Source organism: Solanum verrucosum, unplaced genomic scaffold (assembly GCF_900185275.1).
Source record: "Solanum verrucosum unplaced genomic scaffold, falcon-dt-bn FXZP01000252.1, whole genome shotgun sequence".
NCBI lineage: Eukaryota > Viridiplantae > Streptophyta > Magnoliopsida > Solanales > Solanaceae > Solanum > Solanum verrucosum.
In genome coordinates, this window is record NW_026019988.1 from 1 (window position 1) to 72,089 (window position 72,089).

General features: G+C 33.0%; 2 protein-coding genes and 2 pseudogenes across 2 annotated transcripts; all 4 read left to right on the forward strand.

Moving 5' to 3' along the window:
* Positions 1-2,678: 2,678 nt before the first annotated feature.
* LOC125818599 (uncharacterized) lies at positions 2,679-4,441 on the forward strand (annotated as a pseudogene).
* Positions 4,442-7,269: 2,828 nt separating this feature from the next.
* On the forward strand, positions 7,270-12,808 carry LOC125819035 (T-complex protein 1 subunit beta-like; annotated as a pseudogene).
* A 1,571-nt stretch (positions 12,809-14,379) lies between these two features.
* On the forward strand, positions 14,380-21,149 carry LOC125818637 (uncharacterized). The gene is made up of 14 exons (XM_049498147.1): positions 14,380-14,466; positions 14,560-14,661; positions 15,056-15,115; positions 15,239-15,303; positions 16,109-16,206; positions 16,386-16,437; positions 16,726-16,818; positions 17,328-17,438; positions 17,829-18,126; positions 18,396-18,844; positions 18,979-19,088; positions 20,033-20,091; positions 20,170-20,357; positions 20,953-21,149. The coding sequence occupies exons 1-14, from the start codon at positions 14,427-14,429 to the stop codon at positions 21,139-21,141; spliced, it is 1,914 nt and encodes a 637-aa protein (XP_049354104.1). The 5' UTR covers positions 14,380-14,426; the 3' UTR covers positions 21,142-21,149.
* A 28,443-nt stretch (positions 21,150-49,592) lies between these two features.
* On the forward strand, positions 49,593-65,353 carry LOC125818614 (folylpolyglutamate synthase-like). The gene is given in 17 exon segments (XM_049498116.1): positions 49,593-49,868; positions 51,158-51,363; positions 54,284-54,349; positions 55,444-55,553; positions 56,126-56,186; positions 56,698-56,781; positions 58,030-58,086; positions 58,243-58,303; positions 58,865-58,911; positions 59,055-59,132; positions 60,035-60,193; positions 62,715-63,044; positions 63,183-63,261; positions 64,095-64,108; positions 64,110-64,251; positions 64,740-64,931; positions 65,103-65,353. Coding segments are annotated over 16 exon segments (1,821 nt in total). The 5' UTR covers positions 49,593-49,708; the 3' UTR covers positions 64,907-64,931; positions 65,103-65,353.
* Positions 65,354-72,089: the final 6,736 nt, after the last annotated feature.

The following is a 72,089-nucleotide window of genomic DNA, read 5'->3' on the forward strand; positions in this document are numbered from 1 at the left end:
TGGTGTTCAATAAAACAAACCATGGTTGCTACTTCTTCAAATCATGCAGAGATAATAGCCATCCATGAAGCAAGTCGAGAATGTGTGTGGTTAAGATCACTAACCCAACACATCCAGGAAACATGTGGTCTTTCTTTAAAATGAGGTGTTCCAACAACATTATATGAAGACAATTCTGCATGTATAACTCAACTAAGAGAAGGATACATCAAAGGAGATAGAACAAAACATATTTCACCAAAATTCTTCTTTACTCACGATTTTCAAAAGAAGGGTGAAATGTATGTGCAATAAGTTCGTTCAAGTGATAATTTAGCAGATATGTTTACTAAGGCATTGCCAACTTCAACCTTTGAGAAACTGAGATACAAGATTGGAATGCGTCATCTACGAGATATTAAGTGATATTTTCATCAGGGAGAGTACATATACGTTGCACTCTTTTTCCCTTAATCAGGTTTTGTCCCACTGGGTTTTCCTGATAAGGTTTTTAATATGAGGTAGTAAATAATGTGTATTACAAACAGTTTTATGTACCTCTCTTTAATTTATACATGAATATTCAAGGGAGACTGTTATAAATATATATGTATATGCATGTCCATGGCCCATGGCCCATTACTATAGAATGATCACTTCTCCAAGGAACTGTTTTCCTATAAAAAGGGGCAATACCCCTACAATGTACACTAAAAATAGGGAAAAATATTACTTTATGTTATCTTATTACTCTTAGGGGTCGTTTGGTAGAGTGTATTAGGAAAAATAATGCATGTATTAGGTGTGTGTATTAGTAATACCTTGTTTGGTACACCTTTTTATGTCATGTATAACTAATGCTTGCATTAGTTATACATTATATTGTGTATTAAGTTATGTATTACTAATACCAAGAAATTCTAGGTATTAGTAATACATAGCACTTTAACACTTGCATTATATTGTATAATTACAAAACTACCCTCAAAGCCTTTAAAAAAAACATTTTCCATTGTACTTGTTTTAGAAACTTTTCATCTACTCTGTACTTTGTCAATGGAAAGTCAAGGCTGAGTTTCTTCTTCCTTCTGCTCAATCAAACATTATTTGCTCATCTCCAAAAGGTTAGTACTCTTATCTTTCATTATTATTTGATTTTTCTACCTCTATTTCACAATTTGGGTATAATTCTTTCTCTATCAAAATCAACTATTTAGAGTTTGCCAACCATTTTAGAATGCAATCAAAGTGTTTTGTTAATTTTAAGTTAGCAAATAGTTGTGAAAAAGTCAGTCGTTCAAAGTTAATAGATCTGATGATGATATTTAGGTTTAGCTTGTTTTTTAATATGCTTTGAGTTCATCTATTTCACTCTTTATATGGTCGAAAATTATAAATTTATGCACATAGCTACTTATTTAAAAGCTTTATATGTGTTCATTCTTATTTTTATGGCAAATATAGGTGTTATTATGGATCTTCAACCATTATCAGGTATTGAATATATTATTCTCGTGGAGATATTGTTTCAACAAGTTCTTGTTCTCCTTATTTGTCTTTTCATGGCTAGTTATGGTCACTCTAAGAAGACGATGTCAAAACAGACGTGAAGTTAGGTATCGTATGAGTGTTCGAGTTCCGAAAATCATTTCTCACTTACACTATATCATAAATGATAATGGTAGTGTATGTATCGATAAGTTAAGAATGGATAGAAATGCCTTTCACACTTTAGTTCTCTTAACTAAAGATATTGGAGGTCTGACTGATAGTAAAAGTATGTCAAGCAGCGAAAAATTAACAATGTTTTTAAATATCTTGGCTCATCATGAGAAAAATAGATCCATCAAGGTTGATTATATTAGATCGGGATGGAGCGTAAGTCAATCTTTCAATGAATGCTTGAATGCTATTCTCAAACTAGCTCCATTGCTACTTGTTAATCCTAAACCGGTACTTGAGGATGGAATTGAAGATCGATGGAAATGGTTTGAGGTAGGTGAAATTGTCGTTTAGCATCTTTTAACTAATATACAAAATATGCAGTTTTAACAGTTTATGAAAAATATTATATATTTTGAGATAACACTATAATTTATCTTAAAGGGTTGTTTAGGTGCACTAGATGGTACTTACATTCCCATTAGAGTTCCAATCCAACACAAACCAAGATATAGAACAAGAAAATGAGAGATAACAACTAATGTTTTGGGAGTTTGTGATAGAAATCTCAATTTTACTTATGTGTTACCTGGATGGGAAGGTTCAGCTGCCGATAGTCATGTATTACGAGATGCTATAGTACGAATGAATGGTTTGAAAATTCATGAGGGTAGGCCTTTTATATGCTTTCAAGTTACATTATAGAAAGAATGGTACTAGTAACTAAATTATATGTTTATATTATAGGTAACTATTATTTGTGTGACGGAGGATATACGAATGGAAAATGATTTATTTCACCTTATCGAGGCTATATATATTGGTTAAAGGATTGGCGTGGCGATAATCCATCGCCTCGATGTTAAGAAGAGCTTTTCAACATGAGGCATACTAGAGCTCGTAATGTAATTGAAAGGGCATTTGGTTTGTTGAAAGGACGTTGGGGAATTCTTAGAAGTTCTTCATGGTACTCGGTTAAGATTCATAACAAGATCATTAGTGCTTGTTGCTTGATTCATAATTTCATTCATAGAGAGATGAAAGTGGATCCCTTAGACATTGATATAGAAGAGCAAATGGAGTATCAGCACGAGAATATTGATGTTATTGAATCGTCGGAGGAGTGGACCACTTGGAGGGATGAGTTGGCTCAATCAATGTGGAGTGCAAGATTTAACAATTGACATATTACTACATTTTGAACTATATTGCTACTTATTAGCTATAGAACCTTTTTGGACTTCATTTGCTCTTTATAACTGGCCTAGTATAAATAGTTTAACTGCCAGAAACTTTTGATTTTTTGTGACCTTAATTGCACACCCTTATGTACTCTTCACATCTCTTTTGTTGTACGCTTTAGTTTATAGTGAATCTTATGATATTTGGTTCTTTCTAATTTTTTTGATAATCTGTCGCACAAGTTCTTACAGGCGAAATGAATAGTCAAACATCATCAAATAAGAAATCAAAAAAATCAAGCAACACAACACCTTCAACACGAAGGACATGGATTTCAGAAGAAGAACAAACTCTTTTAGATGGGCTTAAAGAGTTGTGTGCTAATGGTTGGAGAGGTGATAATGGAACCTTTAGACCAGGGCACTTGATGGAGTTAGAGCGTTATATACACAAATATCATCCTAGAAGTGGATTGAAAGGTGAACCACACATCAAAAATAAAATGAGATATTGGAAAAGATGCTATGGAAGTATAGCTTTGTTGAAGACTCGAAGTGATTTGGGATTTCAATATAATGATGGAACTATAATAGTTGACGATCCAAAACATTGGATTGACTTTATAAAGGTAATTAATATGTTTTTGTTATTTCATATGGTACTTTCCTTGTTAGTTACTTTAATTATTCATAGTTGATGTGCCTTTAAACTAGTGATCAAGTAAATTGTTATCATCACATATACAGTAGCATCTAGCCTCTTTTTAGATCCTTTTACAATTAATTAATGTCATATTGTTCTATTTTATTTTTTAATTTTCTAGATTTATCCACCAGCCAAGAAAATGAATACTAAGAAATGGCCACTGTTTAGGGATTGGGAAGAAATCTTTGGTAAGGATAGAGCAACAGGAGAGTTCGCTGAAGGGCCGCTAGATGCTACTGAAGAAATTCAAAAGAGTCAAGCTCCACAACATTCTAATGACATGAGTTTGGGATTTCTTATTGATGTTGATCTTGATGATGATGAAGAAGAAGAAGAAAATGCTTACCATAGCTCTAAAATTGGTACTGAAGAAGCTGAAAATGCCACTGGACAAGATAAATTTGCTACAACTGAAAATTTCACCAAACCTAGTTCATTTACTGGAGCTGAAAATGTCACTGGACCTAGCGTATTTAATGAAGGAGAAAATGTTGTTGGTTCTGAAAATGAACATGCTGGATCCCGAAAAAATCATAAATAAGGTGAGTATTCTAAAAGATCATCTTCTAATGTTAACGAGAAAGAGAAAAGCAAGAAAAGGAAAAAAATAGTAGAGGATGATAGTGAGACATTTCTTAAGGGTATGATGAAAGTTATGAAAAACTTTACTGAAAGTCAAGACAAAAGAATTGGTTCCTTGATTGAAAAGATGGGGGATCGTGATCGATCTGATGTTCGTGGTCAAGTTTATTCTATCATTGAATCTCTTGCATTTGAGTTGTACACCACAGAGCAACGTATAAAAGTTGCAATGATTCACTGTAAAAATGATAAAAAGATGGAATTATTTTTACGTATGGGTGAACATGATCGTCAGACAATGATGTGGATGGCTGTCCATGATAAACTTTGAAGTACGGTGAACTTATGATATAAGTGGCTACACTAGTTTAGTAATTTTTGCTTGAAATCACTTCAAAGTGTGACAACAGTGGCATTTTTTGACACCTCCGATTATTAATGTGCGCATGAGCATGTTAAATCTTTTTGTGTAACTAAGTTTTATCAAAATATCTCAACTCTTGTGTCAATGCTAAGTGCAGATGTAATTATATAGTTGTCATTACAACTCTTCAAATTCTCGTGTAGCCATTTAATTTTGAGATTCTGAAATGCAATTATGTAGCTGTTATGACAGTTGTTTAATCTATCTTGTATTTCTCTGTCTGGTCTCTGTTTTTTATTGTTAATTTATATATGAGTTGATGAATGTGTGTGATAGAAGAAGTGAATTCTATATTGCATGTGGATGGAATAATCTAGAATTGATCAGTGATAAGAGAGTGATCCATTGGAAGGCTAAAACGTCACGATTGCATATTTATGTTTACATTGATCTCTGCTCAATTAAATGAACAAATAATCACTTCTACCACTTCAATTTGCATTTCCCTTGAAACAATGTTCTAGAATCAAAAGACCATATATCAATTGAAACAATTTGAAGTTGCAAGTTGATTCTTCAATAACTAAAACAGAACTCCAATAACAGAGGATTGTAATAAGCTGAATGCGGAAGAATAAGAAACTTAAATATTAGATTTTTGTTACACCAATTCAAACTTCCTACCCTCGTAAAAAAAAAGAATGTCCCCCTTAATTCCATACTTCCTAAATTGCAGATAAAGTAACTTACAATTCAAATAACAAATTTTAGACAATATTTTATAACAACATTGCAAATTCTTGAAACAATTCATAGTAGATAATTCTTCAAAGAACATTATAGACATGAAAAAAATTCAAGTGCAAGCTGATGGACAAGACTCTCTTTTCCTTCTTTTCCCTTTTGCTTATTACAGCAATAATTTTTTCAGATAGGAATTGATTAAAATACAAAAAGAAGAAAAGAGGAATGGAAAAGGAAATGCATGAAAGCCACCTGTTATAATGTGGTGGCAATCAAAAACAGATGGCACAATATTGAGAATTGAATAGTTAATGGAAATGACGACAGTATCCTTTCTAAATTGAAATTTGACAAAAAACACACATGTTGATACCAATAGGGACTGACTCTTCTAATATAGTAGAAAATCTTATTTCAATATTGTAACAACTATTTAATTTTATATTTGAAAAAAAATAAGAGAATAGGAGTAAATAATGTTTTAGCAAAGAAATCTTTTTTGATGTTTTAGCAAAGAACCTTGTTGCAAAGGAAGTGTACAAAAAAATGAAGTGTGAAGGGTATTTTTGTAAACATACATTTTTTTAATAGAAATTATGTAAGATTTGTTATTTCTAATACACAAACTAAACAGTGTATAAGAAATAATGCAGGCATAACTAATATAAACACTACTAATGCAAGCATTACTAATATACCTTATTTTGCATTATTCTTATACACTCTACCAAACGATCTCTTATTATTCTGTCACTTTCTCCCCTTCTTCTATCTTCGCTTTTCCCTCTTTATATTTAGTTTATTATTAATATTTCGCAACCGTATTCAAATATTGCCCACAAGTCAAAACCCAATTTTTCCAAATTTTAGAAGACAGAAATCCTGAACTAAAATCCCCACGCAGCTCATCTCTCAAGTCTCAACTTCTCTTAACTCTCGTCAGTCACTCTTAGGCCAGCCGGTGCCGCTGCTCAGTTCACTGGCCAGTGGCCACTGCCCACTGCTCACGCTAGCGAGTCGCGCCTCGAAGGTACTAGTTTGTTTTCTCTGTGAATATACTGTATTACTAGTTTGTTTTAACCATTTGGTTCGTAAATTTTTTTGACTAGATTAATTTGAATTTGAATTTAAATTCATCAGCAGTAGGCTGCGGGGATACAATGTTCTCCACCTAAAAGTTATTTGATATTTTGTAATGAAAATCTTAATTCCACTACTATTTCGCAACTATTCTTTTTCATGTTCCATATACTCAGATTCATAATCTTTATTTTGATGGTAAATTAATAATGGAATCTAATAAACTTGTGGAAAACAACACGAGTAGCACTCTAGGAGCTCACATTAGAGTTCTTTTTATTCATTAAATGCAACTATGTGATTATTTGTGTGATCTGTGAGCTGTAAATTGTAATGTACTGCGTCTTTCTGTAATTAAGTTTTTATAGGCAGCTCTGTTGACATTTGTGTTAAATGAGTATTCATGAAGTAGCGTTGAGTCATGAGTGTCTATCATCCTTAGAATCAGTTTCGTTTGAATATTTTAGTCAATGACATGGTAAGTTGCAAGTTGAATGCTTGTTGAAATTTGAAGGCAAAAGCCAAACTGTATGGCATAGATTGTTGGAGTTTGGAGAGTATATCGTTAAGTGTTGATTGTTGTAGAAGTTAATGTTGATTGTTGTACAGTTAGTGATTTCTGTTGTTCCTTGTACCTTGATTATTGTATTGTAGTTTTTGTTTTGTTACTATCTATTGTTTTTTGAGAACCTCTTAAGGCGGGGTAAGGTTTGGATACACTCTACTTTCTCTAGACTCCACTTGTGGGAGTGGGATTTCAATGGGTATGTTGTTGTTGTTGTTAAGATTTGGGTTGCATGGTCTAATGCTTCTACATCATGTTGTAGATCGGTAGTTGTTTAGGGTTCACACTTGAGTTGAAAAAGGGCAGTAGATCTTGTCTTTTTAAGGGTTTGAATAATTAAAGTTATTGTTGAGCTGATTCTGCAGTGTTCTGATATTACAACTGTTTTGTTGTTTTGAATAGTTGTTGAGTTTCAGCTTGGTATCTCCAATTTCTTTCTAATGGCTGTAAGTTTTTTTTTTTTTTTAAATAATGTTAAGATTGTGGATTCCATATCTAATGTTTTTTTAAGTTCTCAGATTGACAAACTCTTCAAAGATGAAGCCACTGAGGAAAAGGGTGAGCGAGCTAGGATGGTAAGTCTCATTTTGTTACCCAAATATCGAGCATCATGTGAGAAAGACTCACTGGTTGCATTGCCATGTTATATAGCTGCTTACGACTATTATTCTTCGATTTTCTGAAACCATTTGAGTGTTTCAAAATTTAGGCATCCTTTATTGGAGCAATGACAATTGCTGACTTGGTAAAGACAACCTTAGGACCTAAGGGAATGGTAAGAACTAAGTTTTTGATTATTTATTTTCTGGTATTAAGAAATGAGAAGAGTTAGGATTGTGGTTTTGATAGATACTTCATTTTGTTTCAAAATTTGTAGGATAAAATTCTGCAATCAACAGGCAGAGGGCACAGCGTTACAGTTACCAATGATGGTGCAACAATTTTGAAGTCCCTTCATATTGATAATCCAGCTGCCAAGGTCCTTGTTGGTATCCTTGATGTCTTTGTGTTCCTTGTATTTTTTCCCTGAAGTAAGTGAGCATTTTTCTTATGGGCGTTAGATAGTTCTGCTGTCTTTTGAAATAATAGTGTAACTAGTTGGTTGTTGACCTCTATGGCCACTATTGTTCAAGGTAAAGTTGGATCGTATCCAAAAACGAATCCGCTGAACATAGTGTTTAATAGGTTCATCTAGACAAATGGCTAACAGGTAATAGGGGTTCAGTGGAAGATTACACAACTTACTTTCTTTTATGTTTTTATCATTTAAAAGAAAGGCTAGATATATACTACTTAATTAAGGCCTTTTACAGATAGTTGAATGAGATTGTCACTGAAACTTCATCATAGGAAAGATCCCGGAGAACAAAATGATGTCATTTTATGCAATGTTATGCCTTGACCTTTTATAAGATATCTCCAAGGTACAGGATGATGAAGTTGGTGATGGGACAACTTCAGTAGTCGTTTTGGCTGGAGAACTTTTGAGGGAGGCAGAGAAGCTGGTAAACGCAAAAATTCATCCAATGACAATTATAGCAGGTTTGTTCTGATGATCTGATGTCTTAACATGTTTTCTACAGGCATACACTTGTGTATGTATATCATTGACACTTCCTTCAAGCTTCTTATATTCAGAATAGTAGAGTACAAACTGCTCATAGACTGCTTCATTGAGTTTTCTTGTGTACCATTACTGCAGTACTTGCTTGCTGTTTTGTCTTTAAGTGGGCATCTTTTCTTTTATCTATTGAAGCATCTAGTGTTCTTGCTTTCCGATGCTTGATGGTTGTTAATCTAGAAAAAGCTCGACTATTTATCCTTGGATGATATTGAATGCTATGATAGGCTTAAAGTTTGCACCAGACATAAGTACCTAGCTTCCTAGGTATCTGTACATTAGTAACATGTGTAGTGATTGAATGCTGAATTCTTGGGAAAATTTTGTTTTACATTGATTTCTTTCCGTCTGTCAGTCTCGGTAGGAAGAGATTGCCTTGTAAGGAGGTAGAAGGTACCTGGTAGAATAGTCGAGGTGCTATGTAAGCTGGCTTAGATACCTACTTTTAAAAACATAAACAACTATAAAGGAGATATTGCCAAGACGTGGCATAAATTCCTTCACACCCCAACATTTCCATCCAAAAAGCAGCTAAAATATTTTTCTTTTCTGCTTATCAAGCCAAAACGTATCTAGTTCCTATTTCTTAGTTATATGTTAAGTTGATAGTATCTGAGGTACCTAATCTGGTTCATGCTTAGTGCTACCTATCAATAGTTTATTTGTTTCTTTATATTAGGTTTCCAGATGGCATCTGAGTGTGCCCGCAATGTTCTGGAGCAGAAGGTCGTGGATAACAAGCAGGATGCAGGTATTGTTGCTTGAGTTGTCAGTTGTATGTAACATCATAGCAGAGAACCTACACATTTAATGGTACACCACTTTCTCTTTGAACAATGCCAAGATAATTTTTTTCTGGATGCTAGTAGTTGATAATCAATCAGTCCAAGAGTTATTTATTCATCTTGCTTTTTCTCATTATGATATGGTCATTTCCTTTATTTGTTGCAGAGAAGTTCAGATCAGACTTGATGAATATTGCAAGGACTACTTTGAGCTCAAAAATCTTGTCTCAGGACAAGGAGCATTTTGCAAAACTGGCTGTTGATGCGGTTATGAGGTTAAAGGTCAATATTTCATCTGCTTTAGCGACTTACAAAGAAAATGTTTTTTCTTTTTAATCGTGTGATCTTGGTCGATCTGCATTATTCAAAATTCTAATGTGAATGAAACTTAGTTTTCCTCTTCCTTATCTATAAATAAACAGAGTCTTTCTTTTTTCCTTGGTCAAACACTAAATATTTTTCTTCGAAGGGTTAGAGATTTGGTTTCGCCAAATTAGGACTTTTTCGCTTTCTTTCAGCGAATAAGTTCATCAACTTCTGCTTTATATTGTCAAATGTGAAAAATTAACATGAAAATGAGTCTATCACTTATCTATTGGTAGAAAGATGTGTGCTCTCTCATTATCTCTTCCCATCCCCTTCCGTTTGTTAGTTTTATTCATATATCGTGTTTTCAATCTTTTGCTAAATTGATTGTAATAACAGGGAAGTACCAATCTTGAAGCAATCTAGATAATTAAGAAACCTGGAGGGTCATTGAAGGATTCATTTTTAGATGAAGGGTGAGTAAATAAGCTCAAGTTTTCTTCTGGTTTGAACTATTTACTACTATATGCATAGGCTTCCCATGTCTAGGCTCTTCTGATTTATTTGTTCTTCATTCTCAAAAATGGTAATTTCTGATTTTAAGACATATGACTGTAGTGCTTTATTGATTCTTGCATCTTTGTTCTTTGTTTACATTGGTGAAAACAGGCCTGTTTATTCAATGTGATTCCACTGCAATTGTTACTGTATCCTTCAGTTGATGAATCTGATGTCCATATAGTTGGTTTTCTTGGGCCTTAACTAATTGTAGAAGAGTCTGCCTTGAGCCATCATGAGCCTACATTTCTTGGCCTTAACTAATTCCAGTACTTGGCTAGATTGGTGCTTGTTTCTTCCGTTACTCTCTAGATTAGAGTAACTGAAACACTCAATCCACATTAAATGATCCCAAACCATATAATCCAGACTTGATATGGAATTACTTTCTGGCGTTATGTACAAGTTGTAAGTTTTTCCTGTTACCCCAGCCCCCCCTCAATGAAATATAAGTTACGGCAGTTCCTTTTTCTTGATGAATGACAAATCTATGTGTCTAGGAAAAGCTTTTTATTTTATACTCTTTTGAAGTGGTAGTAAAGTTTCTTTTTGTAGGTTTATTTTGGACAAAAAGATTGGGGTTGGCCAACCAAAACGCATAGAAAGTGCTAAGATTTTGGTGGCAAATACTGCTATGGATACAGATAAAGTGAAGATATATGGTGCACGTGTCGAGTTGACTCAATGGCCAAGGTTGCTGATCTAGAAGCAGCTGAAAAGGAAAAAATGAGAGAGAAGGTGCAAAAGATTATTAGTCATGGAATAAATTGCTTTGTTAACCGACAGCTGATCTACAATTTCCCAGAGGAACTATTTGCTGATGCTGGAATACTTGCAATAGAGCATGCTGACTTTGATGGTATTGAGCGGTTGGGCTTAGTTACTGGGGAAGAAATTGCATCGACCTTTGATAACCCAGAGTCCGTCAAACTTGGCCACTGCAAACTTATCGAGGAGATCATGATTGGTGAAGATAAGCTGGTCCACTTCTCTGGGGTTGCAATGGGACAGGAATGTACAATTGTTCTGAGAGGTGCAAGGTGAGTTGGTGTTATGGTGTCTGCCTTTTATTTTCATATGTTTCAGTTGCTTGTGCAAGCTTGTTATGCATAACTGTGATGTCCCTTGTGTGAGTATTAAACCAAGACATTGTAGACGCATAATTTTTACCTCTCCCTCCTCTTAAAGGTAGTTTGAGCATTTAAATTTGTTCTTGAAGTCTAGGGATAATTATTTTTTATGTAAAAGAAAAAGAAGCATTGTTCGACTGTTGGTTTTTACTTTTACTAGAGGACCTCCTCGACTCCTTAGTGCTTGTGTTCTCTGAAAATGGATCTGATGGTAATTGGCCCACCTTGCATTCTTCTGGACTTTTTGTGTTTTCCTTACTGGGTTTTAAATATGATGATATGTTCTACTTGTGATGTGTTTCCTTGTTAACATCTCCGTTTGTTCTTTTTTTCAGCCCTCATGTACTGGATGAAGCTGAAAGATCTCTGCATGATGCATTGTGTGTACTATCTCAGACAGTAAATGACAGCAGGGTTCTACTTGGAGGTGGATGGCTCGAGATGGTGATGGCTAAGGCGGTTGATGAACTAGCTAAGAAGACTCCAGGTAAAAGGTCTCATGCAATTGAGGCTTTCATCCATGCACTTTTGGCAATTCCAACCACCATTGCCAACAATACTGGGTTAGACAGTGCTGAGCTGATTGCTCAGCTTCGTGCTGAACACCACAAGGACGAAAGCAATGGAGGAATTGATGTCATCTCTGGATCTGTGAGTAACTGATTTAAGATTTTTTAAATGAACTTTGTTGTCATGCTATGAGTTCAGAACAGTTTCGAGTATGGAGCTGTTCTGAGCTTGTTGTCTCTGCTTTCTTTTTGCTCGACTTTACCTTAAGGATTAAAATAAGTTCAAGATGGAAACGATAAAAAGCTAAAACTGATGCGATATCCTAAAGTTAGCTCTAGTTGGTAAATCTCTAGTCAGATCTGTTTTCCTTCTTGAGAGATTTCACCATAACCACCAGTTGACTTTAAATAGCTGGTGCTTAATTTGTTTGCAACTTGATCGATGTTTGATAAAGTTAATGTTTGCCGCTCTCTCTCTTGTGGATGAATCATTGTTTTCCTACCTCTTGCCATAAGTGTCCTTTGTTTTACTAGTTTGACAATAGTTCTAGTACTGAACACTTTTAACGGTAAAGCAGCAGCTATTGTTGGCCTTACTCTAACCTCATTTTTTCATGCCCAAAGGTTGTTTGCAAACTATAGAATAAGAAGCAATAGGTGAGTTAATTGACATTAACCGAAATGGAAGAGATGGATCTTAAAGTCTTTTTCCTTGTGTGGCTTGAATGAAAAGGGTGAAGCGACGATAAATTGTCCTTTTCTCTTCTGACTCAGGAGGGGGCTTTCTTTGTTTTTGTTCTTCATCTTGTTTCCATTCCCCATAGCACTTGCATTTGATGATCAAATTCTTGCTTGCTTATTAAGAGTCTAAATTCACTTATTCAACTGGGCAGGTTGGAGATATGTCAGAGCTAGGAATATGTGAGTCATTCAAAGTGAAACAGGCAGTATTGCTCTCTGCCACTGAGGTCACTGAGATGATCCTAAGGGTTGACGAGATCATCACTTGCGCCCCCGGAGGAGGGAGGGAATGTAAAAAAACACATATTATTATGGTTTGAGAATTTGAGATGGTAGGTAGGTGTTGACAGTCGTAAACGAACCAAAATGATAGATTGCTATTGGAACCATGCACTACGTTGAGTAGTTTATTTTGTTTTTGTTTTTGTTTTTGTTTTTGTTTTTGTTTTTGTTTTTTTGAGGAAATGCTTTGGTTTGTTTCATCATGTAAGTTTTAAGTAAATGCATGGTTCTATTACTCTAGACATGTACTTGTTTTCTATCAACACTAGTGATTTTGTCATTTCAAGCATGAAAGAGTTGGTAATGTGTATAGATACTTAAGGCCTGTTTGGCCATAGATTTCCCAAGTAATATTTGGAGGGGAATTTGGCAAATAGTGTTTGTTCATATAATTTGTCATTATTTGGCAAATATCCCAAATTCCCAAATACTAGTTTTTTCTAGTATTTGGGCCAAATCTCATTATTTGGGATATTTTAAAAATTAAAATTTTATACCAAACTTTTATCTTTTACAAAAACATCCTCTATAGTAGTTGTTTGCGTTGTATTACATAATTTTTTACGTGAACACCAAAATAGTGATGAAATATTCAGTGAATATGAAAGTGATGATATGATTGTTGATGAAAATGATGAACAATTGACCCATGGTAACAAAGTTATGTGCTTTGTCTACTTTACGATGTATGGAATGATGCTTGTTGGTTGTTGCACTCACTCCAAACTACCACATTGCTCTAGTGTTATGGACACTACTTGTTATTTGTTGCAACGAAGATCCAATTGACTTGTAATACAAATTTATGGTTAGTTTTGATAGTTTTAAAAATTTATGGGTATAAATCACATTTTTTCTAAAAAAGTCAAATATGTTTCCCAAATATTATGGCTAAACACATGGTGAAATTTCACCCAAATAATATTTGCCAAAAAAATTTGGAAATCTATGGTCAAACGCTAGCTTAAAAAAAGTTAGCCCAATTCAAGGAAAATCTTTGTCAATCATTTTCTTGAATATGATAAAATTAAGCACGATGGAGACTTGTTATAGAAGATATCTTCATTTTTCAATATTTAGATGACTTATATTTAATAAGGGTGATTGTGGTAAAATTATCCCTATCATATATTGTTTTTTTATTTTTGTGTCATGTCAATAGTGAACAACTATTATTTGACAGAAGGAATATTATTTTATGTAGATATTTCCTTCGTCCATTTTTACTTGTCCACTATATTAAAAATAGTTGTCCAGTTTAAAAAAACCAGGAGATAATTTACCCTTTTTGTGTCTATTTTACCCTTCCTATTAAATATTACTTCCTCCGTCTCATATTAGTTGGTCACTTTTCATTTGCATAGTACTTACAAAAATCATAAATAAAAAGGTAATTTTACTAATTCAACTAATATAAAACAAGGAAACGTTCAATATTTAATACTCACATTTCTCAAAGCATTAAATTTAAGGAGTACTATAGTTTTGTCATTATTTAAGGAACCAAAGTGTCATTATCCAAATCCAAATTTTCAAAAACTACTCCCTTTTCCCGCTGAAATCCTCCCTTATAAATATAAGAACTCTTCATTTCCCACCATTTTTTCTCCATTTTTCAAAAAACAAAAGCAATGGCACCGAAAAAACCCTCTTCTTCTCCGATTCCCATCGGTAAGAATCATCCAAAAAATTTCCGGTAACAGTTCACTGATCTTCTCATAATAATCTCTAATTTTTTTTTCATTTTTTTGTTGTAATTTTAAGGAAATTGCGAGGTTGTTGTGGAAGCTGGGAAGTTCACCTCAGAGTTAAACGAAAATAGTCTCAATATTTCTTTGTCAAAGAATGTCGAAGTCAAAATTTCTGGTAACTTTTTGTTGTTGTTTACCTCTGGTAATAAATCTGTGGTTTATACAACTTTTCTGATGTATACTGAAAATTTGATGCTGTTTGAATCGTGTTAGTACTCTTTTCATTTCAATTTAAGTGTTTTAATTTGATTGGGCATGGAATTTAATAAAAAAAAAGATAAACTTTTGAATTGTGTGGTCTTAATATAAAGACGCGTGTAGTTTTTAAAATCTTGTGGTTATAAACTTGTCAGGTAGAATGTTGGAATTAGAGAACTTACTAATTATAGAAAAATACACTCATTTTGGGACAGACTGAAAAAGTGTATTTTTTAGTATTTGTTTTGGGATTGAAGGAGAATTATTGGTAATATTATAAAGTTGTTTACTTTTTGTTAATGTGTTTGTAGTTGTGGATGGTGGGAATCATTCAAAGGAATGCAAAAACCCTATTGAGTATGAGGAAAATGGTATGGAGTATTGATTCTTTGTTGGGATGAATTTCTCCTTTTCTTCTTTTTATTGAATTTGTTGTCTATAACTTTTCTTGATTGGTGAAATGATTGATTTTGTTTTGGGGTTGTGGCGATTAGGAAATTATTGTTTTGTGCTCATTAATCCCAAAGATGATGATGGAAAAACCAAGTCTTTACTTCAGGTAATTCCTTCTTTTCATGTGTGTGTATGCCTATGTTTGTTTATAGGTATTTTGAGTGCAGTGTGTATATTCAATTCAATCAACCTTGCCTTAGTACCAAGCTACTTCATGTCAATCATATGAATTCTATGTATACATTATGCTTGATTCCTTAATCATATTTAGACTTTTGTAGCATGTGCGTATAGTTCCTTTAGCTTAGTTCTTGGACACAACCTTACTCATGAGTCTTGCTCTTGCACTTGAAACTTGTTGAGGAAATGAAATGGTAATTTGATAAGAATTTGGTTGGGCATTTTGCTTACAGCATTATGCAAATCTGGGGGTACCATTCTCCAAAGAAAATGATTGTTTGGTTAATACTAGCTCTGTATTTTCGAAGATACCTACCTGTTTGTCTCTGCCAGTACTCAACAAAGTTCTGCCAGAAAATGGTGGCTGACATTCTAAGTATGAATTGGTCCATAATTTAATATGTTTGTGTAGAGTATCAACCTATAGATGCATTGATATCAACTAGGTAAAAACTTGAACATAGGGTGGTAGGGGAAATCCGCTATGTCTGTGCATTTGTGATTAATTGCCCTTTCTATGTTCATTGGTTGACAAAATCAGAAAATAACAAATTATGTTAGTTGTGTTGCTTATGCATTGTATTTCAAATGAAGGCTGTGTTTTCTTGCTCTGTTGCTTGTTTGTGCTTATCTTTTACCCAGTTTGATAGTTGTAGACTAATTGGCAGTTCTGCTTGCACTGAGTTGGTTCCTTGTATATTCCTCACTTGTTTTTGTCTATGCTGTGGCAGGAAGTATTGAGCATTTATTCTAAAGAGCTTCCGGCCATGAACTATGCTGCAAACACAGGAAAAGAATCACAATTCCTTGAAAAATGTGTATCAAATGGGTATAAGCATGTAGTTGATTTTTTCTTGTGTACTGATATGTTTTGTCTGTGCTCATTTAGTACAATCCTGCATTGTTGCTATCATTTTCTGCAAAAGAAATATTATAGTCTGTTGGATTTCACAATATTTCAGATGGATGAGAATCTGTATTCATTTTGAATGTTGATTGCTTTTGCAGGAAGTACTGCACGCTAGTTCTGAAAACCAAGGATGACATAGACCCTGGGGAGGTATACTCTCAAGCATTACTGCACTTGTGCTTATTATGTGCTAGGTGGGATAAGTGGAATGAAAAATATTCCATCCTCAAGGTCATCAAACTTGATGGCATGCATATAGATGATTTGTATGTATTAACATTACTATTTAACTGAACAAGTCTGTGTTCTTGCGAAGATTTTCTGGTTTTATACTATAGTCTACAATCTACACCTTATATCAATAGTCATGATTGACTGCACGTTGCTTTAACTGAAATTCTGCTCTAATCCCTTTTTTTGCTTTTCATTATGTCAAAGGTTATTGCAGCAATCACTTATCAAATAATCCCAGCTGATATGCAATTTGCTGAGGTTCCTCTTGCGGCTGTTAAATCAGTTTACCAACTCAAGGTCCTCTAGTTGTTCTCTAGCTTTAATATGAATCTTATGTTGATTTGTGATTGTCGTTTTGATTCATAGTCTGGCTTTAGAATACACTCATCATTTCTCTCATGCTTGCGAGAGAAATGATGCAAAATTGAAAATATTTCTGTCAGAACTGTGTAACTTTGTGACAAACATTGATGTAGTGTTCTGTTTAAACTTGTTAAAAAACTTCATCTTCTTTACTCTTTATTTACTTTTCTTTATTCTTTTTAGGAGAGATGCCTATTATAGACTCAAATTAACCAAATAAGAGTGCCCATTCTTTACCAGTTTAAGCTTCTAGCTTTGGTACACATCATTCAACAATCCCTTCATAACTATTCTGAATTTCTAAACAAGGTGCACCTTTTTTTAAGTTTGAAAAACTTAACTTTCCAATTCATGTGCATGCAATTAATTTTGACAAATTTCCATACTAGATAATGCTCAATGATATAGGAACTTGGGACAATATTAACACCCTGAGCTTGCAGGGGATTGGTTATTTAATCTATTTGGAGTTGAGGAAAAGATTGCAACATGTGGGTGTTCGAACAGTACTTTGCTGGGGAGATAAGGAGTCTGAAGGATTTTGGCTTAAGCAGGTAAACCTTCAATGATGTTTGTAAGAGAAATATAACCAATCAAGGCTGGTTTTAAAATATTACGCATTAGTAACATCTGTCTCTCCAAAAGGAAATACATAACAAGTATTTTCTTAATATAAAAGACTACCAAAAAGCATGCTTTGTAACATAAGTTTCATAATTTTTATGACCCTTTATCTAGTCAAGAAATCCAAATATCAAAATGCATCATGGGATTATCTTCTGATATATCCCTCTGCATTTCTCTGAATAATTAGATGCAGATAATACAAACCAAACAGGTGCATAAATGCTGGCTATTCTGCGATCTGATCAATGACCATTGATTTATATGCACATGCTTTCACTGTTGCTCCTACACTCTATGATAATATGAAATATCTGTAGGGATTTTCAGTTATTGGTCAAGTTGACACGAAAGGCAGAGCTCGCAAGCTTCCTATCAAGGCTGATATTCGGAAAGCATTGTGCTTTCCTGGTGGTTCAAATCTCATGATTTCTCATTTCAATAAGGATAACTTACAGAGTTCTGCAGTGTATCTAAATCTGAAATTCCCCTTAAAGCCTTTAAGAGAGGATTGCCAATCTCCAATTCTCCAAGAACAAAGGGATACTCCGTCTGAGGGAAATAACCATTCCCTAGGAAGAAGTCAGGCAACTAAAACCATGGGTTCTAACTACTATGGTAAGTGAAGCTACTGCTTTTAATTTTCATCTTGTATCAACTGCATGGTAAGTTTTTTGTATCCTTGCAACAATTACTTATTTGCACACATCAAAATAAGTTGCTAGCTACATGGTGCATTCAGTAATCTTATAACCCTTAAATGCCTGGGTGCATCAACATTATTTTTAGTAATTTTTTGAATTTAGAGAAAAAAGTAAGTTTAGAAGCATATTACGACTTATCTTTCCATGTGTAGCGCTAATCTCATTTTCTGTATTTCTTTCAAGATTTTCAACCTGGAGATGGTGCTATCGGGAGCAGCAAACATGGACATATAGGATTTAATGAAATGGAAAGCCAAACTCTTCTGAATAAATGTTCCTGTTCAGCGTCAGGATCAAAAAAGAGGACTTGGGAAACCTCACATACTTCTGTTAAATCCAAAAAAATAAAGGGAGGCCATCAAACTGACTGTGACTTGCATTCTAAGGACATTAGCTTAGAAAGTGTTTCGGGGAACAGTTTTTCTGCTATCTCTAAGAGCAAATGTCAGGTAGGTATTACTCCCAAGGATCATTTGACAAGCCACTTTCTGGAAAAGAATGCTGTAGAAGCTACAGCAGTTAATTTGACATATGAAGGGCATAGTAGTCAAGGTATTTCCTCAAGAGGGACAAACTTCAGAATTATGCTGATGAACATTGCTGATGATAGTAAAAAGGCAAATTTGACCAAGGTATACTCTAATTGCCTACTCTCTTCCCAGATACTGTTTTAATGATTATTTGATGTTTAACCCATTTCCTAATATAATTTTGTAAACTATGCTTATTGTTCCTTTTAAATGCACATTTTATGCTGAATATGCAGATAATTGGAGACCTTGGTGGAGATGTTACTGCTGATGGAAGTTTAAGCACACACGTAGTCACTGGCAAAGTGAGGAAAACTTTGAATTTCTGCTCTGCTCTCTGCTCAGGGTCAGTTTCTTTTATCTTGACTATTCCTTACATGGAGATTTGTTGTTTTCCTATTTTCTTATGTCCACTGTTTCTGCTAGGCCACTTTGTTGTTCTTTATCAGTAGTAATATTGAGAGGGGAAGAAAAACCAAAACTGACCATTTGAAGACATAAAACCAGGAGAGGTAAAAAAACATAAAGTTATGTTAATTAGGCTATAGTACTAGTTCAGAATAGTCAGGAGTAAGTCCAGGTTTTAAGTCTCTCGCATTACTGGCCATGGGCATGTGAACTACAGTTGATGAGGAACGATCAAATCAAAGATCAGTATTGTGCTTCGTAGGTTTATTTCAGGTTAATTGATGAGTATTTTCTTTCTTAAGATTGCTTTCAGCTTTCCTTTATGAAAAGGATATTTTTCCAAGATGGACATCCTAAGAGCCTGTACAAAATTGTCACAGCATGTTCAATTAAGAGATTAAGGAACATTTTGTGCAAAATATCCTAAAACTATGAGAAAATATAGGTCTGCATTTATAGGACAAGTTTTTGATAAGTTGATTTTTGTTGTTGTGCTTTTAGTAAAAGGGGTATATATTCATAGCTGAAGCTACTGTGCATAGTGGTACCAAAGTGTTAAGATACTATTAAATGTCCTTTGAGTTTTTGAACTGAGGTCAACTATCTTTACAACAACAATAACGACAGCATATCTGGTGTAGTCCAACAAGTGGGGTCTGGGGAAGGTGGGGTGTACGCAAACCTTACCCTACCTTTGGCGGTAGTAAGGTCTACTGTCTTTATTTTCTTAAATGTATGGACAATACTTCATCCATTCACTTCTTTTTGTCCAGTTTTACTTTTTGAGTTTCCAGAACTTGCAACCTAAATTCTTGTAAGTATCTAGACTCCTAAATTTGATTTCATGTTTTCTTGTTTTTGATCTTGTGGAAATGTGATCAGAGCTTGGATACTGTCACCAAATTGGTTGAAAGAAAGTTTCCGAAATGGCAAATTTTTAGGTGGGTAAAAACTGTTACTTTTTACCTTAATTGGAATATTTTTGACATTTGTTGATCAGTTGCCATTGGGTTTTTCAGATGAAATGCCTTTTATTTTGAGGGATGAAGACTATGAACTTAAGTACAGAAGTGAGCTAAAAGGGGCAGTTCTTAGAGCAAAAGCATACCCCCAAGCTCTTCTCAAGGGTTATGACGTATGTCTTGCAGCTCATGTTCATCCTCCAGTTGGTACCTTATCAGCCATTGTAAAATCTGCAGGAGGCAATGTGAGTTAGTAATATTTATTAATCGAGCAAGCATTTTTTGGAATATTCAAAATGTTGTTTATGGATTCATATAGTTGACCTCAACTTGTTTAGGACTTAAACATAGTTGTAAGAAATGAGGTTTATGTTGTTCCAATCATGTCAAACTTCAGCTCTCTCTACTTGAAAGAAAACCACAACAAGAAAAAATTGAAACTAAAGGAAATGAAGTTAAGTTATTTAGAAGCGCTGGTCAACTTTCTTAGCAGAATTTGGTTTTAGGACATCCTTATGTTTTATAGCTCCATTGAGCATATGTTGGAGAAGGGGGAGCCTTGACACAATGGTCAAAAATTTCATGGTGTGACCAAGAGGTCATAAGTTCAAGCTGCAGAAACAGCCTTTTGCAGGAATGCAAGTAAGGCTGCGTACATAAGATCCAATGTGATCTGGCTCTTCCAGTAGTCCCGTGCATAGAGGGAGTTTAGTGCATAAGGCTTCCCTTTGCTGAGCATCTATTGTGTAGACACTTTTAGATACATACAATATTTATCCCAACAGACATGTTTAATTTCCCCTGCATTATTTTTACGTGCATTTCTTATCAAATTCTCAGGTTATATGTGGACTCAATCAAGTGAAAGATGAATCTAAAACAATATTCGTTGCTTGTGAAGAAGACGTGGATGAAGCATTGTCAGCAGTGAAGAAGGGAATATGGACTTTCAGCAGTGACTGGTTTATGAACTGCATCATGAAACAAGAGCTTGACTTAGGAGCTCCTCAATTTGCAGAGTGCCTCTAATGCATAGATAAAATTGTTCAAACTGGTCTGAAAATTATGGAAAAATGTGTATTTTCTGAGAAAGAAAATTGAAACAAATAAACTTATGATTAATGTATATATGCTGTTTGTTATTGACAGTTGGGGAGAAACACAGCATTTTTCTCAACATTTGATAGTGTTGAGAAAATGGTGTTATTCTCAACATCTGATAGTGTCATTTTTCTTTCCAATGTTATCATTGTTATTGACTAACCTTTCTCCAGAGGCGGATTCAACTAAACCCATCATTTTTATACATGTGGAAAATATCAAAATCTAAACACTTCTAAAGGTTGAGCCTATTAGGTTTAAATCCACGATCCACTTTTGCCTTCATGGATGTCTATAATTTATGTTGCAATACAATACACTTTATATGGGCAAATGTCAAAAGTCTTACATAACTTCAAAAATCTGGAATGTTGTGATAGCCATAGACTTTGGTCTTTCATCTGCTCTAAATTTCTCATGATCTTTCTGCACTTGAAAAACGTTTTGGCACGTACAAATCATGACTGTTCTGTTAGCTGTTTGAGATCAAAACATGACTAGACATTATCACAAAAGGCTGTGCTGCTTTTCAACAAATCCATTCCATTCTAAGTTCACAAATTCAATTCCATGAGTTTTCATCAAGTAAACTCATTTAACATTTCCATATTTCTACTATTGTAATAAGAACACAATCAAGATACAACATACAAATATGCAGCCAAACAAGGACTTGTTATTGTTTTATTCAAATACAACTCATTTAAGATACATGAGCTCAAGAAAAAAGCGGAATGAAATATTGATAGGGGTACATAGTCAATTTTTTTTATATGTCTGAATGCCTGTGAAGGCAGTCTGAACTACAGTCATACTAACCGTGAAAATAACAGCAAGGAACACAAGGAAACTCCAGGGACCACTAAAGTACCTTTGCTTAAATTCAGCATAGCCAACTCGTAGAGGGAGGAGATTTTTACTTTTGAAGTAAGTAGAAATCTGTCGTTTGACATAGTTAATAGCTTCATGATTGGACTCATTATGTGCTGTTATATCTCTCAAGAAGTTAACCACTTGATCATCGCCAATTTTGAAGTTGACCTTGAGTATGCCCCTGGCTCTCAGCTCCTTAACATCTTCCTCTCCATTAATTAACATACACATGAAACTCAAGTAAGATGAGATCCCAGAGGATTTATATAGCATGCTGGACGAATATCCATAAGCAAGTAGATTTGAAAACAAGGTCACAGTCCATTCATCTATAGTTAGTTGTGGAAGGAACAAATACCCTGATAACATAGATGATTTAAAATGGATGTCTTTTGGGGAAAAGAAAATGTGATGATCTGATATCGCACAGCTGCATCGAATGCCTACTTTCTTCAACTCTGTGACTGAGAAAGGTGAATGATCTTCTTCTTCTTTGTTTTCTTCTTATTCTTCTTCTTCTTTGATATCATCTTTAAATAAAACATTGATCCATAAGTCTCTATAATATTGAAGAAGATGTACAGGATCTGTAGCGTCTCCCTGCTGAAGTGGACAACGACAAGAGGCTTCTTCGATATAATCAGTTAATGTAGAAGTACTTGGAGCAGAAGATATCATTAACAACGGCATTTGGAGGAATCTTAAGGTTAAAAAGTGCAAAGTAAACCATTCACTTCTAAATGCAAGTGCTAACGTATCTAGAATTTGGAAAGGCAATTGATTTTCAAGCAATAAAAGGTCACGATGCACCAAATCACTATCATGTTTCTTCATGGTATTCAACGAGTTCCTCCTGCCACTAGTAGAGTAGTAGTTATATTGTTGTTGGAGATGAATTCAATAACAAAGCAGCCATCAAGGAACATCATCAGACACCAATCACGGTCAGAAATTCCGTGCCAACGAGACACATTATAACACTCCTTAGTAATACTGAGCAAGTCTTGTTCAACACTTGCATACACTTGTTCAATGGATACCTCATATTTTACTCTTTCTGCTAATTCCCTCACTGCTTTCCGCTTAAAATTCTCTATGGGTGCAACATGAGGTTTTCCATAGTGGATTGGACCAATGGAAACCACACGGGGCTCGTAGTACTTGTAATAATCTTCCTTACTAGTACTCTCGGCAAATGTATGTGGAATACCAAAATGTATTTTCTGTGTCAACTCTTCATGTGGTGTTGTACCTAACGGAGAGCTAGGTATATCAATGACAGAATGTAACCATTCAGCCACTTCGGCTGCTCTACTGTTGTTAGCATCAGCCTGAAGAATTGACATTCAAAGAGACGATAAGATCAGTGGGACCATCAAAGAATATATATATACAGAGAACGAAAATTAAGAATATATCATTTAGCACTTCAATTAGTTTATGAAAAAGCTACAAGTTTTTATAGCATTACTTTGATACCAAGTCTGGTATCTTTTGCTTTAAGATCATACCTTTATTCTCAACTTAACACACTAATAAAGACAGATTCTAGTATTTAAACAGCACTTGTGAATCCTTTTTTTTTTTTTTTATAAATAACCGTGGTGTCTGGGTCAGCTTGCGTGCATCTCCACTAGTTCTATGGAACGTGTGAATTCTATGTCAATGTTTGTTTATAGATCAAAGTTTCTATGAAATGCAGATAGAATATTCAATCAAAGAAACTTCCTTAATAATAAATTATCACAACTGAAGGTTAAATGGTGTTGTCACTTGTACTCAACATCTGAGACTCTGGGTCATTTTTCTTCCCAATTTCATCTAAATGCTATCATTGTGATTTACTAAACCTTTCTCGAGAGCTAAACATGACTATCCGTTATATGAGCATTGTTGACACCTAATTTTGGACCTCCACAATATAAATTAATCATCGAACTTCCTAAATTCTAAATGATTTGAAATAATTGGTTTTATAAAATTCAAAATAATTTTCAAATCATTTTAAGTAGTTCTGTCATTTTTATAAATTTCAAAATAATAAATATGATAGTTTCTATAATTACGTGTCTAATTAGTATATTTTGTGAATGGTCGAAAATTGTGTCAAAAGAATTTTAGTTTTATTTAAATATTTGGTTATTTAGTTTAAATTAATTAATAGCTTATATTTTAAGTTAATTAGTTTATAATTAAGTTAATTATTATATAATTATGTATAATTAGTATATATTATGAATATTGGAAAATCATCTCAAAGATTTTATTTCTTACTTAAATATTTTTATTAAATTAGTTTAGTTTAAATTATGGTTTTAACTTTGAGTAATTTAGTTTAGCTAAATTTATTATCTTATTCAATTGAAATTAGGAAGTTCGTTAATTGATTATATTAGTTCATCTCATTTAAATTTTAGCCAAATTCTTTACATAACGTTCTTAATACACTTGGCTATTGTATTTATAAATATACCCCATTTCTATAATCCTAATTTCAACTCTTAAAATGTCAAATTTTGGGGCCCATTTACAAATTGCAGCAGCTTTTTTTTTCTCCCTTTTATTCAATTCAAGCAACACCCCACCCTTTTAATTCCCCAAACTCACAATACATATAACAACAAAACAACGTACACCAACCGGCCCCACCCCCTTTTTCCCTTCTAATTTCAACAATAGCAGCAACAATCCAAAATGTCAACAGCAGTTGTACGCAGCAACCCTGCTGCCTCGGATTTTCTGGGATTTTGGAGAAATTTCATGCCAAACTCAGTTGCTCCCTGTTGGCCTTGAAAAGGAGCAAGAAATTTGAATTTGAAATGAAAAATTTCACCCAATTTCCCCCTAATTTTCATCTATATATTCATCTCTTTTGATCACTAAAAAAGGGGGGAGAAATAGAGGAAAATTGATTTAAAAAAAAAAACAACCGGAAAGAGTTAAAAAAAAAAAAACAGAGAGTTTGAGTCTCCTTTATTAGAATTCAAAGTTATTTTATTTTTTGGAACCCATCGAAGCAGGCTCACAGTGGTGGTAGTTCTTCGTGGTTAAACTCGTTGTCTCAGTTCCTGCCCGAAAAAAGGTGAACTCTTCTCATCTTTATTCTGTGTTTTTCAACTTCCTTTATCAACTCTTGGCTAGTTAATCATAGTATTATTGGGTTTTCATAGTTTGGAATTTAATTGTGTTGATGATTTTAGCTGAAAATGTTCTTCCCATGTGTCTACTGCTATGAAGTATTGGGACATTAACATAAATATTTCTGTCCATGAATATTGAATCGGCCCTAATGCAAACTTAGTCATTGTCGGTTTCTTTTGCTAACTCTAAAACGCTCTTCTATAATGTTTTCCAATTTAATTTTCTCACCATAGTTCAGGGTCATACAAGCTTTGGCTGCCCAGATTTTACTTTTTCATCTTGTCTTAATAAATTTTACATAATAATGCATATTAATTTGTAATTTGTTGCAAGCATGGTTATAGATCGGGTCTTGTTTAAGTGTAAATTTTTTGCACCAAAGGGTGAATCTATCAAATTTGGTGTTGAGAACTTGCAATAGCTTTCTTTTCTCTTGTTATTAGTGATGGTCAAAGCTTGCTTGTTAACCTCTTGGTGATTAAGTTTATTATGGAAAGTGTAGAATAAAAGATTAGAACAAAGAATAAATCTTGCTTGCTACAGATTAGTGGTAGGTAATTTTGTCCTGATCACTTTGATCTATAGGACCATTGGCATGTGATATTGGTTGAGCTATTTTTATTTTACTGTGTTGTTGACATTTATATATAACTAGTACTAGTATAAAAGCATGTTGGCATAGTGACCTGGAAATACAATATTTGTCCAGTTGTCTTCACTAGGAAATCATCTCCAAAGCTCCCATTTGGTCACATGATATTAGTCAACATGTGTACTAGTTGAGCATCATCATTTTAGGGCCAATGAGTGTTTGCTAACAATCTGGAAAGCCATAGTAATATTCAATTTTGATCTCTTTACATGTGATATGAATGATTACAAACTAATCTTTATCCCTCTTTTTTTTCTTTTTTTTTTTTGCATGAACTCCTCGGTTGAGTCCCATGGGATCCCGTCTTTCCTCCCTTCGTATTTTGAGAGAGCCATAAAGGCCCAAAATTCTTTTATTGAGCCATCCAACCTTGAGAAATCGAAGAACAAGTCTTTGGAGTTGACGTACAGGTCCCGGAAAGCAGAAAAATGGGTTGTATACATCCGATAGACACTGATATACATCAGATGTATACAAAAACGGGAATTAGATTAAAACCCAAAAAATTCCATTGGCCCAAAAAGAGGCCCAAATCCAATTTCTCCCTTACTCTTTAATTGTTTAATTGTGATTATTTATTGTTTGTTGTCTAACTCTAACTTTAGCATTGTTAAATTAACTTAATTAGATTCCCCAAAAGATGAGTTATTTTCTTTGTGTTGGGTTAATTTTAATACTTTTCTTTTGGGTTCATTTATTTTATTAATCAAGTATATTGATCAAACTTTTATATCTTCAATTAATCTAAACCTTTTGTTAAAAAAGAGGTGTTCTTTAATGCTTTTCACTTAATCACATTTTACTTATTTTTTAAAATTGTTTTAAGTTAAAGTATTTTTCTCAAATAAATTTTTAAAAATGTTAGGCAAAACCTTTTTCAATTAATTTTTCTTAAAAAAATACTTACTTAGTCATTTTCTCAAAAAGTTTAGTCAATTAATTCAAAATGATATTCACACTTTAATTTATTAAATTGGCTTAAATTATTATTTCAAAATGAATTAAATAAATTCTAATTAATCTAGTTTTATTAATATTCTAATCACTTGTATTTCGAGTCAAATGTTTCATTTTTGGGTCCCTTTCTCTAAAAAAATAAAAAATAAAAAATAAGTCATTTATTTAATTATCTTCTCAAAGTTCATCAAATATTGTAAGTTATTATTTTTTATCGTTATTTTCCTAAAAAATAGTCAAATATATTTTAGTCAAGTCGCAGGTCAACCGCATGTTAGCGGACACTTCGAATGCTTAAACCCTTCTCGAAGTGTAAATTGAACCCCGAACCTTTTTTTTGGTATTTTCAAATGATTTTTTTCTGTTTAAATCTTTGAAAATTATAAGTTTCTTAATTTCTTTAAAAAATTAAGTGGCGACTCTTTTCTAAGTATTTTTCTCAAATTGTTTTATACTTAGAACATTTCAAAAAGTGATTTTTCTAAAGATAAGAAAATTACGACACAACAAGCATGTTGATCAATGATCATAAATGGCTGAGTTACTTCCCAACGAATTCAATTCCACGAGTTCTCATCAAGTAAAATCGTCAACATTTCCATATCAAAACATGACTATAAGTTATATGAGCATGTTATCACAAGAGGCTGTGCTGCTTTTCAACAAATCCATTACATTCTTAGAAGTAATCACAAATTCAATTCCATGAGTTTTAATCAAGTGAACTCATTTAACATTACCATATTCTACTATTGTAATAAGAACACAATCAAGATACAACGAATACATGAAAAAGTACAATTACATACAACTATGCAGCTGAACAAGGCATTGTTATTGTTTTATTCAAATACAACCACACTCAAAATACAACGAATACATGAAAAAGTACAATTACATACAAATATGCAGCCGAACAAGGCCTTGTTATTGTTTTATTCAAATACAACCACAATCAAGATACAACGAATACATGAAAAAGTACAATTACATACAAATATGCAGCCGAACAAGGCCATGTTAATGTTTTATTCAAATACAACCACAATCAAGATACAACCAATACATGAAAAAGTACAATTACATGCAAATATGCAGCCGAATAAGGCCTTATTATTGCTTTATTCAAATACAACCACAATCACAATACAACTCATGAAGATACATGAGCTCAAGAAAAAAGCGGAATGAAATACTGATAGGGGTACATAGTCAATTTTTTTTGTATGTCTGAATTACAGTCATACTAACTGTGAAAATAACAGCAAGGAATACAAAGAAATTCCATGGACCACTAAAGTACCTTTGCTTAAATTCAGCATAGCCAACTCGTAGAGGGAGAAGATTTTTACTTTTGAAGTAAGTAGAAATCTGTCGTTTGACATCTTTAAAAGCTTGAGGATTGGGATCATGATGTGCGACTATATCTTTGAAGAAGTTAACCACTTGATCATCGCTAACTTTGAGGTTGAGCAGGATTACTTCCCTGGCTCGCAGCTCCTTAACATCTTCCTCTCTATTAATTAACATACTCATGAAACTCAAGTAAGATAAGATCCCAAAGGATGTATATTCTAAGCTGCGCTGATATTCAAAAGCAACTAGGTTATAAAAAAGTGACAGAGTCAATTCGTCGATAATTAGTTGTGGAAGGAATAACTTCCCCGATAACATAGATGATTTAAGATGGATGACTTTGCGATGATCTGATATGGCACAGCTGCATCGAATACCTACTTTCTTCAACTCTGTGACTGAGAAAGGTGGACAATCTTCTTCTTCTTCTTTTTTGTTGTCATCTTCTTCTTCTTCTTTGACATCATCTTCAAATAAAACAGTGATCCATAGGTCTCTATAATATTGAAGAAGATGTACAGGATGATCTGGAGCCTGACGTCGAGGAAGGAAACCTTTATTGATATAATTATCAAGTATAGGAGGAATTGGAAGCTGGAAAGTAAACTCTTCACATTTGAATGCACGTGCTAACACCTTTAGAACCTGGAAAGGAAATTGATTTTCAAGCAATAAAATGTCACGCCACACCAAATCTCTATTGTGTTTCTTCATGAGATTAAACCAGCTCCTCTTGTCACTACTGATGAAGTAAATAATAAAGCAGCCGTCGAGGAACATCATCTGACACCACTCACTGTCTGAAATTGTATCCCTACGAAACAGGTCATAAAGATGTCGAGCACTGAGCAAGTCTTGTTCAACACTTTTATACACTTTTTCAAGGGATGCCAGCTCCTCGTCTGATGAGCAATTCTGGTTATTCAAGGTACTTTTAAGTAACAATTCCCTCACTGCTTCCTGCTTGAACTTCTCCATGGGTTCAACACGAGTTAGTCCGTAGCGAAATGGACCAATGGAAACCACACGGGGCACGTAGTATTTTTCATAATCTTCTACACTATTACTCCTGCAAAGTGTATATGGAATAGGAAAATGTTTTTTGTGTGTCGACTCTTCATGTGGTGTTGAAGAGACAAGTATATAAATGATAGAATGTAACCATTTAGTCTCTGAGGATGATATCATCGATCTCAGCCTCAAAAATTTACATACATCCAAAGAGACGAGAGTTACGTTGCTGCAAATAAATATAATAATTAAGAATATTATATAAACTTCAATAAGTTTCTGCAAAAGCTACAAGTTTTTATAGCATTACTTTGATAAAACGTCTGGTATCTTTTGCTTTTAGGGTGTACTGTTTGGTATGACGGAAAATTTATGTTTTCACCGGATTTCTAACTTATTTTCTCATGTTTCGTTGGTGAGTTATAATTTTTTTTCTAATGTTTAATTAGTTGGTGAATGAAATATATTTTAATTTTCAGAAAATATCTTTTATTTTTGGTTTGACACTAAAAAATACTCTTTAGAAAAATAATTTCTAATCCAAATATCAACCCCTACAATTGATTTAGGACCCAACCCCAATACTCAAATTTAGACAAGACCCCGATGACCGTTTCAAAATCCTCCAATACCAAACACACCCTAAGACTGCCTTTATTCCCAACTTTGAGGAAAACTGGAAAAAATTCCAAACATTTAAGCCAATCAAATGGGAAAATTTTTATTATAACTGTGGCGTCAAGTGAACTTGCACACACCTCAACTAGTTCTATGCTAAATTACTCGGACTCGGGTGCGAGTATTCGATACTGGTGCGGATCTAAAAGTCGGATCCTTCATGATCTAATTTTTAAGATTTGGAGATATGGATCCATATATAGATACGGGTGCACGGATTCGCCTAAAAATGATTAAAATATCTAAAAATAGAGTTATAAAACCTAAATTATGAGATATTATGTGGAGAACTGGAGGAGAATCCTGGAAGGAGATCAAAGGAAAAGGAGTGACATAGAAATTTCTATATAAAAGGTATTCAATTTGAATTTAACTTATGTATTGATTATATCAATCATTAAAATTGTCTAGACTTTCCCCATTGATTTTGGTCAAAGTACCCAAAATAGGTTGATCAAATCGGAGACGGATCCCACACTCACACCCATATCATGTTGACATGGGTGCGACACCAAAAATGAAGAGTCTGAGAAAATTAGGTTCTACGTAACATGTGAATTATATGTCTATACTAGTGAATTTGGCAACGCTTCGCGCGGTCATATAAAGTTATTTAAATTTATTATACCATCTTTTTATGAAAATAAAATTACTTTTAAACAATATATATTTGAGTAATTGATAAATGTAAATTATATAAAAGATTGTGTCGAATTAAAAAACGTAAGGTACAAAAAAGAAAAAAAACGAATTGAAGATAAAATTATCAATAAATAAAATAACCATTTTTCTTTTGCCTATAGAAAGTACTACTACATCATCACTCCATAAATTAATTTTATACAAATTACAAAAATCAATGAGTTTACCAAATAAAATTCATACAATATCAAAATGAATTCATTCATTAAATTATCTAAGAATCACAAATAAAAGTATTTTTATTTATAATTTCTTTGTTATATGATATACTAACACATAGTATTGATAAAGTTGTGAAGTATAATGTCTATAAATTTTAGTCTATAAGTGCTTACTAATAATTTTAATGTATACTAACACATAGTATTGATAAATTTGTGAAGTATAATGTCTACAAATTTTAGTCTTGAAGTGGTTACTAATAATTTTAATGTATACTAACGCATAGTATTGATAAATTTGTGAAGTATGTTTACTAATATTTTTAATGTATTCAATTATATCTTTTATTTATTTTATTATATAATATTGTATACAAAGTACTTATCAGGTTTGTGAAGTATACTTTTTGAAAATTTAATCGGCATTAATATATTTGTATGCATCTAACCCTAGTTTCTTTTATTTGAGTTTTATATTATAAAACATGAAATAAACTATAAAAAAAATAGAACAAAAAAGAAATGATACAATCTAGTTTCTTTTTTATTTTAGCTTCTTTTTTTTTCCTAACACGTTAATTATGTGCCTTTCTTATTTTATAACTTTTATTTTCAAAGTTTTCTCTCAAAGAAATCATTTTCTTTCTTATTCTATTTTATTTCTTATTATTTTTATATAAAAATGATTGTGTCAATTATTACTCCTTTATTTATTTATTTACTTTAATATAAAAATTAAATTATTATTATTTCATAACTCTCATGACTTTTGATGATCATAACTCCTAAATTATATTAATAGTCATTGTATATATATATATATATATATATATATATATATATATATATATATATATATATATATATATATATATATATACACACATTAGATATTCATATATTGTCTTATAAATAAAAGCATTACAAAATTTTGTTACAATATATTTTTTAAATTATTATTATATTATTATAATATTATTATTATTGTTATTTTATTTTGTTACGGTATATATATACTCCAACATAGTTTTTTCTTTTTTCTCCATTCCTTTGGTACTATTTTTTCTATTTCTCCTCTTTATGTACTAATTAATTAAATTAATAAATGTTTTATTCCTTTGTAATAACCAATCCACTTATATTAGAGAAGTGATCTTCTAATTCTACACATGACTATGAATTGAATTTGTATGACAACTTAGAAGTCATCTCCTTTCTTATTCTACTTAATGAATTAAAATTAAAATATCCATTTTTTTGTTTTAAATAATATCTCTTGTCATTTAAATAATTTATTATTATTTTTTATAAATTTAGGGAGAATATATATGAAACATACTAAGACTTATATATGGGATAAAATAAATGGATCATTCTTTAAATATCAAATTTTAATTTGGTAATATTATATATATGGAACATACTGAGACTTATATATGGAACAAAATAAATGAATCATTCTTTGAATTTAAATTTTAGTTTGGCAATATTATATATATGGAACATACTAAGACTTATATATGAAACAAAACAAATGAATCATTCTTTGTATATTAAATTTTAATTTGACAATATTATATATATGGAGCCTTTTCTTTTTCTTCTTTTTCTTGACATCTTTATTTTTCTTATCCCTCGTTATTTGTTTTCATTTTTCTTTTTCTCCAGTAGTACTTTATATATTTCCTTTTTGTCTTTTCTAAATGTTAAGCAAAATCCCTCAATATCAATTTTTTCTTGAATGTCACTTCTTTGTCATACAAATTTAAAGTATTTCAATGAAAAAGAAGAATTAACAATATTCATACAAGGGTTTGAGTTGAAAATTATACCTATCAAATTAGTTGTAGATTCAGACTAAAACTTCTTCAAAAGTTTCAATTTCTGCATCTTTTCTTCTTCTTGATTTACTCTCGGATGTCAATCAAATTTCAAATGCTTAGCAATAGCCCGATGATTTCTTTTGTTATATCACGCAAATGGTGTTTGGTATCTTGAAAGGTGATCAAGAAAGAGTTATTTGATCCAACATTACTACAAAAATGCAAGATAGTCGTAGTGATCATACATTGAGATTATAAAATAATCTTGAATCGCTATGGTCTTTTCTCTTGGATCCATTCTTTCTATTCTACCTACTTTTGCAACTATATGCTACATAAAATTCATATTGATTTATGAAAAAACTAAGATGGTGAATATATTTTGTTTATATAGTTGTTTTCTCATTTTAATAGTACATAAACCCTTCAAATTCTATAATTAAATAATGCAGAATTATTATGTTGTAACTGAAAAAATATAAATAAAGAGTTGGTTCTTATTATAAACTAGTATACGTGCCTGCGCGTTGGGCAGATGATTTAAAATGTAATAATTTTATAATTAAAAATAAAATGTATAATACACTTAAATAATATAATTAATTTATTAAAATATTAATATAATAATACAATTCATTAACTTGTGTATTTGAGCATATTAAATTAATATTATTAGTAAACAATTTAATTTATTGTATATGATATATATATATATATATATATATTCTTTTTATGTTGTTTGAATAAAAAAATTATGTTAATAATTTATCAATTCTAACCTTCCATATGAAATATTTGATATCATAAGATTCAAAATTAAAAGATTCAAAATATTATTTATTGTATTAATTTGTGTAAAATATAATAGAAAATTGATATAAAGGTAAAAATATTTTTAATTAGTACAATCGATATATTAGATTTAATCAATGTATGTAGAGAATATATTAAATTTTAATTTGAATTATATCAGAAAACCTATGGATATGAAGGAGACTGTTTAATTGAATTTTTATCCAATAAAGCATATTATGTGTAATTATAGTTATCTTTGAATTAAAATTTTAAAAGGTAAAAATTGAAATTAAAAATTTATCGTATATTTTAAAATCACAATTTTTAACTTAATTTAATGTTGTTATATAATATTGTGAATAGTCTTAAATTTATTAAATGACTTGTAATAGTGATATTGTTCAAGATAGAATTTAACGCTAGCTAGATATAGATAAATATTATTTATCTTAAATTCAAAAGTTTAAATTTTATTTCTCATAAAATTATTTTCCAATTTTGAAATTTGATTGTCCTTTAAAATTAATATTATGAAAGCATAACTTAATGCCTTCTATGTTTATAATAGTGATAGAGATTATCATTTTATAATTTTTGTTATGACAATTCCTCATTTATCTTGTGATAAGGTTGAAAATCTGTAAAAATAAATATATTTATTTATCTAAATAAATAATAATAAATAAATAAATAAATAAATAAATAAACATAGAAGACATTAAATTATGTTTATCATAGCTTTATACTTGGATTATTATTATTATTATTAATATTATTATCAATAAAAAAAGTAAATAAATTTTAGGCCTTAATATATATATATATATATATATATATATATATATATATATATATATAGAGAGAGAGACCTTAATCAAAGATATATTAAAGAAAATAAAACAAACTTCAATTAAAGTTATATAAAAGAAAAAAAAAAACTATAATTAAAGATAGATAAGAAAAAAACGTTTTAAGAGAAAAAAAAACAAAAAAAAAACGGAAATTAGAAATAAATGACAAATTAAGTCTATTTCTGTATAAAAAATGCATTTTTTAAAGAAAGTTATAACAATTAATTTTTAAAATAAATAAATAAAAAGAACAAAGAAAGGAAATAATTAATTTAAGGAAATGATATAAATTACATTAATGATGAGTTTAAGGAAGGAAAATTTTAAAAATTAATATCATCTATGATGAAAGGATTTAAATATGGTCATATTTGATATTCTGCAAAATTTCAAGGTAAAATTTTCATTATTATTTATTTACGTGCTATGTTACTAAAAATCAAAATATTCTTTGAAAGTTTAGTTTATACATTTTTATAAAAAATTTTCTATTTTAATGTTAAATAAAAAATAGAAAGAGAATGATGTAATTAATAAAACAAAATAAAATAAAGAGTAACGTATAACTCCCTTTCCTTTTTTGTGCTTTCTTTTATGGTAGTATTTTTATGGGAAAATTGTATATAATAACAAACTATTAATTCAAATTAAATGCTATAAATATAGTTTGATTTAATTGTACCTCATAGCAAACTGTTGCTATTTCACTTCTCTCTTGGTGAATCTCGCTCGTCACTCTCGTTCTCTCCCTCGCCACTCTATTGCAAGACATATAAGTTACAGGGACATAATGCTATGTAATCAATCCAGAATAGTATCTACAGGAAGAAAAGGAGAAACAAGTAGGGGGTGCCTATGAAAGAAACCTGAATCAAACGACAAAGGAAAACAGGGGATATTTTTACGAACAACGACAAACAGGATATGGAAAAGGAAGACAACAAAGGAACAGGTGTGGAACCCAGAAACACAAAATCAGAAGTCGCTCTAGTGAACCAATATGGTACTCTAGAAGATCAGGAGGAGAATAAGACAAGGTTCAGACCATGCGCCGTTACATGTCGAATGCAATGCACAGAATAGCCATATTGCAAAGCCTTTCAAATTCATGAATTTTTGGACTAAACATAGTGAATTCCACAAGCTCGTGGAGGAAAGCTGGCAGAATGAATGCATAGGAACCCCTATTAAGGTTCTGCAACGGGGCGTTAGTGGAATGGAGCAGGAGAACTTTTGGAAATATATTCCAAAAAATATCCACGCTGGAAGATGTGATCAAAGTAAAGGAAGCGCAATTGGAGCAGAGGAAAATAGGGAGGAGCTGAGTAGGGCGAACGCCATTTAAAAAGATTCAGGAAGAAATTTGGAAGCAGATGGCAGGAATGAGTTGGTTTAAGGATGGTGATATGAACACAAAAAAAATTCATTCTTATGTGAAGGGGAGAAGAAGAAAATTGTTGATATCGGAAATAAGAACAAGACAGGGTGATCTGATCACGTCAACTCAAAATATAGGGGAAGAAGCTGTGGAGGTGTATCACGAAGACCAATGTAAATAGCGATTACAGCATGCTGGATGTAATCCCTAAGTTAATCACAGGGGAACAGAATGACACCATGGAGAAGATTCCTACGATAGAGGAGGTGAAAGAGGTTGTTTTTGGTTTAAATGGTGAGAGTGCAAGTGGACCAGATGGTTTTTCAGGATTGTTCTTCCAGAGTTGTTGGGAAATCATTGCAGATGATGTCACAAATATGGTTAAAGCTTTCTTTTGTGGGCATGAGTTACCAAGATACATCACACACACTAATTTGGTTCTTATACCAAAGAAGGAAGTGGCGACGAATTTTGGGGACTAAAGACCTTAAGCTTAAGCATGTTTACAAACAAGATTATTACATGAGAGAATATCAGCAGTGTTGCCTCAAATTATTTCCAACAATCAGTCGGGGTTTGTGAAGGGCAGAAGCATCACAAAAAATATTTTATTAGCACAGGAGATAGTCAAAGACATCAATAGGAGGAATAAATTCCTCAATGTGGTAGTCAAGTTGGATATGGCTAAGGCGTATGATAGAGTATCGTGGTTGTTTTAGCAACAGTCTTGAGAAAGTTTGGTTTTTCAGAAAGAGTTATAGATATGGTGGTGAGATTGGTAAACAATAATTGGTACTGAGTATTAATGAATGGGCAATCATTTGTGTTTTTCAAATCAAGCAGGGATCTCAAGTAAGGAGATCCATTATCTCCTACTTTATTTATTATAGCTGCTGAGGTGTTATCAAGGTGCTTAAATGGATTAATTGGAAACTCGAAGTTTAAAGGGTTTGGGTTACCGAAATGGATCCCGGAAATTAACCATCTATCTTATGCAGATGATACAATCTTTATTTGGGTCAAGAAATTATAGGTCATTCTGATATTTGTGTTAGAAGAGACCATTTCCTCAGTGGATTTACATGGATGGCTCTAAGCTCACCTTTTTGTGCACACATTGATGGGGTGAATAAGCTAAAATGTACAATTTTTCTTAGCTCCATTCAATAGCCTTTTACGTTTAACTAGTGTTAAAAGCAATTAGTAAACTAGTTGTGGTTGATTATATATTGATTCTGCTCATTTTGGACTCTTTTTTTTATTTTTTATCATAAGGCTTCACCTTTATTTAGACTTGTGGGTGGCTATGATGAGCTGGGGTATCTTGCTCTGCTTTGTACTCCTATGTATTTTGCTTTGAAAAGAATTAGTTAGTGGGTGGCACTGGTTGGCCAAGTAGACAATGAAGTGGATTGAGAACCACAATGTCTTAGGTTCAAATCCCAACAAAGACAAAAATCACTAGGTGATTTCTTCCTATGTGTTTTAGCCTTGGTGGACAGAGTTGCCCGGTAGCAACATAGTTGTTAGTGGGAGGTGGTAGGTATCCCGTGGAAATAGTTAAGGTGCGTGCAAGCTGGCTCGGACACCACGTTTATCCAAAAAAAAAAAAGAATTAGTTAGTGGGTGGGATAAACTTTGAAGATCTTGTAGTTGAAATGATATAGTAATTCTTTGTTGAGAGTGTATTGACAAGTTCTTGATTGCCTTGGAATTCTCATGTGAGATTTGTCTTTCATTACCCTTTTACATTTAACTAGTGTTACAAATATTATTGAACTAGTTGAGGTCGATTGTGTATTGATTCTGCTCAATTTGGAGTCGTTTCATCATAAAGGCTTCACCTTTATTTAGACTTGTGGCTGGCTACGGTGAGCTGGGGTATCTTGCTCTGCGTTGTACTCTATACATTTTGCTTCTAAATGAATTAGTTAGTGGGTGTGATAAACTTTGAAGGTCTAGTTTTTGAAACAAATAGTACTTCTTTCTTGAGAGTTAGTTGGCAAGTTTTCGTTGCTTTGAATTCTCATTTGACATTTGCTTTTCATTACCCTTTTACATTTAGCTAGCGTTACAAGTATTATTGAACTAGTTGAGGTCAATTATATATTGGTTTTTGCTCAATTTGGAGGCGTTTCATCATAATCGACTAGTTGTATGTGCCATGTGGGTCATTTTCCCCTTTAATTTGGACTTGGGGGTGGCTATGTGAGTTCTTTCTTTGTGGTGTATTCTATATATTTTGCTTCTAAAAGAATTAATTAGTGAGTGTGAAAACTTTGAAGGTCCTGCTGACAAATTAGATAATCCTTTTTTGATAGTTAGTTGGAAGTGTGAACAAGTTCTTTTTTTTCTTAATAACCGTGATATTAGTTAAGAAGTTCTTTTCACTCTACTGGAGTACATTTTTACTTGAAATCCCATGCTAATATTTTGGCTTATGTCACTGAAGGACTTAGATATAGGAATATGTCATCTCAAATTGTGGGAAAGTTCAGTCAAAATAGTCAAGATATCTCACAAGAGTTCCAGCTTCCATCCGCATATGAATCTGCCATGGAAGCTCTTTCGACTCTCTTTACTCAGAAAAAAAGAAATGGCACATGCCATTAGTGGTCCAAACCAGAAATTGGACAGAATGTTAAGGCAGTACCATTTCTAGCTGAAACTGTTTCTCCTTTATACTTGCATCAAAGTGCATCTTGTTGGTATTGGTCTTGCCTTTCTGTTTATGTCACAAACTTATCGAAATAACGAAATTAGTGTTGTTAGTCTTCAAAATATCTGCTATTTGTCTTCAGCCGAAGAGTCCATAAATGCGCACAACAGGTGTTTACCACATTGTTCCTAGCTGCTTCTTTCTTCTGTACTTCCCAACTTCGAAAAGTCTTAATTAGTGATTTTGGCATAGCCTGCCTGCTGCACTCCGAGAACGATCGAGGAATAAGCATCAGGACTGCCATGTCTTGCTACAATTTATAAATATGTTGTTTGGGAGACTTGGAGCACATTCACACGTGTAGGATCTGTTGCAAAGAAAGTAATCGTTATAGGTTTGTGTCTAGACATGTTTACTTTATGGGATGGGGTTTTTTGTCTTCGGAATCATTTTAGGCCTCTGTATTACTCCCTCCTCTGCTTTAATAAGCATTTATAACAAAATGCACTTTAAACTTCCCTTCATTCTTCATTTTCTTGTACAAGGTGTTGCCTCAGAAGATGTAGTTTCTTATTCTCACACCTTTAGAAGAAGCAGTGACACTCTCTTAATCTCCCACTCCTTAAGATTTCTTGTGATGTTAATTTGCCACCCATTTTCATCTCTGCTATCTGCAGTTATGGCATCTTTTTCAATTTCAAGTATGCAAATCTGGAATTTATTCTTTGAGAGCGCAGTGCGCTCTATCCACAGTTCTTGGCATAGTCTTATCTTGCTTTCCGTTTCTCCCTTAGGCCTTACTATACAAATGATACCCAGTCATCTATACAAATTAGAACCTTATAGGTGCACCAAAAGGAAATAAGGGGAAAATTACTATTCTTCAAGATACGATAAGCATATGAAAAAGTAGAATTATGTATGTAAAGACATGGTCCTGGGGCCTAACTCAACCTCATAAGCTAGCTCACGACGAAGGATTGCCCAAGTTCATATAAGCTGACTACCTGTTCATTCTCAACCTCTAACTCACTCTAACAATGTACAAACGCGAATTTCAAACAAGGCCTGATTATTGCTTATTCAACCACAATCAAAATACAATTTAAGTAGATACAAGAGCTCAAGAAAAAAGCAGAACGAAATGCTGATAGAGGTACACAGTCTGTCTATTTCTAACTCTGAATGCCTGCGAGGACAGTCTGAATTACTGTCATACTTACCGTGAAAGTAACAGCAAGGAACACAAGGAAATTCCAGGGATCATTAAGGTAACTTTGCTTAAACTCATCATAGGAAAATGCCTAGATGAAGCGAACTAACTAATCTTTGTGATAACTTTTTCAACTTCAAAAACTCTTTTTTCTAAGTTTCAACCCAAGACCCTGACTTTGTGAAATGCTTCCAGGATTTCCAATTTGAAACTATCCTGGAAGGATTGCCACCATCAGATATTCAACTCAAGATCCTGTTTCGTTATGTCACTCGCTTAGGAAGAACTGCTTGACTCCTTTTCGTAATTTACTATCAAAGTTTATTTCATCACCCGCCGTTCCACCAATTTCTTGTGTAATAACAGATGGGGTGATGAGCTTTGCCATTAAGGCTGCACAAGAATTTGGCATTCTTGATGTCCAATTTTGGACAGCCTCAGCTTGTGGTTTTATGGGATACCTTCAATTTGATGAACTAAGAAGAAGAGAGATTATCCCGTTTAAAGGTTCGTCCATAGAGCTCAACGTCATACTCCCTCCATTTCAATTTGTTTGTTTTATTTTTCTTTTTAGTCAGTTTTTTTTTAAAAATGTTTCTTTCTCAACTCTTTGATTCTAACTTTCCACGTGACATATTTAAGACCATAAGATTCAAAAGTCTTATTTACTTTGTTCAACTCTGTGAACAAACAAATTGAAACAGATGTAGATAGAACTTATGGGTAATAAGTTCATTTGAACTCAATATTTTCGATATGAAACTATATATATGTGAAAAGCTATTTGTGGAACAGATGACAGTTTCATGGAGGATGGTACACTGGATACAATTGTCGATGGGATTCCAGGAATGAGAAACATTAGGTTGAAAGATTTGCAAAGCTGTATCAGGACTACTGATCCACATGATATTCTATTAAACTATTTAAGTGATGAAGCACAAAATTGCTTGAAATCTTCTGCAATAATTATCAACACATTCACTGAACTAGAACGTGAAGTCTATCTCCAAATGCCTACTCAATTAATAATGATGGATCTTTCATGCATGTTGGAAAAAGTAAGTCATAGACTTTAGGTTTTTAATCTTCTCTCTGCTGTAAATTTCTCATCATATTTTCGAGACAAGCAAAATGTAATGGCACATACAAAGCATGACTGCTCTGTTAGCTGTTTTAGATCAAAACATGGCTATAAGTTATATGAGCATGTTATCACAAGAGGCTGTGCTGCTTTTCAACAAATCCATTCTAAGAAGTTTTCACAAATTCAATTCCATGAGTTTTCATCAAGTGAACTCATTTAACATTTCCATATTCTACTATTGTAATACGTACACAATCAAGATACAACGAATACATGAAAAAATACAATTACATACAAATATGCAGCCGAAGAAGGCCTTGTTAATGTTTTATTCAAATACAACCACAATCAAGATACAACAAATACATGAAAAAGTACAATTACATACAAATATGCAGCCGAGCAAGGCCTTATTTTTGTTTTATTCAAATACAACCACAATCAAAATACAACGAATTCAGTAAAAAGTACAATTACATACAAATATGCAGCCGAGCAAGGCCTTATTTTTGTTTTATTCAAATACAACCACAATCAAAATACAACGAATTCAGTAAAAAGTACAATTACATACAAATATGCAGCCGAGCAAGGCCTTATTATTGTTTTATTCAAATACAACCACAATCAAAATACAACGAATACGTGAAAAAGTACAATTGCATACAAATATGCAGCCAAGCAAGGCCTTATTATTGTTTTATTCAAATACAACCACAACCAAAATACATGAATAAGTACAATTACATACAAATATGCAGCCAAAGAAGGCTTTTGTTATTGTTTTATTCAAATACAACCACAATCAAAATACAACCCATGAAGATACAAGAGCTCAAGAAAAAAGCGGAATGAAATACTGATAGGGGGTACTCAGTCAGTCTTTTTTGTATGTCTGAATGCCTGTGAAGACGGTCTGAATTACAGTCATACTAACCGTGAAAATAACAGCAAGGAATACAAGGAAACTCCATGGACCACTAAAGTACCTTTGCTTAAATTCAGCATAGCCAACTCGTAGAGGGAGAAGATTTTTACTTTTGAAGTAAGTATAAATCTGTCGTTTGACATCCTTAAAACCTTGAGGATTGGGATCATGATGTGCAACTATATCTTTAAAGAAGTTAACCACTTGTTCATCGCTAAATTTGAGGTTGAGCAGGATTACTTCCCTGGCTCGCAGCTCCTTAACATCTTCCTCTCCATTAATTAACATACTCATGAAATTCAAGTAAGATGAGAATCCAAAGGATGTATATTCTAAGCTGCACGAAGATTCATACGCAACTAGATTATATAAAAGGGTCATATTCAATTCGTCGATAATTAGTTGTGGAAGGAATAACTTCCCCGATAACATAGATGACTGAAAATGGATGACTTTGTCATCCAGCGATATCGCACAGCTGCAACGAATACCTACTTTCTTCAACTCTGTGACTGAGAAAGGTGGACCATCTTCTTCTTTTTTGTTGTCATCTTCTTCTTCTTTGACATCATCTTTAAATAAAACATTGATCCATAAGTTTCTATAATATTGAAGAAGATGTACAGAATCTGGAGCCTGACGTCGATGAAGAAGGGAAAAATTGTGGATGTAGATATAATTATCAAGTATAGGAGGAGTTGGAACCCGGAAAAGAGACTCTTCACATTTGAATGCGCGTACTAACGCGCTTAGAACCTGGAGAGGAAATTGATTTTCAAGCAATATAATGTCACGCCACACTAAATCTCTATTACGTTTCTTCAACCAGCTATTACGTTTCTTCAACCAGCTCCTCTTGATAGTACTAGTGATGAAGTAAATAATAAAGCAGGCGTCGCGGAACATCATCTGACACCACTCACTGTCTGAAATTGTATCCCTACGAGACATGTCATAAAGATGTCGAGCACTGAGCAAGTCTTGTTCAACACTTTTGTACACTTTTTCAAGGGATGCCAGCTCCTCGTCTGATGAGCAATCCTGGTTCAAAGATTCAAGTAACAATTCCCTCACTGCTTTCCGCTTGAAATTCTCCATGGGTTCAACATGAGGTAGTCCGTAGTGAAATGGACCAAGGGAAACCACACGGGGCTCGTAGTACTTGTGATAATCTTCCTTACTAGTACTCTCGGCAAGTTTATGTGGAATACCAAAATGTATTTTCTGTGTCGACTCTTCATGTGGTGTTGCACCTAACGTCGACACAGGTATATCAATGATACAATGTAACCAGTTAGTTTCTTCGGATGATATCATCAGCCTGAACAATTTACATCCAAAGAGACCATAACATCAGTTACGTTGGACCATATATACAGCAAATGAATATAATTAAGAATATTATATAAACTTGCACTTCAATAAGTTTCTGCAAAAGCTACAAGTTTTTATAGCATTACGTCTGGTATCTTTTGCTTTAACAGTGTACTTGGTATGCAGGAAAATATATTTTCCATTGATGAGTAGAAAATATTTTCTAATGTTTGATTAATGAATGAAAAATATTTTTCAGAAAATATCTTTTTTTTGGCTTGAGACAACAATATAATCTTTCGGTAAATAATTTCTGATCCAAAAATCAACCCTGATAATTAATCTAGATGACCGTTGCAAAATCCGACCCTGAAATTTGGCCGTGCTGACCCAAGCTTTCATCTCAGGACCTGATCCAAGAACTTTTTATTCAAAAATATTATTTTTTTTAAAAAAAAAAATGGCCGGGAGGGGGGAGAGGGGATAAGGATAGGTGTGGCATAAAAAATAATTTTTTTAAAATTTGAATATTCTTCAAAAACAATTTTTTTTTATAAAAAAAAATGACGGGAATGGCTTGGGTGGGGGGTGGGGTAGGGGTGAGGGCATAAAAATATAAAAAATTAAAATGTGAAATATTTTTCAAAAATAATTTTTTTTAAAAAAATAAAAATTTGACGGGTGGCCTGGGGGAGGGGTGGGGTGGCGTAAGAAATAGAATTTTTTAAATTTGAAATATATTTTTTCTTAAAAAAATTTTTGGCGGGGATGGCCTGGGGGGGGGGGGTTAGGGATAGGGGTGGTGTAAAAATGAAAAAAAATTAAATTTTACATTTGAAATATTTTTCAAATCTATTTTTCAAGGAAAAAAAAATTGACGAGGTTGGCCTTGCTTGGGGGGGAGTGGCGTAAAGATTAAAAAAAAATGGACTTACTTTTCAAAAGCAATTTTTTTGGGAGTGCTTTACGAAAAAATAAATATAAGACTTATTTTTGAAAAATCAATTTAACTTTTTAAGAAAATCGATTTTCAAGAATGCCACTTAATTTTTTAAGAAAAATCAAGAAAATTTATAATTTTCAAAAGACTTGAACAAAAAAATAATTATGAAAATATCAAAAGAGTTCGGGGTTCAATTTACACTTCAAGATAGTGTTAAACACTTGAAATATCCACTAACACGCGATTAACCTACTACTTGACTAGAAGTTTGACTAACTTTTGAGAGAAATACTTAAAGTAAATAAAAATATTCAAAAACTATTTGAAAAGAAATTAACTTATAGGTATTTGAAGTAATATGAAAAGAGAGCAAAGTTTATCAAAATGACTAAGTAAAAAAAAAAAAAAAAAGGTTGATTAAATAAAACCATTCACATGTAATAAATTAAAATAGCCAAAATGGTTCATCCTTAAGCGGATTTAATTAAATTTAAACCGCACAAATAAAGTTAGCTAAACAAGAAATAATCAAATACAATAATACAGGGAGAAGAAAATCAGAAACTTGGGCCTGCCCAAATTTCAAACTATTAGGCTGGCAGGCCCAAATTTGTTTCCTCCTGTCCTAATACTAAGTAACTCAGTCTTTTCAGACTATTTGATGCATTTCGTTTTGGGAATGTCCATTCTTCCACCTGTCCTAAATACTAACAAGGTACATCATTTGGGCCTTTTTAAGCCCATTTTCGTTCTGAAACCTGTCCATTTTAGTCCTCTTTTGGACTGTTGTTGCACTTGGACTTTACTAGCCCATTTTCGTCCATGTATCACATTGTACACATCAGTGTATATCGGCACATAGACAGCCCACTTTTCGGCCGCCGAGACCTGTAAATTTGCCTCCCTTTCACCCTCGAACACTCATGGCTGATTCGATACTCGAAAATGCAAGGAGATGATGAAAAGAGTCCAATTTGGACTCCGCGAAGTATCACATGTAAAGAAAGTGAAAGGAAAGATTTAACATGAGTAATTCAAGGTTGTCGTGAAGCAAATTGACCAATAAAGAGGCAGTGAGCAGACATGGATTCATCTAATTTTAAAACATGCGGCAACAATACAAAACACATAGAAAGATATGAATTAATTGAACAACTACTACCACATAGGAGAAAATTTAATGAAGCTAACATGTTAATTACAAAATACATCTTCTATCCCAGTTGAATTCCAAACAAATTTGTGATCTTCACATTCAACACAACATAAACTAGCCAATATGCAATGTTATCACAAATGGATACATAGTTACTGCTGATAAGTTGAGGAAAACAACCTAACTTACTCAAAATAAACATTTGTGTAATTAACTGAAAATTTCAATGAAGCTCATACCAGAACTCTTGAAAGTAGATTAAATAACCATCTAAGACTTTAAGGCAAAAAAAATGGAGCATAGCATTGGAAAAAGAATTCATTCAACCAGTGTTATATTCTAGGTGTTTTGATGATCCTCACAAATGCAGGGATCCGGTCCTTGGTAGAGTGCTCTCGTCATGTTTTAAAATGGGGTACAGCTGCAAAGCTGTCTTGTTAGGTTGGTTGGTGAAAAGTGCAGCGTACTACACCAATAGAAAGGGTGGACGAGGTTGCTTGTTTCAGTGGTCCTTTGATCACTGGTGGACGCATACATTCCAACAATCAGCACAAATAAATTATAATGCAAGGACACTATTTATATAATTGAGATTTCTCATTTATTCATGACACAAAGCACAAACCACTTTCTGAACATAACCATCAGAGAAAACGAGGTCCAATTCTAAGGCAGCAATAATAACCCAAGAACAAGATAAGATTTAACTAGTAAATAAGGACAAATTGTTGAATCGGGTATAACTATGGTAGAACAAAGGTTATGCCAAGACAACAATTTATAACTTCTAAGCATAAGGTTAATATTTTCATGACTCAAGCTAGTAAGAAGTCAACTCTTTTAACGCAAAAAATCAAGAATCGAAGCCTAAGCATAGCAATAGTCGGGCTTGAATAGTAAATAGAAACGAAAATATAAGTCTTGGCACAAAAATTAACTATGTAGCTATGTTACAAACAGTAAACGAAAATACAAACAAAATCATAAACAAACACATATTTGATGCATACTACTGGAATGAAACATATTACCTTCTTCGGTGCAGCGGAACTGAACTGAGACGAGAACGAGCTAACTAAACTTAGCAACAAACCAAAACGACTCGAGACAGCCCACTCTCTCTTTGGCTATCAGAAACGTGTATTTTGAATGAAAATTTTACAAATCAAGTTCGTTTCTTCCAGACCTCTAATTTTTCTGCCTCCCAAGAATCTATCTCGACAACAGGGTATATATAGGGGGGAAAATGGGAATTGAAAAAGGGGAAACGGATGAGGCTCGGAAGAATTTTGAAATTCGAAATTCGAATTCCTTTTAATAGATAAGGTTTGAGAAGCTGTCAAATAGTATCAATTCTCAACTCAACGCATCCGTTGATTTCTGAGCAAAGGACAAAGGATCAACACGATTTTCACACCTGTAAATTCGAGAATGCGAAGGATAAGGTAGAGAGAAGAGGAGGATGCGCTATGGGTTTTTTTCCGGGTATGGTTTGCTGGGTTTGCAGCGAGAGAGAGAAGAGGAAGACATATACTGTATTTCTTCTTGTTTTATTGGATATTTTTGTGAAGAGAATTGTCTGTTTTGTAATTGTTGTTGGGCAGAGAATTGGAATTTGAGAACGTAAAATTGGAGGTAAGGATTGACTAAAATTGAAATTAAGGACTTAGCCAAATTGATCAAATTCAGTAAATACAATGAATTAGTATTGATTAATTAGTGAGCTTCTTAATCTTGATAAAATAAAATAATTAAATTAAATATAAACTATTAATTCATTCAACAAATATAAACTATAATTTGAAAAATATTTTCCAAACATTTAAGCCATTCAAACATGAAAAAATTAAAAAACATTTTTAGAAAATGTTATCCTCCGTACCAAACACATCCTAAGACTGCCTTTATTCTCAACATAACACACTAACAAAGACAGATTCTAGTCTTCCTGACAGTTAATATCATTTTAAAGTTCTGGATTTAAAATTAAAATGATCCTTAAAACAACAAATTTGAACATCAATTGTGAGTCCTTTATGTATATATATATAATTGTGGTGTCAAGTCAGCCACCTCAACTATATCTATGCTAAGTTGCTCGGATTCGGGTGTCCAATACGGGTGCGGATCTAAAGGTCAGATCCTTAAACGTCAAGCATACAACAACAACAACATATTAAGTACTCAATGTAATCTCATAGGTGGAATTAGAGGAGGATAGAGTGTACACCGACCTTACCCCTACTTCATGTAGGCATAGAGATTGTTTTCGAAAGACAATTAAATGTGAAGCATATAATATTAAGGGAAAATTGTCTGATATACCCCTCAACTTTGTCATTTAGAGCCGATATACCCTTCGTTATGAAATTGACTCATATATACGTTTTACTTGTATACAAATGACTCACATATACCCTTTTCCTCTAACAGAAGTGAAAAAATTCATTTTAATTTAATTTTTGATTATTTTTTTGAAAAAAAAAATCATACGGCATATATTTGATCCTCCTCTCATGTATTTTTTTTTACCTTTTTATTTCAACAACTAATTTAAATTTATTATTTTGATGGTCAAATTTATTTATGTTTCACTAATTTTCTTGTAAAATTTATTATAGACGCCCCATTATTTTATTTTATTTATACAAATACAAAAACTAAATTACAATATAACCACAAAAAAAAATAGTTTTAAATTTTTTCTTTACACTAAAAACGAAACGAAAGAAAAAAAAGTATAAGAAACTCGAATAATGCTAATAAAAGAAGTCAAAAAATAATATTTGTATTAAAAATATTGAAATATACATTGAACTTATGATATATATATATATATATATATATATCCCTACATGATTTTTTTTAAATTTAAAGTAAAAATAAATAAATTTAAAACTATTTTTTTCACTTATGTTAGATGAAGGGTAGATGTGAGCTCTTTTTGTAACGGCAAGGATATATTAAGTCATTTGTATAACGTTAAGGTATATATGAACCACTTTGATACGAGGTGTATATCAGTTCTAAATGACAAAGTTAAGGGTATATTAGACCATTTTCCCTAATATTAATTGCCTTGTTTCACAAACAAAACATGAATCACTCCATATTCATCAATTCACAACAAATTACATAAAAATAAATGTTGATAAGACTGCGTACAATAGACCTTGTAGTCCAGCCCCTCCCCGAATCCGGCACAATGAAAGTTTAGTGCACCAGACTATCCTTTTAGTACATGAAGACAATTGCTATTTTTATCTTTTGAACAGCCAAAATTTAGCAAGCATATTGTAACCTCCACAATTCTATAATACACAATATTACTAGTTGTACCATCAATTTTTTTCTCAAGAAAACCAAAGGTGGAGAATATTGGTTATATGAAAAATAATACATCCCTTATTCGGTGTATAGACAGTTATTTTTTGAGCATAGGTTTAGGTTCGGCCTCAATTAAAAAATAAAATGATGCACTTAACAAGAGAAATTTCATAGACCAAGAGTTACGTGATTCAAGTCATTTTTTGTCTTGACTCGAAAAGGAGGCAAGTTTGAAAAAGAATCTTAAAGTGTTTAGGGTTAGGCCACAAGGCTCAAGGCCTTCTTATTTCTTCTTATTAGAGTTGTTTCACAAAGATTTATCGGGGTAAGAAAAAAAGAGGACAAACACATTCAGAGCTCAATATAATGTAGAGTTGTATATTGTGTTCAAACTTCAAAGGATGAATGCTCCAAAAAGGAATATATAGATTCTCATAATACGCCTATATAATTGGTGAGAAAATTCACTGCAATTTAGTCAAATTGTTTTATAAATGCAACTTCACAAGTTATTGAAAAATTTATAGTTATTAATTAAATTAGATCAAATTGCCTTTGAACTATGTGAAATGAATAAAACTGTCTTCCGTTTGTAGTATGGTCCAAAAATATCTTTGCCGTCAACATTTTAGTCCAAAAATATTCTTATTGTTACCAAGATGCAATTTTCCCTAATAAACATATTATTTATTTTTTTGAACACATTCTTTGTCTAAATATTATTTTTATTAGCAAATGTTTTTCCTACTTTAATTAAAAAATAAAAAAAATTCTTATTTTATTATAATTATTTTTATTGTTATCTAAATAAAAATTAATGATGGATTTACTATGATCTTATATACCGGAGTTACGACAATATATTATTCGTTAAAGGAGTACATAAAGTTATTCTATTTTAATCGATAAAATGAGATTAAGAAGAAAAACGTATTTCCTAGGGGTGTCAAAAGAACATGAAAAACCGACCGAACCTACCAAACCAAACCTAACCGAACCAAACTGATTTATGTCATTTTTTTCAATAAAACCATGAACTTTTAAGTGTATAATCGTCCGGAATAATTGTGATGGTCTTTTTAATTTATGAAAAAACTGAAAAACTCTCTAACCAAACCGGGTCAGCGAAGGAAATAGGTTAAATGGGTGGATTTTAAAAGAATTGGATATTTAAAATTGGGGGTGAATTATTTGATTCATAAGTTGACATGTGTCCCTCTGTTAAAATTTGGGGTATATATGTGCCAAGTATGATGGTAGGGATATATTTGAACCGAAAATATAACGAAGGTATATTTAAACTATTTGCTATACTACCCGGGTATATTTGACCCTTTGCCGAAATCCCAAATTAAAACTGAATTGGTACTATTTCTCATCTTCTCGTTGGTCATCTAAAGCTTCACAACACTGAAAGAGAATAAGATTATGGGGTTCAAGAAGTGAGAATCTTAATCACCCCCAAAATGAAATTAACCCTTTAAAGATCCATGGTCCAGGTATTGTTGAGCAACAATCTTTATTTGGGTCAAGAAATTATGGGTCATTCTGAAATTTGTGTTAGAAGAGACCATATCCTCAGTGGATTTACATGGATGGCTCTAAGCTCACCTTCTTGTACACACATTGATGGGGTGAAAAAGCTAAAAGGTACTATTTTTCTTAGCCCCCTTCAATACCCTTTTACATTTAACTAGTGTTACAGCAATTAGTAAACTAGTTGAGGTTGATTATATATGGATTCTGCTCATTTTGGACTTGTTTCATCATAAAGGCTTCACCTTTGCTTAGACTTGTGGGTGGCTATGGTGAGCTGGGGAATCTTGCTCTGCTTTGTACTCCTATGTATTTTTTGCTTTGAAAATAATTAGTTACTGGGTGGCATGGGTTGGCCTAGTAGTCAATGAAGGGGTTGAGCACTATGAGGTCTCTGGTTCAAATCCCAGCGAAGACAAAACACTAGGTGATTTCTTCCAATCGGTTCTAGCCTTGGTGGACCAAGTTACCGATAGCAACATAGTTGCTGGTGGGAGGTGGTAGGTATCCCGTGTAAATAGTTGAGGTGTGTGCAAGCTGGTCCGGACACCACGTTTATCCCAAAAAAAAAGAATTAGTTAGTGGGTGTGATAAACTTTGAAGGTCTTGTAGTTGAAATGATATAGTAATTCTTTATTGAGAGTGTATTGACAAGTTCTTGATTGCCTTGGAATTCTCATTTGACATTTGTTTTTCATTACCCTTTTACATTTAACTAGCGTTACAATATTATTGAACTAGTTGAGGTCGATTATATATTGATTCTGCTCATTTGGACTCGTTCATCATTAAGACTTCACCTTTATTTAGACTTGTGGCTGGCTATGGTGAGTTGGGGTATCTTGCTCTGTGTCGGACTCTATACATTTTGCTTCTAAAAGAATTAGTTAGTGGGTGTGTCGGTGTGATAAACTTTGAAGGTCTAGTTGTTGAAACGATATAGTAATTCTTTCTTGAGAAGTTCTTGGTTGCTTTGAAATCTCATTTGACATTTGTTTTTCATTACCCTTTTATATTTAGCTAGCGTTACAAGTATTATTGAACTAGTTGAGTTCAATTATATATTGATTTTTGCTCAATTTGGAGTTGTTTCATCATAATCAACTAGTTTTATGTGGGTCGTTCTCCCCTTCAATTTGGACTTGGGGGTGGCTATGTGAGTTCTTGCTTTGTGGTGTATTCTATATATTTTGCTTCTAAAAGAATTAATTAGTGAGTTTGAAAACTTTGAAGGTCCAGCTGGCAAATTAGATAATCCTTTCTTGATAATTAGTTGGAAGTGTGAACAAGTTCTTTTTTTTTTTTGAAACCGTGATATTAGTTAAGAAGTAGTGTTCTTTTCACTGTACTGGAGTACATTTTGACTTGAATTCCCACTAATATTTTGGCTTATGTCACTGAAGGACTCAGATATAGGAATATGTCATCTCAAATTGTGGGGAAGTTCAGTCAAAATAATCAAGATATCTCACAAGAGTTCCAGCTTCCATCCGCATATGAATCTGCCATGGAAGCTCTTTCGACTCTCATTACTCAGAAAAAAAGAAATGGCACATCAGCCATTAGTGGTCCAAACCAGAAATTGGACAGAATGTTAAGGTACATTAAGGTAGTGCCATTTCTAGCTGAGACTGTTTCTCCTTTATACTTGCATCAAAGTGCTTCTTGCTGGTATTGGTCTTGCCTTTCTGTTTATGTCACAAACTTATTGAAATAACGAAATTAGTGTTGTCGCTGTAACTTTTGACAACTGTTTCCAGAATACGCAGCATATGGTTGTAATTTTTTTCCTACTTTGGTATTACTACGACTTTTGTGAGTTGTGATTCAATTAAACTTCATTGTTCCTTGATTTCTATGTTTTGGGGAATGTGTTGAATCCAGTTTTAGCTTAAAAATTATCTTTTGCTAGGAACATGTCTATACATGATTCTGAGAATACATAAGATGCACCTTTTTCTTTGGTAAATTAGATAATTTCATTAATCATAGCACTAAGTGGTCATCAAAAGTGCATATAGGAACAATGGATTTACACTCCAACGTACAAGGATTTAAGAAATTTAGAGTAGCATCAAAGCCATATAGAATCTTCAATTTTACACAAAAAAACTCAAAGACCGAAATAATAAAAATTTCAGACGGGAGTTGCTCTTGCTTTTCATTTTTCTTCAAAATATTTGCTATTTTTCTTCAGCCGAAGAGTCCATATATGCGCACACCAGGTGTTTACCACGTTGTTCCTAGCTGCTTCTTTCTTCTGTACTTCCCAACTTCGAAAAGTCTTAATTAGTGATTTTGGCATAACCTGCTGCACTCCGAGAACTATTGAGGAATAAGCATCAGGACTGCCATGTCTTGCTGCAATTTAGAAAAAGTTATTTGGGGGACTTGGTGCACATTCACACGTGTAGGATCAGTTGCAAAGGAAGTAATCTTTGTGTCTAGACATGTTTACTGCATAGCGAACCATCTAAAGCAGGTTGCTTTATGGGGTGGGGGCTTTTGTCTTCGGAATAATTTTAGGCCTCTGTATTACTCTCTTCTCTGCTTTAATAAACAATTATTACAAGGCATTTTAAACTTCCCTTCATTCTTCATTTTCTTGTACAAGGTGTTGCCTCAGAAGATGTAGTTTCTTATTCTCACACCTTTAGAAGAAGCAGTGACACTCTCTTAATCTCCCACTCCTTAAGATTTCTTGTGATGTTAATTTGCCACCCGTTTTCATCTCTGCTATCTGCAGTTATGGCAAATTTTTCAATTCCAAATATGTAAATCTGGAATTTATTCTTTGAGAGCGCAGTGCGCTCTATCCACAGTTCTTGGCATAGTCTTATCTTGTTTTCCGTTGCTCCCTTCGGCCTTACTAAATAATGAAATTCTGTACGGTAGTTACTAATTAGTTTCCATATTGCTACTCATAGAAGGTATTTAAGATGCACTTGATAATGGTTTGATAACATGTACCTTATGCTTGTCTTAATAATGTCACGACCCAAAAACGGGTGTGATGGCACTAGTCTTATCCCACCAAGGCAAGTCAGCCTAAAACCCAACTTAAGAGATAAATGCGGAAGTCAATCAGAATAAAAGACTAACATAATTTCAACAATGCAGATAACATAACTCCACTCATTATAACCCAAAACATGGTCACATGTCCAAGCCTCTAAGTATTACATTAGATTCAAAGAAGTAAAAGTATGAATGTCTTTGTTTCTAGAATAGAACAAGAACATATTAAAAGAGTAAGAGGTATCCATCGAGATGCCAAGAAGCTACCTCACAATCTCTCCAATTGTAGCCACGGACATAGAAGAGAAAAAGAAGTAATCATGATGATCTGACTCAATGGAACCATAGAAACACGGATCCGAGGTCTCCTTGACCCGAAATTCGTGAAAGTCGCAACAAACTAACTTAACACTCAAAAATACCAAACTGCCCTCGGAACCTCTGTAAATTCAACCAAGACCACATCTAGGCATAAAATCGTCTCCCAAATTCGATGAAATCAGAATTCCGATCTGAGGATCCGAACTCCAAATGTTGATCAAAGTCAACTCATAGTCTAAATTCACTTAAACTTCCAACTCAAGGTCTCAAATCCACGAAACAACTCCCAAACAGAAAATGACAACACTTCTAGACCAAATTTCACATTTCGGAGCTGATGGAACTGGCGAAATTCCATCCGGGACTCGTACCTCCGGTTGTTGCCAAAAATCACTTTTAAAAACTTTGAACCTTCCAAAACTCAAAAATTCCAAAAACTATAATTCTTCAATCAACTGATCAAAATGACTTGGGGAAACTAACTGGAGGGGTAAAACGGTAATTTTTTGAAAATTTCCAAAAATGACCTTCAGGGTCATTACAAATAACCTCATCATGAGAGCTTGTTGCCATGGCAGAAGAAAACTGATGCATTAGAGACCTTCCCTGATTATGGAGTCTTATCCACAAAATCTCAATATAGAGATTTAATTAACAGATATTTATCACAAAGTTCTTAGTTACAACCAGGCAATGATTGATGGAGGTATATATATATATATATGGGTGTCGGTGTTCAACTATGCTTCGTGCCATTGAGATTAGAAATTAGTGCAGTTTGCCCGAATCAACTAGTTGAATGCAATCAACTTGCACTTGAAACCACAAAAAAGTTAATAGTCAATTTCATTACCAATTTTGGGGAATTAGGATGTTTTTAGTACAAGAGGCCTAAAGATTAATGAAATGGGTCAAAATCATGGGAGACCGACTACTTTACTTATCAAAAAGAAAAAGAAAAAGAAAGAGAACCAGAGTTTAATTGGAGCAGAGACAAAAAACGCAAGGGGATTTCTTCCCAGCTGCCTAAAGCGGTGGTGGGTGAAGTTACCTGTATCTGTGTACCATTGGTTATCTGTTAGCAGTTATTAGTTTGGAACTTCATATCTTTCAAATTACAAGAATGCTGGTCCTTAAATATATTTTGAAAAAAGGCAAGCCTAATAAGGTGTTGTATTTTTTTGTTGCAGATTTTGGGCTTGGAAGAAAAGATAGCTGACCTTAAGATTATCCATGTAGCTGGAACGAAAGGAAAGGTATCTAATAGTTGATGTTATGATTAATGTGGAAATCCAGTTATCTTCTCATTGAGAGCTCGAAGGATGTCTATTTCTCCTGGACCTTCATTTTTCTTCTTCTTTTTGAACCTGTTCTTTTCTGTAACGTTTGATCCAAGTCATCCCCAGTTTGCTCTTTGATGGTTAAGTTGCTAACTTATACTGCATGTCTGTACATCTTTATGGTAACCTGTCAGTTTCCAGGATTTCAACAGTAATAAGTGTTGGTGTACACATGATGTGTATATGACAAATACTATGCATAGCTAAGTGAATTTGATACTCCTTGAGTATGTATGTTTGTCTTCTGATGTTGGGATTTACTCAACTCCAAAAGTTAGTTCATGAGGTAAGGATTACCTAAGACCACTCTCAATCAAACGTGGCACAATATAACATAGGGCCTACTAGTGGCTTAACTAAGAACAATGTTGGGCTTGCGTTTGATACAATGATCAAGATATTGACATTGGGCACAATTCAACCTTAGAAGTTAAGATCATGTGGCGAACATTGTCCAATGCTATATAAAGAGACCAACGTCCCTACCCTAAAGGTCTCAACCGTTGTTGGGATCTAACATCTTCCACTAATTGGCTGCAATTGTCCAGCATCTAACATTCACCTGTAGCCTAGAACAAGTGCAAAATGGAATAGCTTTTCTAGAGAAGGTATGACTTCTCACCATTCGGGGTGGCCCAATGGTTTGGGCTTGTGACTTCCATGTTGGAGGTCTCAAGTTCGAAACCCCTTGCCAGCGAAAGCAAGGGGTTTGCCTTCTGGGTCAAGCTCGTCGCACCAGGGCTTTCCTACTGTGGGTTACCTCTCTTGTCTGGTCTGCGAGCTATTGCATAAGAGTGGGGTTTTTACCCTGTGCGCACCCAAAGGGTAGCGGCTGAGGGTTTCCCTTGTCATGAAAAAAGAAGAAGTTATGATGTCTCACATTCTTTCAATTTTTGATTGGAAAATTAATCCATGTCGTACTTGATTGCAATTAATGATACTTCCAAAGTGCAAGAGTTCTCTAGTTTCATTCCTATATTGTTTTTCTTCATGTCTACAATTCATTTTAGGGTTCAACATGTGCATTCTCTGAAGCAATTTTACGGGAGTGTGGTTTCAGAACAGGACTTTTCACTTCGCCGCATTTGATCGATGTTAGAGAAAGATACCGTCTTGATGGGTGCGTATTCTTGTTACTGAATTTTCCCTACTTTTGTTTATTAGAGCATCTTCAGTATCTGTGCTACTTAATTGGGGGGAGTTCCCGTGTATTGAAAAGTTGGATGAGAAGAAAAGGCATGGAAGAAAACTTGATGGATGGAAGCAAGTTTCTTCACTTTAATAAAATAAAATGGGAGGATTTCAATCTTTTCCTTTTCATGGACTTCAATACTTTCTCGCTGACCATGCAGACGACTCTAGGTAACAGTTGTGATTTTCCACCCTCATTTCACTTTTCATATAGGAGTTAAAACCAATACTTTGGGTGTTCTTTTCTCGTTCATCATCCTACTAAGTGCACCCAGTGAGGTTTTTGTAGAACACAATCAACAGATAGGGAATAACTCAATAGCCTGTCGATTTTAAATGGTACTTGGTATGTCTTGAAGTACACAAGGGATCCCTACTCAAATTTCAAATTGAGCTTCATTGATGTTAATTGGTTATTTTTATGTGATTGATATCTTTCCTATATTTGATTGTAGTTGAATTATTGATGACATTTCTCATTCCATTCAACGTGTTGCTTAGGATGGACATATGCCAGGAAAATTTTCTTCAATACTTTTGGGATTGTTGGAATCAGCTCAAGGTATTCTTTCATTTTCGGCTCTGTGCTGGATGACAAGATGCCTCTATCTAATTATGGTAGTGGATCTTCCGAGTTACCTTGACTACATGTCAGTTGGTTCTCTTTTTCACGTTTATGTAGTGTTATGTATTTTTTCTAGTTCAAAGATGAAGACGTTCTTTGTCATTATAATTCAAGATTGCAGTGGGATTATACTAGTTACAGCATATTGGAAAAATCATGTTAATGCTAGAGATGTCTAGATTTTTGTAATTTTATTGGTTCACTTTTTTAATAGGAATCCTTCATTTGCTTGATCTAACATCTCCCGACTTCATCATTCGTTGATATGCACTGTCCAATATAGTACAATATGACTTACTTTAACTCATGCTAGGAAGTTCTTTTACTTTGTTTTAATGGTTTGTGTTGGATGAGAGTAAAATATAATTCTCTCATGCTAGGAGTAATCTGCATTCAGTAAAACTTTTGATGGTTAGTTTTTACTCATCCCAGAAATGTTAATTTGCAGGCGAACATCTCTGAAGACTTGCCTATGCCTCCTCTCTTCCAGTTCCTTACTGTATTGGCTTTCAAATTTTTTGTGAGTGAGAAGGTAGAAACCTTTCCCTCTATTTTGCTTGATTTGGATATGCCTTCAGTGTGTAATTTGAAGTTCCATTGATAAGGTTTTGTTTGGCTTTTGGTGTTTATCTTCTCTTTTTGAAGATGTGCTTGAAAGCTGTCTACAGTTCATAGCTGGTGGCATTTCCATATGAGAATACTGATGTTGCTCTCAAAAATGATTGCCGTAGGAAAACCAGAACCTGAAATAAAATTATTGAAGCAACAAAGACCAAGTTATGAGTCCTGGAGCTAATCTTTCTTTTCTACGATGTGCTTGGAAGTTGTGTACAATTCGTGTCTGGTGGCATTATCATATGACATACTGATATTGCTCTCCAATACCATGGCCATAAGAAACCAACCTTCTCCAAAAATAATATCATGGCCATAGAAAAATCAGTACCCGGAACAAAATTACTAAGGAATAAGACTAATTCATCCTCTGACCTTGACTTCCTGATTGGATATTATTACCTCACAAATATTTACTTTGACAAGGCGTTGGATCTTCATTGTGTAATGATTACCCAGACACTGATTACTGCTAGATGAGAACTTACAATACCTTTTAAACTCTCCTTGATTTTGTAAGCCATCTTGATAGTGTTAGGGCTGTACAAGTATTGGTTCATATCATAAATACTCAAGCTTTGAAATGATATGGGATAAGTCAAGCTAAAATCAAGAACTTTCTCTTTTCGATTAGAGATAGGAGAGCTTTTGAGGGGATTAGCTTTTTTTAAGTAGCTTATAAGCTAAAAGCTAAAAGTCATAAGTTGGTCCTACCCAACTTTTGGATTTTAGATTACTTTTGTACCTTTTTGACCTAAAAGCAAGTGCTTAAAAGCATTTAGTCTTTCCCAAACACCTCCAAAATAAAAAAGAGCTAAAAGCCAAAAGCTACTTAAAATAAGCCAATCCAAACACCCTCTAAGAATGATTTTGTACATTTGAGGAATAACCTTTTGTCTTTGATTGCTTTTTTGGTGCACCCTTGAGATTCCTACCTGTATAGATGATTAGGTGTCTTTCATGGATAATCATGTTTAATTGTAGATTCTCTACTTTTGGTATACCTCTAATATATGAGTGCCACCATTAATAATATTATTTACTTTATTAAAAAAATTATTCTCAATTGCACCCGAAATCTGTAATCTATATTTTGGGTTTTCCAACAAGAACAAAACAAGTGGACCTCAACCATTATGTAACAAGACTTGCTATACATGCACAGGTTGATGTTGCCATCATTGAAGTTGGTCTCGGAGGAAAACTAGATTCTACGAATGTGGTAATGCATCTTATTGGGTATTCATGTTGCTCCTACATATAATACATGCAAGGTAGCATGGACGTTGGAGAAATCTTTTCTGCTCTTTGTTGGGAAATAATATGTTGAGCCTCGGCATTGATGAGCATGCAACTAATTGATAAAATAATTTTGCAGATCAAGGAACCTGTTGTCTGTGGTATTACTTCTCTGGGCATGGATCACATGGAGACTTTAGGTGTGGCCTTCTGTCCTCTATAGACTTGTTTGTTACTTTCTATATGATGTTAGAAATAAAACAAGGAGAAGAGGTTCACAAAATGCGTGAATACTAATTTAATCCTTTTATGACACACTTTACTAGGTAGATAGCTATATTATGCTCGGCTAGACACCAATATTCTATTAGTACGAGTATTAAATATGAAATACTATTTACATTCAATTGGTGTTGCTAACCCTAAAATGAATATTAAATGTCTCTAATTTATAACAACTTAAATTTTTAGTTGAGACGGTTCATGTCTATTCTAAAAATGTCTAATAAAAGCATACACAAGGCAGAAGCATGGGTTCATAAGCACTCAGCAGCTTCAACTTAGATATGCTATTTAATGGGCTGAGTAGTGTGAACATCTCATCTAAAAGTGTAAGTTGTTAGAGATGACACACCTTTTTGGGACCTGATTCTTTTTCTTGGGATAAGCACGCGAAAATTCTTTTTAATAATGGCTTTGCTGGATGGCTACCAGAGCACCTTTTTGACATTACTTGTTTATCTGCCAACTATTATGCGTAGGAGATACGCTAGGCCAGATTGCTTCTCACAAGGCCGGAATTCTCAAGGTACTTTCTTTAATGCAATTTCGAAAGTGTGATATGTTTTTGTTTATAGTGGATTGTTTATGGCAAAATCCTGCCCATATCTTGAGCTGGCAGTTATATCATGAAATAATTTCTGAATTGGCTTGTTTTTCCTGCTCGTGAAGCCTCAAATTCCTGCATTCAGTGTACCACAACTTTCTGAAGCAATGGAAGTTCTTCAAGAAAGGGCCGATGCATTGATGGTAATCTACTGTAACATTACCTATTGGATATCTGAGGCTAGTGACTAATGTTTATTTACCTTTAAATTCATGTCTTAAGATCACCCCTTTTTGCGAAACTCAATTAAGTTTCTTACACATAGGCAGTTTTTATTGATGTAATATATTCTTTACCGGTTTACCCATAATCCCATAATTTGAATGGGTCTAAAATATTTCCATGAGCAGAAGAATCATATGATTTGAAAAGTGACTATCATTTGTGTCCTATGGAAAGCAAGTTTCACTAATCTTTGAGTGTTTCTGTATCGCCAAAATGTCATTTCCTTGCATGTATATATGGCTCTACATGGACTCACATATTATAACTAGATGCAGAAAACAGTCATATAATCTCAGGAAAGATCTAGGTTATCTATTAACAAATTGAACCATTCATCATGTAACTATGTTGTATGTAACTGTACAATGAGACAAAGAATAGCGAACTGAGATAAACTCAGGCTAATCTTTCCCTCAAGCTATTGGGTTTAAATAGTGAGTGTACAAGTGTTAGAGAGAGTATTCTGAATTCCCAATTACTAGAAAGAATTCCAATCTAATTAATTCTGACTAATTTACAATATTCTTAACACTGGCTGCTATCCTCTCTTTCGGTAATGATATACCAATTCGATCTGAGCTCTTGGAATTGGAACAAATTTAACAGCAGATCGCTAAATCTTGGTGATCTTCTCTCTTATGAATGGCGAAGTCCGCTTTAAAATCGTTCGCCCGTAAGCCAACAGATAAAGTACATTACATAGTCCAGGGATTGGTGACTTACCCATTCAGTGCCAAGGCACTGAACGTTCCCAAAATGGGATCTACAATGTACGTATCGACACAGAGATTTCTAAAATTCTATCTCTGTTTCCATGCAGATTCCGCTGAAAGTTGTCGCACCACTAACCTTGGAAAAGTTAAATGGAACAAGGCTAAGCTTGTCTGGTGATCACCAGCTCAGTAATGCTGCCCTTGCTGTATCCCTTTGTAAAAGTTGGCTTAGAAGTACAGGGAACTGGAAAAGGCTGTTTGAAGATGTTGGTACTCTCTTTTTTCTCTCCTCTGTATTACTCTGTGCATATGGGAATCACATTTTAACATATCAACCAATATTCATGATTTTTCCAGACAAGTATTAATATCAATAAAGCCTGTGATTTTTGAGTTTTAATTATTCTGTGATGATAGAACTTAAACTTCGTTGCTCATTAATAATTATGAGTTTGTGGATCTATATTGCATTCAGGAAATTACAGGGAGGCAGCTCATAGGAAAATGCCTGTAGTGATTCCTCTCCTTCAAAATTGAGAGAACCACGAAGCATATTGTGCTGACTATCTTAATAGTTGGTATTTAATTGGCCCACATTGGTTGAGGGAATGAATGCTTGTTTCCTTATATGGTCTTGGGCAATCATCACTTCATGAGTTAGATTTTGTTATTGAGTTAAGCCCAAGGTCCATTATTTTAATATTGTATAAAAGGTTGAAGAGTTTATTCAGGTAAAATAACGAGATTAGTTGTTGTCTCCTTATATGGTCTTGGACAATCCCTATCTCATGAGCTAGTTTGTAGGGTTGAGTTGGGCTTAAGGTCCGTCTTCTTATCAGTTAGGTTAGTCCAAAGAATAAGCTCTATGGCTAGTGGATTGGTTAGATGAGAGTTGGCATATGGCGTACTCAGCTTTTCCTTTGAATTTCTTCAAAGAGGTTATATCCATGTCTCGTATCTGCGAATTTTACTGGTCACTATAGAAGCAATTATATCTGCGGGAGGCTCCCGTCAAGAATAATTAAAAATAATGTGTATGACAATCTTAATGATTATGTTCTATTTATTAGAATCTCAAGAATTAGGAATTGTGCGTGACTCATGTAACTTGAAAATCCGATATACTAAGTCATTTAACTACCAAAAATGGACTAGAGTTTTTCTTTCTTCTTTTATCTTTTCTGCATGCAATTGTTGAGACTCCAAAGTAAGGTTTTGGCTTGATAGCATGCGGCTGCAAATATTTACCCAAGTTGTATTTATTGTGACTCACCGGCCAAATCATTAAATCCCACTTTGCCAGTTTTTAGTGGATGTGGGAATTCCAATGACTTACATCTTTCAAACTAGACTTCAATTTAAATAGTTGTCAGTTTTTAGTGGAAGTATTTCCAACTGCAATACTTCTGCATGGTTTCAGATTTGCTGGTTTCTCATAGCACTTCTAATAAAAAATTATGGTGAGGACAAGACAGGGTATGTAGAGTGCAAATTCAATGATGCGAGGCATGACGTAGGTGTGGAAGTGAGGCTCGACACACGAAATATCCTCAGGAGTGACAGATTCAAGTACCTTGGGTCTATAATTTGGGGGAGTGGGGACATCGACGATGATATCACACATCGTATTGGTGCGGCGTGTTGGCCAGTCAAAACCTCCCATGTCCAGAAGATGGATGTTGCCGAGATGAGGTGCTGAGGTGGATGTGTGGTCATTCTAGGAGCGATAAGATTAGAAATGAGGATATTCGGAATAAGGTAGGAGTGGGGTAGATGTGTGGTCATACTAGGAGTGATAAGATTAGAAAGAGGATATTTGGAATAAGGTGGGAGTGACCTCTGTGGTGGACAAGATGAGGGAAGCGTGATTGAGATGGTTTGGACATGTGAAGAGGAGATGCGCTCTAGTGAGGAGGTACGAGAGGTTGGATATAGAGGGTACGAGGAAAGGAAGAGGTAGGGCAAAGAAGTATTGGGGCGAGGTGATAAGACAAGATATGACCCAACTTCAAATACCGAAGACATGACCTTAGATAGGGGGGTGAGGGTGTGGATGATGTATTAGGTTAGAAGGTAGAAAGTAGTGTAGTATTGTCTCGCTTGTGGTGGTTGGTGTTTGTTATTGTACTAGTGGTATTATTGTAGTTTTGTTTTTGGTATTTCTCTATGTTTATAATTGTTTATAATGATCTATCCTAGTACGTTGTTTAGTGTTTTTCGACTATTGCACTATTTTATTGTTGTTTTGCTTCTTTCTAGTAGACTTTGCACTACTTACGTGTTACTTGCTATATTTTCTTCACTGTCCCCTTCTTTGTACCTGGATTTGTTGCCGAGGGTCTTTCGGAAACTGCCTCTCTACCTCCACGAAGTAGTGGTAAGGTCTGCATATATTTCATCCTCCCTAGATCCCACTTGTGGGATTTCACTGGGTAAGTTGTTGTTGTTGGTGGTGTGGACAGCCTATAGTTTAAAGGCTATTAAATTTTCCTAGAAATATGGATGTTCCTTCATATTATGCACCGATCAGAAGATAATTGTATGTTTGCACCTCCACCTTCTTGGTCTCTTGTAATTTTCCTAAAACATCATGATGATACGTGTTCTCTTTTCTCATCTAAGCTGGCCCTCTTTCTTTAACAGTGTTACTGTAGCTCATCTTGCCATATAATGGAGGGGTATTTTATTAGTCAAAGTGGCTTAAGAAGAGAGATATACACTTCTTTTACTCTTATGTTAGCTGGCTCTATTATGACACTGCTTGAGCTTTTCTTGGCATCAAAACAGGCATATGAGGAAAATAGTCTACCAGAGCAATTCCTGAGGGGTCTCTCAGCTGCACGTCTTTCTGGCAGGGCTCAGATTGTTGTTGACCCTCTGATCAATGCATCTGGAGGAAATAAAAGGTTATCAGGAGGTTTGACCTTCTACCTCGATGGAGCTCACAGTCCTGAGAGCATGGATGCTTGCGCAAGATGGTTTTCTGCTGCTGCGGTTGAACGAAAAGACCTGTCACTTTCATCAGTTTCCTCAGAAGTTGAAACGATGGACAGAGCTTGGACAAACGGTAACATCAAACATTGTAATAACCAGGAGTCAGAGGAAATATTGAAGCGGGTAAAAGAAACTTTATGATACATGATATTTAGTTCTTCTGCATATTATAAAATCTTATGCTATTGTGCTTCTCTTTCCTCTAGTTCCTATCTTTGTTGAGTCGTGTGCTTTCTGAATAACATGGTCTCTGTACTGCAGATTTTGTTATTCAACTGCATGGATGTAAGAGATCCTCAAATTCTTCTTCCTAAGCTTGTCGATACCTGTGCATCATCAGGTAGTGAACAAAGATAATCATGCAGCAATTTGTTGTTGTCATCAATGTTTGCCTCTGCAGACTGGGAATTGCATTCCATGTGGGTTCTTTGAGACTAGAAGAGATGGCACAAGTGATATGCTCCTTTTATGTTCCATTTATTCAGTATACTATGAACCACATGTTTGCTTGTTTGTGTAGAAATCTACTTTGTTCCTCGCACAGAATCATAGCTGATATACAATTGTGTTCTTTCTACTAGGAATAACATACTAAAGCTTTGCTCATTATCTAGTGTGCTTGAAGGAAAAAATGTAGCTCAGAAATGAGAAGCAGTTAGGGTGAACTGAGGATTTTGTATAGGATAATGATATGACGACTTTTATGATTAATTTGATGCACAAAATTAATTACTTCCACAAACCTAAGTTCACGTTGAAATTTTTTGGTAAAAAGTTCACCCTGCAATTTATAAGTAGTTCTATTTTCAAAGCTTAATATGTGCAGGTTGACTGCTCTTGCATACATTTTGCCTCAGTTGGCACTTATGACAATGAAATCAGAGTTTTGTTAATCTAACCCAACTTACAATGTGAGGAATCAGATAACATCTGATTGGAGGCTAATCTTATGCTTTCGAAGAAATTTTAAGTATTTCTTATTCGACTCTCTTTACCAACATAAGGTGGATTCATGTAGAGTCCAAATAGAATGCGCCTGGACACCTTGTTCGTCTAGTTCAAGGAAGATCACAGAAAGTTCTTTGATGTCTCGTCTAAATCTCTCTCTTGTTAAATGGTGAGGAGATTCCATTGAGAGTAATAAGTTGGCAATATGAATGATTCCTTCTGCAGGTATTTACTTCTCAAAAAGCTATTTTTGTACCAAGCATTTCGGCATATACCAAGGTTACTTCTGCTACCTCTACTATACCCTCATACACTCCTGGAAAGGATTTGTCATGGCAGTTTAACCTTCAGAGAATATGGGAGAGAATCATTCATGGCAAAGGTAATCTCTTCCCTGTTCCTTGGTAACTGGCTCGTCTTTATTTTCTCTTGCATGATTTGTGTCTGTTGAGCAATCTTAGGTGGCCTGCTTTTCTCCGGAGCAAGGTTATCTTCTGTCTTAAATAGCTAATTAGAGCAGACTGCATCTAAAACATACCCTTAAAAAGGAACGCTCTGCTTAAGGGTTATATACAGACTTTGGATGGAACAGGTTCTGTTAATTCTTGTTACTTCAATCTTTTGGTTGTCTTCATTCAAACAGGTTTAGTCTGCAGTAGCTGTTCAAAAAATATTTGCCTAAGCAGTGTATATCAGCTTCCCTTGAAATGTGAAAGCGAGACATGCATGTTCAGAAGGGATCAACTGTTTCAATTTGATACCATGCATTGTTTCTTGGTTAAGGATCCTCCTGAAATGGTTGCTTATATGCTAAAAGCTTTGGAGCGCTAATCCATCTAGAAACATCATGTATCTTCCTGTCTAATGCAGATGTTCTTGATCAGAATCACAAGATAAATGCCTCGGCAGGCTTGCCACCCCGTGAATTCCTTTATGAAGAAACGTCTCATTGCAGTCCAGAAGATAGATATTTTACTTCTAGTGCGGTTTTTTCCTTCATTACCATTGACAATAAATTGGTTAAGGGATTGTGTTAGAGAAAACCCTTCCCTTCGACTTCAGGTACATAGCACTACTGGGAATATCACATCCATTACAACTGTTTGACGTACATGATAAACGTGCTTGCATTAGTTTCTTGCTCTTAATGAAAGATGATATAACATCACAAATGCACACTTCGTTTGTGACAACCACCATGATAGCTAAAGCACTATCTACTTCTTGTTCCAGGTTCTTGTCACTGGTTCATTGCATCTTGTTGGCGATGTATTGAAACTACTAAGGAGGTAATGTAAATTTCCTCCCCCAAGTGGTTGGGGGTAGTTGATGGAGAACGTGATATCCTTGGAACATTTTTGAGAGTTTCTCATGCAACACAACCCAAGATTCTTTCCCTTGAACTAGAATTTTGTGTCATTGTTATTGTTATCGTTTTTGTTTCAATTTTCATTAATTTACGCAGACAACATTTCTTCTTGAAAATCGAAGTGGATGCCATTGATGAAGTTGCTCATCTGGCTCAATAATTTCACAGCTTATAGAGCTTTGTTATTCCATTGAAATCCTTTCAAGGTTTATTTCAGATTTGAGCAATCTTTTTTTCCCATGAAGCTGCTATTTTCTAGCTATACATAGTATTTTTTTTTAGTATAAGATGGCTTTGCTATAGCAAGTCTGATTGATAACAATAAAATTGTTACTAGTAGTACTTCTCATTAGAGTGGTGACTGGATCAGCTTATGCATACCTCGATTATTTTAGGAATATTTGCTACCTCTCAACAACACTAGTACACAATATCTATACCCGACAATGCTCGGACAGATGGGAAGAAATCAGCTACAGCTTTGTGTCTGCATAAAATCAAATTTATGCATTGTATTAGTAAAGTCATAAAACTATTTTGTCTCAATAATACTATGTGTTAATAAGTTGGAAAATTATCAGTTTGCATGAATATAACGTTTGAAAAGATTATATTGTATTATTTTGACGAATATAACGTTTGAATAGATTGTATCATTTTTTATCGTTACGTAATGTCACATATTAGCATGAAGGATAAACTTGCTACAAAAGTAAGGTTATGACATAAAAATCATATATATATATATATATATATATATATCATATTATATATATTATTATAAGTGGGAAGCTTCTAACTTCAAAGTTGGATTACCATTTTGCCCTTCTCTAAAAAAATCTCTTAATTTGAATTTATTTTTACAAAAAAAGAGGAGACAAAAAAGACCAAAAGTCATTACTTTTATTTAATAAAGAATCGTTCGTTTTCTGGGAATTCAATGACCTCCTAAGAGATAACCCCCCATAAGTTTTTTAGAATTGGGAGATTTCTTTATCTTCCACATTCAACTCTTTGTTTTCTTATTGTTGAGATTGAAAGATTTTTTTGTCTTATTACGTGTATTTTTTAAATTTTTTTAAAGGGCAACAAATATTCATATTTTATCAACAAAATTAATTACGAGACAATGCTGAAGAAAGATATCAGCTTAATCTTCTGGGCAACATGAAAACAAAATTTTAATTTAGGGAAGGTCAGCTCTAAAATGGCAAATATCATAAAGTCGGTTGTATTTTTCTAACCATGGATTGATTTATTATCTCTTTCTTTTTTTAATGTTCTATATGTGTGATTATTTATTGTTGTTTTATACAAGGTTTTTGGGATAATAGAATGTCAACTTAACTTTGCAACACCAATTAATTATATATTTTTTGCTTTATGCAGATTTTATACGGTTGAAGCAGTGAAAAGATATAATTTCTTTCTTTTCGGTTCGCATCTTAGGTAATTGTTCTATTCAATATTTTAGCACTTCTTATGGACTATCAAATTAATTTTTTCCTGTTTGCTTTTCTTTTTTTCTCAGTTTTTATTTATCAATTGTTTGTTCATTGCAAAAGTCTATTTTTCTCATTTTTTTTATTTATCAATTGTTTTTAACATTTCAAAATCTCGAAATATACTTACTAATGAATACCATTTTCAATAATATTATCTTTGGGATAAGGATATAATATTATACTTCATAATTCATTGTACTCAAGTCTCCAAAACATAATTTTTATTTTTATGTTATATTAATTTCTAAATTTTCATTTTTAGCATATATTATATTATTATTTTGAAACTGGAAGCCTTTTAAGTTGAAAAAATGAATTACCAAAATATCCATTATAAGTTGAAAGACATTTTTACTGATTAGTCATGAACTGTTTTTTCAATATTCAAGTTATACAAAATTGTAAGAAAACATTTCATAAAATATTACCATTAAATCATATCATATATATATATATATATATATATATATATATATATATATATATATATATATATATAAAGCTAGATAAAAAAGAAGTGATGTGGCACCTCTCAATGGCCTAGGATCTTATTTATTTTTTTTGAGTTTTTTCATTAATCAATTTATTAAATTAATTAAAAAAAACAATCATATTCATTACATATAATTATATCATATGAAAGTTACAAAAAAATCTCCACCTATTTGTATTCTCTAATTAAATAACATGTCTCTTCAACTTCCTTCTACTTAATTCTTATGATTTAAATCATCTATAAATAGCAATCATCTATGGTGTTGTTGCATGTTCATTTATATTTTCTCCAACTTCATATTGTTGGTATTATTTTTTTTGTTTTTCAGCTTTATGAAGATTATAGATATATTTTTTAAAATTCTTCTTGTGTTACTATAGACAAACAAAAGTTTATCAAGATGAAGAAGAAAGTTTGAAGCCGGTGTAAGATTCGTCAAAGGAGATGATCAAAAATTAATTTTCTACAAGTCATCAAAATGAAGAAGAAAGTTTAATGGCGTTGGAAGATTCATCAAGAGTTGGTCAAATTATAATTTGAAAAAGTACAAGTTTCAATAATTTACAAATACATAGATGCACTTATTGTTGCTTATATAATTTTTCAATTAATTATTTATTCATCAAGATATGTACCCTTCAAGAACAAGATTATATTACAAAGCACACGTTTTGTATCAAGGGCAACATTATCTTCAACTGACTATTTTGTTGCTTAAATTTTTTTTTTTTGATATTTTCATCATACAAACTTTTGTCTTTCGAAAATACTATCCATACTCTATTGATATATAACATGTTAATATGACATAATTTCTCGATCAAGATTCCATCATCTTTTGTTTAGTTTCATCCGCTTCTTTTCATTCTAATTTAGATGATATAATACATTTTTTTCTTTTGTGGAATTTGAATTGACCAGAAAAAGAGATGAGATCCCCTCCATTAAGTTTTTATTTCGTATTTGTTAACACTTGTGTAAAATCTATATATAATATAAAGCTAGATAAAAGAAAAGTGATGTGTCACCTCTCTTTGGCCAAGAATCCTATTTAACTTTTTTCTCATTTTTTTGACATTTTTCTTATTTTTTTCTTCTTCCTAATAGTATAATTAAAATGAATGTGTCAATTATTATTATTTCTTCATTTATTCATGTTTTTTAATATACCAACTTAATTGTCTTTATTTTCATTACTTTCATGACTTTTGGTGATCATAACTCTTAAATTATATTGATATTCATAATAATAATATTGAAAGGTGAATAGTTGATTAATTGAATTAAATGATTCTTGGAGCTATTAAAAATAAAAGAAATAGATAAACAAAGAGGTAATTTGACACATGTCTATGATTTTCCAGACCATTCATTTTTTTTCTCCTTTTTTTTCTCATTTCTTTCACATTCTATCTAATTTTCAACTTATTAAACTTAATTTTAAACATGCAAAATCCATTAGTAACACCTAAAATTTCAAAAGTTTTTATCTAATAAGTAACAACCCAAAAGAAACGTCATTTGCTACTATTAATAATTAATTAATATGCCATTGTTATATTGTAGGAAAACGAACAAAAAAAAAAAAAACACTTGACATTCCCCAAGAAAGCTATATAATGGAATTTGAGGAAGGTCTTACTTCACTCCACCAAATTAGAATTTGCATCATGTAGGTAAAAAGTGAGAAAACACCTTTCCTTCTCAATTTGTTTTTACATCTTACAAAATATATGCATTCTGAAGAGAAATATTAAAAATGATCATATGGTTTATCATTCTCCAAAGACACTATGATGATAGAACGGATTGCGGTGTTATTTACGGTGGAGATTGTAAGGAATACTTTTAATACTTATATTTATTATATTACTAGTAAATGGGCCCGCGCTTGGCGCGGTTAGTTTATTTTTCTTTAAAATTTATTAGAATAGAACCTTTCTTGTATTTTGATGCTATAGCATTTTTATATTAATCTATTTTCAAGAGTATAGAGGTTATTCAATTGTAGTTTACCATTTGTTTTATTAAAAGAAAAAGCAAAATTACAAATTATAACACTATTTTCTCCTAGTGTTTTAAATTAAAATGCAATCTTCAAAAATTCGAATTTCATCTGTAATATAGTTATGATGGTGTTTGGGAATTGAAGTTGTTTACGAACAAAACATTAAGGATCCTTGAAAAGGGTGAAAGAGAAGTAAGAGATAATGGGAAAAAAGTTCAAAAGAGTACTTTGGTGCGAGAGGATAGTCATTATAGTGTATCATACAATTGTAATTAATTGCTAGTTTTAGTTCTATCATTTGAGTTTCTATTTTTTTTTACTCCGGTTAATATTAACATTATTATGACAACAATAAAAAATCATATAAATTTCTAGGCTTGATCTCTTGGAGAAGAAAATATATCTTTGGAGAATGTTGTAAAGAAATGTATTCTGTAAAAAGTTATTTGTGAATCTGCAGTAGTTGGATTTACCTAGAGTCTGTACTAACAAATACTTATAACAATAACTTTACAGAAACATAAAGAACAAAGTTTAAAACATGTACTAAAAAACAACAATTAATATCATAAGCATAAATTAATGACTGTAAAAAAATATACCAGGATCTGTAACAATATAATAGAATGAAACAGAAAGGAAAAATTGAGCTCATTGAATGCACAATGTTTCCTTAAGGAAATCATTTCCCTCTAGTACCCGAGTTTTAAAGAAATATATCCTCTTAGGATGAAACAATTTTATTCACCGGTGTAATGATACAACAACAATAGCGTCAATTAGTCACTCAACATGAGCAAAGTACACAAATATTTAATTGTGCAAAAGAAGAAGAAGAAGAAGAAGTAGTTCAGAATCAAATATTTAATTGTGCAGAAGAAGAAGAAGTTCAGAATTTTCGTTGTTTCAAAATGAGAGGGAACCCCTCTATTTATAGACAATAAATGGTAGTGTGAACAAATGTTTATTGTGCCTTACCGGAAAGGTCACAACTCTTTGGAGAAATCACAACTCTTCGGAAAGGTCACAACCTTTTATAAAGGTTACAACCTTTCATAAAAGTCGCAACTCTTCATAAAAGTCACAACTTTTCATAAAGTCACAACTTTTAATAAAAGTCTCAACTCTTCATAACAGTCACAACTTTTAATAAAAGTTAACCTTTCATAAAAGTCGCAACTCTTCATAAAAGTCACAACTTTTAATAACAATCACAATTTTTCATGAAAGGGAAGGCTAATTTTGGAAATAAATAAATTAAAAAGAAATGCTTGTTTGTGGTGGCGCCACATAGGCAGGCCTAGGTTCTCTTTATATATATATATATATATATGATTTGATATTTTATGTTATTGTCTTATAAATAGACACATTGTAAGACTTTGTAGAAATGATCTCATTCTTTTAAGTATGTATTTGATGCTTATTATATTCATGATTTTGTTTGACTCGAAGAATAAGAAGACTACTGAATGATGATCGGATTGAGCGAGTGGATGTTGGCAAGAAATCAAAAGATTATGCATTAATTTTGTATTTTTCTTCTTCTTTTTTTAATTATTAAGAACTAAGAATGATGTATTTATTTTTCCATTTGTTTTCTCTTCATTTATATGATTTTTTTTTTAGTTTATAGTTTTTGTTAGTTAAAAGTAATAATTTATGACTGCCTGATATTATAAATTTTTTTCATGATTTTTGAATTTCAAACCCTTCATCATAAGACTTTAAGTTATTATATTTTTTATATTTATCATATTCATACTTTTATTTGACTTGAAAACAATAAGATGAAGGCAATTGCACGGTGATCGACTTATTCGAATGTATGTGGACAAAAACTCATAGGAATGTGCATTGATTTCGCATTGTTTCTTCTTCTATTTTTCAGTGGTTTAGGACGCAAGAATGATGTTGCATTATTTTATTTTATTTTATGTGTTCTTTATTAATTCTATTTATTTTATATGAATATCTAAATCTAAATAATCTATTGTCTTAAATTTATAATTTCTATTAGTTTAAGTAGCAACATATGACTTTGTTGGAAGTATATATACTGCCTACTAGCCAAAAAATTCTTGTGAAATCAATTATAGGTGTGTGCGTAAATATATGCACACCTCTTTTATCTATATTATATTTAATAAAATTATTGATAGTATCAACATTTATAATCGCGCGAAGCGCGGTCAAGTTCACTAGTTATTATAAATTTGTAACTAAATAATATTAAATGACAGAAAGACAAATAAGTTGGGAAGTGTAACCATCACCTTATTGAATAGCTTTTATCTTTACGTATTCTTCTAGAATGTTCTCTAATTGGTTATGTGGTTAAATTTTTGACGTGCTAATTAATTACGTTTGTTTTTAAAAATAAAAATTTTATGTTTTTTAAATGAAAAGAAATATTTGTAAGTTGAGTTGGAAGCTAAATCATATAAGACCGTGAAAAATTGAAAAATAAAAGTAAGAATTTTTTAGGTATATTCTTAGGTATAGTACTATGACAGGATCTCTTTCATTTATTCCCTTTATTTTGATTGATTTTTAACAATTTTGTCTTTTTTAATAGGTGATGTTATCGCCATATAGAAAGGAATTAACCTTCAAAAATCTTGAAAACAAATTAAAATGATAGGTATACATTGTGAATGATCTTTTAGTGTGTTGCATACTTATAATTAATTATAGTTCTATTTCAAATATAATAATTTATTGTTAGATGTAAAATGACTATTTTAAATTGTAAGAGTGATTGTACTATATTACATTGGATTTGAGATACTTATAATGAAGTCATCTCCGGTGCATACTGCAAGCATCTAAACATGCACCC

Excerpts from the sequence above, each read along its gene's own strand:
- LOC125818637 (XM_049498147.1), top strand. The coding sequence starts at position 14,427 with ATGGCACCGAAAAAACCCTCTTCTTCTCCGATTCCCATCG. Across the intron at positions 17,439-17,828 it reads AAGGATTTTGGCTTAAGCAG|GGATTTTCAGTTATTGGTCA; the intron begins GTAAACCTTCAA and ends AAATATCTGTAG. Across the intron at positions 19,089-20,032 it reads TGCTCTGCTCTCTGCTCAGG|AGCTTGGATACTGTCACCAA; the intron begins GTCAGTTTCTTT and ends AAATGTGATCAG.